Source organism: Zingiber officinale, chromosome 7A, assembly GCF_018446385.1.
Source record: "Zingiber officinale cultivar Zhangliang chromosome 7A, Zo_v1.1, whole genome shotgun sequence".
In the NCBI taxonomy this organism is placed as follows: Eukaryota; Viridiplantae; Streptophyta; class Magnoliopsida; order Zingiberales; family Zingiberaceae; genus Zingiber; species Zingiber officinale.
In genome coordinates, this window is record NC_055998.1 from 20,808,277 (window position 1) to 20,870,821 (window position 62,545).

General features: G+C 39.2%; 3 long non-coding RNA genes across 3 annotated transcripts; all 3 read right to left on the reverse strand.

The window, feature by feature from the left end:
* Positions 1–35,061: 35,061 nt before the first annotated feature.
* On the reverse strand, positions 35,062–36,307 carry LOC121999971. Its single transcript, XR_006116867.1, has 3 exons — positions 35,730–36,307; positions 35,522–35,626; positions 35,062–35,122 (listed from the first exon to the last, which is right to left on the reverse strand). It is a non-coding gene; the product is annotated as an uncharacterized LOC121999971 (long non-coding RNA).
* Positions 36,308–39,139: 2,832 nt separating this feature from the next.
* LOC121999972 lies at positions 39,140–49,546 on the reverse strand. Its single transcript, XR_006116868.1, has 4 exons — positions 49,353–49,546; positions 39,808–40,027; positions 39,600–39,704; positions 39,140–39,200 (listed from the first exon to the last, which is right to left on the reverse strand). It is a non-coding gene; the product is annotated as an uncharacterized LOC121999972 (long non-coding RNA).
* A 10,060-nt stretch (positions 49,547–59,606) lies between these two features.
* LOC121999973 lies at positions 59,607–60,080 on the reverse strand. The gene is made up of 3 exons (XR_006116869.1): positions 60,049–60,080; positions 59,796–59,881; positions 59,607–59,664 (listed from the first exon to the last, which is right to left on the reverse strand). It is a non-coding gene; the product is annotated as an uncharacterized LOC121999973 (long non-coding RNA).
* Between the last annotated feature and the right edge of the window lie 2,465 nt (positions 60,081–62,545).

Genomic DNA, 62,545 nt, shown 5'->3' on the forward strand with positions numbered 1-62,545 from the left:
CATCTTCGGTCAGCCCGCCAGCAATAATGTTGATTTCGCCTCGGGAAGTGTTGTTTCTATTTTCTTCTTCTCGAACGGACGGCCGGGGCTGCTCCCTAGACCTCCGGGGGTTGTCCTCACGCCTTGGAGTATGATGCCGCTCGGGAGTCTGTCTCTGCCGCCTGTCGGATATCATTCGATCGGCTTCACGAGGGCGCTGTCGCCTGTCGGATGATGGCGATCGACGGTGGCCACCCTGGGGCACGGGGTGGGCAATCAGGGGAAGGCTCCTGCAGTCTCTTGTATTATGAGTGTCTGTCCGGTGAAATGAGCAAAACATTGGGGTCCATACCTTATTTTTAGGCTTGGGCCGCTCGGCAGACACTTCTTGAATGGCGTGGGATCGTGCATGTTGCTGTGGGCAAGCTGCTTCAGCTCGTGGTCCTCTGGGCGACTGATGAGCAGTGTGCGGCTTCCGCTCGGTAATGGGTGCCCGCTCGGTTGGAGTTTCCTTCCTTCGGGCCGCTTGGGCTTCCTCCACATTAATGTATTCATTGGCCCAGTGTAGCATATGATCGTAGTCTCGGGGCGGCTTCCGAATGTGCGAGCGGAAGAAGTCCTCGTCCACGAGGCCTTGCGTAAATGCGTTCATCATTGTCTCGGAGGTGGCCATTGGAATGTCCATGGCCACCTGGTTGAATCGCTGGATATAAGCTCTGAGCGACTCTCTGGGCTCTTGCTTGATGGCGAATAAGATGACGCTAGTCTTCTGATAGCGCCGATTGCTTGCAAAATGGTGGAGGAAGGCCGTGCGGAAGTCTTTGAAACTTGCGATGGATCCATCCGGTAGTCTCCGAAACCATTGTTGAGCCGATCCTGAGAGGGTAGTAAAGAAAACTCGACACTTTACTCCATCTGTGTATTGATGAAGGGTAGCCGTGTTGTCGAACTTACCCAAATGATCGTCCAGATCAGTGGTTCCGTTGTATTCACCGATCGACGGGGGCACATAGTGCTTTGGCAGGGGGTCTCGTAGAATAGTCTCTGAGAATTGCCGATTGATCCGCTCGGGAGAAGCGTCCGCTCGGGGGGCCTTACCTTTTCTATTGTCCCGTATTGGTATTTCATCTGATGAAGATCCTCGATCACGATTCACTGCTGCGGCTTCGGGAGGCATGCGGAATAGGGCCCGATGAAATGGAACCATGGCATGAGGTGCTTCCGCTCGGCCCACTGATGCTGATGTTGCTTGCAGCTCAATCCGCTCGGCTTGCGACTTTTGCCTCTGTTCCACAAGCTTAGCTGCTCTTGTCTCGATCAAAGCGTCGAGCTCCTCTGTGGAGAGCATCACCGAGTGCAGTCGTCCAGCTTCGTTCATTGCTTCCGATCGGATGCAGGAGCGTTCCCACAGACGGCGCCAAATTGATCCTGTCCGAACGCTGAATCAACGGACGCTGGGCACATGACGCTCTCCAAACTGCTGACGTGGATCTCCGACTGGTCGTACGGACCTCCGGCGAACTTGCAAGGAAGTCGGGCCGGGAAGGGGTTCCCGGTGACGACCCTCCGACGCTCAAGTCAGGCAAGTGGACAACAAAGAAGTGGCTCTCAATCTCAGAGAATGCGTACCTCCAATGAAGTGTGAGGCCCTTTATATAGAGTTGCGAAGAGGCTCACGCACACATACCGAGGCGAGTACGTGTCCTCAGCCCATACCTCAGCATGGGTTTGTCAGAAGAGCTTACCTAACACCATACTGCTATAGTCCGAGCACGCCTCTGATGGGACAGCGGAACCCTCTGTCATAAGATCCTGCGTATGGCCTGATCGTCGAACATACCCACTGTCAGAAGTGTTCCCTTGTCCTTTTCCCCTTTTACGCAATACCGAGCGTCCAGCCGGCCAGCAATTCTCTCACGTCCGGGCGGTCGTAAGTGTTGGTCCGCTCGGGAGATTCCCGGTCGTGTGCTCTGTGGACTATTCGCAGTGTTGCTACTTTATATCTTTGGCCGAGTGGGCTACCTGCTCGGCCATTCGACCTTGTTCAACATGAGCGTCGGAACTCCGACCCTCCGCCGGGGTGCCTTTGCTTTCATCTAGACCCCGATCGGTCGGTCGGTCAACCCTTATCCGATCGTTCTTTTGACCGGTTAACTTCCACGTGGCGTTGACTTCCAAGAACGGGGGTCCCCTCTTCTTGCCGCTGGATCAATGATGGTATCAAATACTTGATTTAGATCTAATCTAATCGTGGGGTGCATCATGTGCACGATTTAGATCTAATCTAATCGCTAGGCACTAATTAACTACTTAATTAAACATGCATCACATACATATAAGCAATTAATTAAATTATTTTGTGATTGTGTCATGGCCCTACTACAATCTTCTCAAGCCAATGAGAAGATCGGATGGTCAACCTAAGGTCAACAGCTTCTCAAGCTCCTTCCTTTGACCACCTCGTGTTGCTCGCGCCCTCCTCGTAACTCCGTCTCGAGTGGACCTTCCACCGCTTCAAAATTTACATTACAATTTTAAAACTCGAGTTACATTCGAGTCTAAATATAATTTACATCCAGAATATAAGAGAAAGGCACGACGCGCAGGTCGTGAAAATAAAATAAAATAAAATAAATACAGCACGCACATCACATAATGGCACGCAGGCCGTATTATGAATTACAACACATTTCCAAATCCAATTTGGGTTGTTTGGGCCATGACTATCAAAAAATTAATATATAATTCAAAATTATATATTTCTATAATTTTTTGTAATTTTTTTTATAATTTTACAATTTTTACGGGTACAATTTTCCCGGCGGTTCCGTTTAGCGATTTTCGGGCGTAATCGCGGAACGAATCTCCTTGCGGGGCCAGGGGCAGCGCCCCTACCCGTGATCTAACCATAGCGAGGGTTCCTTTGTGATCTAACAGTGCCTTAGCCCGCTGTCCCAAAAAGATTTGGAGCGAAACCAAGTCGTTTTGGAAAAATCTTCCCGGTAGCGGAAGCCTACAAGTGCCGAATCACTTGTGCTTCGCTTCTACGAGAAAATTACCCATAAAAACTATAAAAAACCTAAATTTACAAAAAATCACAGAAGCTATTTTTTCATAAAAAATCAAAAACAAACTCGTACACACCTTCGCACGTGGCTCTGATACCACTGTTGGGTTATCGGGCCGCGAAAACTGCGTTTCGCGTCGCGGAAACCCCGAATCACCCATGCCACTGGATCTTGTGCGAAGGATAGATTTCAAAAAATTTTAAATATGAGTACGAGTTTACTAAAACGTAGATCTACTCCTAGATCTACATGGAAGAGATCTATACCTTCGATGCGTGCCCTTTTTCGTATCCCGCTCGTCCAAGATTCATCGGATCTCGAAAGTATCAAGGATAGATACTTCTCTATACGTATCCACACGAACACACTAGGTGGAGATGACCAAAACAAGGTGTGCTAGCACCTTATGGGATTCGGCCAAGGAAAGGAGAGGGAGAGCAAAATTGGCTAGAGCAAGGAGATGAAGTGAATGCACATGAATGAGAAAATGAATTCACATCCACAACAAAAGGTGGCCGGCCACTTTCCCAAGTGTAACCCCCATTTTTACATTAAGTGTGGCCATTAAGAGATTTGTAACCTCCATGAGGTGGCACACACATGTTCTAAACATGATGATATGGCACCTCATAATTGGCCATTTAATGCCAACTCACCAATGAGGTGGCATGAAGTCAAGTCAAACTTGACTCTTCATCTTCCTCTCAAGTCAAGTCAAACTTGACTTAATCTCTCTCATGGTTGGTCTAATCCAACCATTTAATTCAAGGCAATTTAATATAATGAATCTAATTCATTTAATTAAATTGATTCAATGAGTCATAATCTAAATTAAACTCATTAAACACATGAATCAACTTGAGTCCAACTCAAGTTAGCCCAATTAGGAGTACTCTTAATCCAATTTGATTCATCAAATGAATCTAATCCTCTTGGTTCATCATATGAACCTAATCTCCATCTAATTGTCCTTAGTGTGTGACCCTATAGGTTCTTGTAACGTTGGCAATGCCCCTAAACCCATTTAGGAGCATAAGTAATGAGCGGTATCTAGCAACACATCATTACTACCCAATGTTACAAGAATGTTGAGATCCAACATCACCTTGTGACTACTAATTGTGATTCCTCACAATATATGACAAATGTCCTTCTATCCTAGACATCTAGATTGATCAATATGAGGCATAGACCGTGTCATCCTCTAATCAATCTAAATCTTGAACTCCAAGTAGACTCACTAAATCAAATGAGCTCAATATCTCATATTGACTCATTTGGGCATAGCCATGCACTTCGTGGTCTCACTCTATCAAGAATATCGATGTCTCTCCCGTCATATAGGAGGGATAGATCCCATCTACATCACTCACATCCCTCCGCATAATTTGTTACATACCCAGTAATCGCCTTTATAGTCCACTCAGTTACGGGTGACGTTTGACGAAATCAATGTACATAATTCCTTATGTAGGGAACCATGGTGACTTCAGGTCTAAGGACTAGTAGTCATACTAATAGCCACATGAGAAAGTATATGACACTCATATAACGATCCATGATACTTTCTCATGGCGGGTCATTCAGTATACATTCTCCAATGTATACCCATGTGTCAATTTGATATCTCTATATCCATGACTTGTGAGATCAAGTCATCGAGTTGACCTACATGCTAGTCTTATTGCATTAACATTGTCCCTGAATGTTAATACTCGACTAGGAATGATTAAGAGTAGTGTTCCCTATATCATCTCACTATCAGTTCAACTAACCGATTGATATAGGTATGAACCGTCTACTCAAGGAGGTTATTATACTTAATTTATTTGGCACCAATACAAGTAAGTATAATAACCAAAAACCAAATGCCTTTATTTATATAGAATATGATACAACAAGTCCAAAATACAATCATCAAATGATTGACTCTAGGGCTCTAGCTAACATGTTCAACATAGTTCTAGTAGCTTCTTGTAATGTTCTATTCTTTTGATCTACTAGACCATTATTTTGGAGAGTTATAGGGCATGAAAACTCATGATTATATCCATTAATTTTAAAAAATTTATCAAATGTATGATTTTCGAATTCCTCTCGATGATCACTTCTAATTCTTTTAATTTTGGTATCTTTTTCATTTTCTATTAATTTATAAAATTATTAAAGATTTCAAAAGTTTCATTTTTGGATTTTAGAATTTTTACCCAAGTAAATCTTGAGTAATCATCAATTATTACCAAGCAGTATTGGTTTTTGCTTAGTGATTTGGCTCTGTGTGAATCAAATGGGTCTAAATGTAGGAGCTCAAGTATTGAGTTGGTTCGATTTATGTTTGTTGGTTTGTGGGTTGACTTAGTTTTTTAACTTGTTGACAAGCATTACAAATTAAATTTTCTAAGTTTTTTAATTTGGGTAAACCTCTAACTAAGTCATTTTGACTCATTTTTTAAATGAGTCTGATATGAGTGTAGCCCAATCTTCTGTGTCACAACTTGGTTTCCTCTTGTTGTGTCAGTAGACACTTTGGTGAGGAGGTTGGTAAGTCGATTGTATAAACATTATTTTTCCTAATTCCCTTAAGTGTAATTTCTGGATATTCAATATTTCTAATTACACACTCAGAATTAGAAAAGGTAACTAAATAACCAGAGTCACATAGTTGACTTATACTAAGTAAGTTAAAGTTAAATTTATCAACTAATAGGACTTTTTGAATAATAAAATCAGAACTCAGCTTGATATTACTTGTTCCGATTACCTTAAGTTTTCCGTCGTTGCCGAATGCAACTGACCCTAAGTTCTTGAGTTTTAGCTAGTGAACTTTAATCTATCTCTAGTCATGTGTCTGGAGCATTCACTATCAACATCCATTGGTCCAAATCATTATGTTCCTACACATAAAGTATTTGATTTAGATCCAATTTTGACGGATTAAAAGATAGTTTAATTGAATTCAGCTCCTTAATTTTCCATCTCATCCAGTCTAGATTGTCAATCATGTTATACCTATGGGTGATTGTGAGATGGTTAATTTTTTTTATCTTAAGTTGATTTGATTTGAGTTTGGTTTAAATTTTAAGTTAGATTAATTTTAATTTAATTTAAAGTTAGTTTAATTTCGTAAGATTAATTAAGTTTTAAGTTTAATTAAGTTGAATTAAATTTAATTTAGTTTAATTAAGTTGAATTTTAATTTAATTTTAATTTAATTTTAATTTAGTTTAATTAAGTTGAATTTTAATTTAATTAAGTTGAATTTTAGTTTAGTTTAATTAAGTTGTTTTTTACTTTAATTTTAATTTAGTTTAATTAAGTTGAATTTTAATTTAGTTTAATTAATTTGAATTAAATTTTATTTAAATTTATTTAAGTTGTTAACTAATTTAAACCTAAATCCATCTCACCATTTTTCAAGATTATCAATCAGAGAACCTTATTTGTTTTGTGAGATGGTTAATTTTATTTTTTACTTTAGATTAAAATATAAGGATTTATTTATATTTGAGTTAGACTAAGATTTAACAGCTAGGTAATTAAATATCCATTTCAATAATTTACTTCCAGGTTGTGGCGAGATACTAGGCCTTCTTGAGTATGCGATCATCCACCACTTCTAGACAAAACCTTTTAAAGAAATTAAATATTTAATTTCCTTTCTAAAAATCCTAAGTTTAACTATTCAAGTGTGAATCAAGCCTAAGTCCTTATCTACCCTAATCTAAGCATGAATAATAGAAAGCAAAAAAGACATACATCAAGCAAGTTTATCTAATGAATATGGTCTTTTTATTTGCTCCACCTGGATCATAGGCTCGATAGGGTCTATCAAGATAATGGATTTGATCCTTGGCGATCCAATATTGTTCAAGTCTAACTTGATTAATCAAGTTAGTCTTGGGGACTCATGCTTGGACTATTCTTCTATTTGTTCGATTCACAAGTGATAAATAGGATTTCAATATATGCTTAACCTTGTATCCAAGTCTGGATCGATTGTATACGCCTCTTTGTTTTCCAAGAATCAGATCAAGATTCTTAGAATCCAAAGTGAACCATTCCAATGTATCCTTCAATTCCTTGACTTGACTATTTAGATTGAAATTTTCTTCCTCAAGATTTTAGACATGAGTTGAAGTTCCAGTCTGAACTGATTTTGTCAAGGAGCTTGGGATAGTCACTTCCTTGAGGGCTTTGACCTCCTCTTGGAGTGACTTGACCCGGAGGTTAGACTTGGCTAATTTTCTTAACAAGTAAGAAATCAAATTATGTGATCTAATCAAAGAAATACTTACATTGGTTTGGGAACCTTCTGAACCGGATACGAATCCGTGGCTTCACGCGGACTTAGCTTTTGATTCTATCTCAGACTCAGATTCAACGACATGCTCTCAGGACGGAAGTGCGAGGAAACTTGTTTGTTCGATATCTTCATCGAAGTCTTCCGATGATGATTTATCCCATGTTACTTGTAGTGCCTTCTTTCTTCGTTGCTTCTTCCCTTCCTTCTGATTTGGACAATTTTTCTTGATGTGTCCCTTTTTGTTGCAGCCATAGCAGGTGTCTTCAAACTTTGCTTTGGAGCTTGGGCTTGGTTGCGTCGTCTTTGATTGGATCACTTTTTTGATCTCCCATTTTGTGAAACCCTTCTTTTGTTGCATAGGTTTCGTACAAGGCTGACGAGTTCGGCGGTGATCTCATCGTCGCCCTCTGAGTCTGATTCGTCTTCAGGCTCAGGTTCAGTTCAGCGGTTGACTTTGGGTTCCTTTGTCTTGTTTGTACCTGCAATAAGAGCAATACTTTTCCTGACCAAAGGTGTATTAGTCTATTCATATAATTTAAATTTAGAGAACAATTCTTCTAGTCTAATTGAGGAAAGGTTCTTATATACCTTGTAAGTATCTACCATTGATGCCCACAAGATATTCCTAGGGAATGCATTTAGTGCATACCTAATGACGTCGTGATTCTCTACCTTTTGACCGATTGTGTGGAGTCCATTGAGAAGGTCCTGAATCCGAGCATGAAGTTGGCTTGTCGATTCTCCATCCTGCATTTTTATGTTATATAATTTATTTAAAATTAAATATCTTTTGCTTACCTTAGTATCGGAGGTCCCTTCGTGCAGCTCGATTAACTTTTCCCACAAACTTTTGGTACTTGAGAACGGGCCGACTCGTGTAACACCCCACCCTACTCCCTACTAGTCTATGAGGGTGGAGCGCTACTGGTCTACTAACTATACTTATTTAGAGTTGTTCACATGTAATTATCAATACATAAAACTCTCTAGACATGCAATTAGTGACAGCGGAAACATGAATAGCTTATCTCTACATTCAACTCCAGCATATATACCAACTAAAGCATATCAATCTGTGTATACATGCTAAAAACATATCTAATAATCAAAACATGCATACAATAATACTACAACTCAAACAATGGAATTATTGTACATAGCAATTAAAAGAAAGAATTCTAAGATACATAAAGTCACTCTGATAATAAAATCATCAATATGAATAAATTGCTATCTTAATAAATTTTTAAACTAAGTCCCAAGGCTTCTATAGTCCAGGCATCACACATCCATCCGCACCTCCTTGTCGCCTTCATTTGCTATAGCTTTTCCTTTCCTTTATCTACAGTAAGAGGAAAAATGCAACTATAAGCAAAATTACTTAGTAAGCGCTATCTAACTCACAGAACTCGAATATGCATGTGACTGGAAGAAATCTAGAAACTGAATGCTCAAAAGAAGATACTACTCATGCTCATCTAATAGCAAAAGAAACATAGCATACTGAAATACTAAACATGTAAGCAAATGTAAACAACATGTCAGCATATAAGAAAACTAAACTTGCTGAATTCTAAACTTATGTGAAGCTTATTTCACTTGTTTAAAATTTATACTTTTATACTTGAAAATAATAATAATTTCTTAGGCCCAGGCTTAGTACCATTGCGCGCTCCCTAATAGAAACTGAGGTAGCGAGCCACCAGTCTTATGAGGGTAAAGACCTCGGTCTTACCAGGGTCGAGACCTCGGAAACGGTCACCTGGATTTGTTTAACGACAACCTCGGAAGTCGGGTACTAGCCTTCTCAAGTAAAATACTTATACTTGTTAATACTTCTAATAAAAGAATGCCTCGTGCAAAATTGCACTGAAATGCTTAACAAAATTGCACTGAAATGCTTATTAACACGACACTAAATTTGCTTAACAAAATCACACTGAAGTGTTTAATAGAATTGCACAGGAATGCTTAATAGAACTGCATGCTTACAATTAATCTACATATTATGCTTATTCCTTAAAGCAGTTTACACCAAACAAACCAGTACTGAGCGTGGACGAAAAGGGGTCTAACAGCAATCTAATTTGCATTGCACTGAATCTACAAAACCAGCACTAAACACAATCTTTTCATTGCTAATCTACATGACTTTAAAAAAAAAACTAAAACTGCAGTTAGAGAATTAATGACAAAAAGGGTTTAACAACATGCCAATCAATTGATAACAAATCAAAACTGCACAGTAGTAGTTGTTTTTCCTGCTATGTGCCACTGCAACAAAAGAAAACGGAAGATTGCTAGCTAACATTCAACCCGAACATACTCATCAAGTCACAACAACAAATCTAATGGAAATTGCTACTGTAAACTCAAAACCATAATTGTTCTTCATACTATGTGCCACGACAACAAAAGAAAAACATAAAATCCAAAAATTCTGCATACCCAGTGTCACGGCAAGGAAAAACCAAGCCCAATCATAACTATTCTGCAGTAACCCTCAAAACACAAACCTACATGCTTAATCTAATTACTTTCTTCCTTTGAGATCCACGGTAGAAATTCCAAAACCAAAATTCTTACAACATACTTTGAATTCAAGAAGAATAAGGGTCCGAAACTACTCCTACCGTAGGTGAGAAGCGCTTACCTTGGTGTTCTTGGACTTACAACCGAAGAAAGGCAGCTAGGGATTCGGGAAAACTCAAGCTCTCGGCCTATGCTTCGTGCTTACGGCTTCTCCTCAACGAGAGGATCACAAACGTGTAAAGAACCCACGAAATTAACCCCTCGTCGGCCGCCGAAGATGAACCCTAGGTTCGGCTCTGTTTTCGCTCAAGCACAGAACGGCGCCGCTCGAAATCGGGATCGGGAGAAGGTAATGCCCTCTTCTCCTTTACTTAACCCTTTTTATACTTAGGTATTTTCCGATTCTGTTATGGCTTAAGACCAATTCGTTATTGATTTGTTCACGAAACACCTGTCGAACGTTTGGCTATCACGGTTCGCTAAAGTCTTGGATCGGGTCGAAGGTCGCGGGTTTGAATCTCGGCCGAACCTCTTTATTTTTTTTGAAACTTCTTTCTTTTGGTAAAAATACCAAACGAACTCCAAAAATTACATAAAAATACTCTAAAAATTCCTATAAATCCCTAGAATATTTCTAAAGCATTTCTAAATATTTTTAAGCACTATTAGGACTCATAATGAGGAAATTTGTGTTGTTACAACTCGGTTCAATTCTTCTTTGGCTAAGCCACATTAAAGAGTGCTTGTTGCTTCGGGGTTGGCTTCGATCTTCTTCATCAAGCTTGCATCCCAGTTCTCACATGATACTGGTTTTCCAATGCTGTCGTGTGGGAGTACGAGGCTTGTTTGAATGATCATCCATATCTCGACTTGTGTCTTGAGGTGGTATTCCATAGCCCCTTCCAGTAATAGAAATCCTCATCGGAGAAAAGAGGTGGGCATGTTGTGTTGTAACTTTCTTGGTGGGCCATTGAAGAATCTCACACTGACAAAAATAATAAACCTTGTTCCAAGACTTAGTCTTGGATTAGTAGTGTAGTAGGAGAATAGAGCCAAAAAAAAATGGCTCGATGGTGTTGCACTAATTTCAAGAAAAAATCGAAGAATTGACAAATTTTTTAGAAGAGGTTATTAGACCAATCCTGACTTATGGTAAAAATTTGACAAAGAAAATTTTCAAAAAATTTTGGAGGGGGAAAAAATGAAAGGTGTAAGGATAATTTTTGAACATAAACGATATCTATTTTTCTTTCAAAAGGAACCCCCTTGCTTAATTGGTGGTTTCACCAATTCAGAGTGGCTTGGCTCTGATACCAATTATAGGATTGAGAAGCACTAGAGGGAGGGGGGGGAGGTGAATAGCGCTTGTTTTAAAAACAAAAATCGAAGATAGGCAACGGAATAAAGACACAACAAAACAATCGCAAACACCAAGAGTTACTTGGTTCGAAGCCTATGGCACTGTAACGACCCAATTTTCCTTATTTCGAGTTCCAAATGTCCATAAAAATATTTGGAAATACTTTTAAAATATTCTAGAGATTTTTAGGAATTTTTAGAGTATTTTTATGTAATTTTTGGAGGTCGTTTAATAGGGTTACAAAAAGAAAGAAGTTTTGATAAAAAACGTTGAAGGTGAGATTCGAACCCACGACCTCGGGTCGGACTGACCCAAGCAAAACCGGCCCAACCAGCTGAGCTATGCTCGTTTTGTTAATTATATATGGAGCGATATATATTTAAGTAATAGTTAGGAACAGTAAAATAATAGGAAATAATTGCAGCAAGGATTCGATCCCTCGAGTTGGGCTTTAAGCAGAACGCAGCCCACCAACAGACCAGCCGCGGGTTTGTTAATAAAACCCGAATCAAGTTGTATTTAAGCAATAGTTAGTTAACAGAATATTAAAGTTATAAGAAGAGAACTTAGGTTTTTCCCCGTGACAAAAATCTTCTCTTCTCCTCTTCTCACGCGACGGCGCATCTCTCCACGGGGGAAACCGCAGCGAGCAAAGCTAGGGCATTGCGGTGGCCGGCGAGCACTCTTCTCCGAGAGGTCATCACACCACCGAGCTCCTCTCATCAAGAAGAGGCGCGAGCACAAGAAGAAGCCGAGTATTTCAAGCCTCCGAGCCCTAGATCTTCTTCCTCTCCTTCGGTTGTAAGTCCAAGCAAATCCCGATGAGTTGCTTCTCACCTGCAGTAGGAGTTGTTCCGAGGCTTATTCCTTGTTCCTCTTCTTGATCCCCAAGCTTGCATGAGTTTCCTTGTCTTCTCTGTTTTCGGGTCATATTGTACAGATGGTTGGTTGTGCTTGCTGCAGTGGATCACATAAAGGAGATAGAAGGGGTTTAGTTTGGAATAGCTTAATAGTATTGTACAGAGATTTTAATCTAGTTTCCCTTTCATGTGTACAAGCTCTTAGTTGTCTCTTCCAAAAGTTGATTCGTGAACCATATGGTGAATGACAGTATAACTTCCTTTCATGTTTGCATGTTTCGGCTTTAAACTTTCCTAATAGTTATGATTACGGATTTATGCTATAGGTGTTGGACTTTAATCTAGTTCTTTACCATGTGTGCTAGTTTCTGGACTGAATTCAAAGTTCTGTAGTAGCAAGCTTAAGAAGGTCTGATTGCTCCTTAGTGTCCTGTCGTAGCATACCTAAAGAGGATCGATTGTTAAGACAGTAGTTGTTTCCGGTTGTGTATTTATCTTCGTGTGATGACTGTTGGGGTGTGATCGATTTTTAGTGAAGGTTGGAATTTAGTGCACAGATATAGGTGTGCAGAAATTTACTGTGAACAAGTTTAGACGTGCATGAACAAATTGTACATTGAGCAGTACTTATCCTTTTAGAATTTGTTCCATGTCAAGTTTAGCTCATACTAAATTTACAGAGCTCTCTATTTCAGAATTTGTTAATTCTCATTTAGCTCATAGTTGTAGTACTTTTAGTCAGCCTATACAGTTTCTTCTTCTTTCCTGTTACCATGTAGTTTTAAACCTTTTTGTTGCCATGTATAAGAATGGGGGTCTTTAATGAATTATGCAGTAAAATGGTTTGTGTCTAGTAGACCTTTAGAGATTTATGGGTTGTTGTAAGTAAAGCAAAGTTAGTTTCTTTTATAGAATTCCAGCAAAGTTTTTAATAGTTTTGTGCCATTAATGGGCACGAACAGCCCTATGTTTTAGCATTTTCTGTTTAGACCTTTTTGTGCTAGTTAGAGGGCACGAACAACCTTTAATCTAAGTACGTGGTATTAGTTTTCTTTGCTATTTAACAAACATGATCAGTCCTGTTTAATGGCATTGCAGATTTAGCCTCTTTGTTATTCAGTAAGCATGATATTTTGTTGAATATGTATAGATTTCATTAAGTACTAGTGTGCAGATTTTTACTAGTCATGAATGCAGATTTCTATTAAGCTTGAATGCAGATTTTTATAAGTAAAGTATGCAGATTTTGATAAACTCAGTATGCAGATTTTTATTAAGCTTTACATGCAGATTTATGTTAAGCTTTGTATACCGATTTTCAGTACGTAGAGTGTGTTCTAGTGCACCCCAAGTGCTTGATAAAATGCTTAGCTCAATATAATGCTACAGTAGGCATTTTAATAGCTCAGTAAATGCAGTAGAAGCATTTAAAATAACTTATTTAGTCTTGCTTCAGCTTATATGGGACTACGGTCCAATGGGTGGGCTCCCACAGTCGCCTCTAGGTTCAGATAACCTAGTTCTAGGTTCAGATAACCTAGTAAAAGCAAGATAAGAAAATTAGCTATGAAATCAGTATTTTATTTTCAGCAATGGCACTGTACTGGATTAGATATCCATTGGGTTGGGCTCCCACAGTCGTCCCTAGGTTTAGATAACCTAGTAAACCCTACTAGACTCGGAACTTGCAATCCCGGGTTTAGTTAGGGATGCGCGCACAGCAAGTACAGTTGCCGGGCCCATCAGCAGCATGATTATTATTTTAATCTATTATGTAAATAGTTTTCAAAACTTCACAAATTAGTTATGTGAATAAAAGTTAGACTCAGTTTAGCATTAATTAGTTTAGCTTAGGTATCAATTCAGTTTCTTATTGATACACATGATAGTTCTATGATTAGCTTTACATGTTAGCATTCAGTTTTAGCATGTTTTTATTCATATACATGCATATCGAGTTTTTGTGAGTAGATAGCGCTCACTAAGCTTTATGCTTATAGACTGCATTTCCTCCTACTGCAGATAAAGGAAAAGCTAAAGTATGAAAGGAAGGCGACAAGGAGATGCTGTGACGGTGTGTGATGCCAGGACTATGGAGAGATCATGAGTTTGCTAAGGAAACTGTCAAGACTCCTTTTGAGTTTTCTTTCAGTTATTAAGTTGATAGAGATTGTATTAGTTGTTTCCTTTGTCTATGTTGATTAATTGAGTCTATTCCGCATTGTTAGTTGAGTTATTTCCTATTGTTGGAGCTATATAGTTTCCTATTGCTAGAATAGTTTCTTTTTAGTGTCGTGTTATTATTTCTGCGTGGTTGTGAAAAATATGTTCCAGTCGCCTGTGGCTGTGTATATAGTGTTTGTATCCCAGTTTGGGGTCACCGGTATAGGGGAGACTCTGCCGAAATTTTTCGGTAGGGATTTCTCGAAGTTAAGTAGCATACCTGTTAAGTAGAGTTAGTAGTCAAGTAACGGTCACCTTTAGAGAGTAGTAGTAGTGTAGAAAGGTGGGTCGTTACAGTTGGTATCAGAGCAGTTCCCATTCTCCAGCATCACACACATCAGCATCAGCCTTGCCGTCTTCCAAGTAAGAATACCTTTACTCTATTTATGTTTCTTGCTTTCATGTTTAGGAATAATTATAGCATGCTTATGTGTGATAGCCTCTAACATGTTTATAGTAGCTAGTTAAACGTGATTAGATTAGTTATGTACATCCTCTATGTCTTTAGAAATGGCACGAGGACGCCCAGCTAAGAAGGCACCAGCTACTGAGCCCCAGCAAGAGGCAGGCAGTTCAGTGCCTCCCCCAGACCTTACAGCATTAGTGGCTCAGTTACAGCAGCAGCTAGCAGAAATCAGCAGAATACTCCCACAGTCACCCCGGAACCTAACCTAGCGACCCCAGCATTTATAGAGGTTCCACCAGTCCAGCCCACAGCACCAGTAGCTCCAGCAGCGGAAGCAAAGAGAGAGGCTTACCTGATCCAGTGGCAGCGAATCAAGCCCGAGAACTTCTCAGGCACCAGCGAACCATGGGATGCTCAAGCCTGGTTCAAAACACTGGAGAGCACGATGGAGCTTCTGGACTGGCCAGAACAGGAGAAGGTGAAGTGTGCCTCCTTCTGCCTGACAGGAGACGCACGTATGTGGTGGGAGAGAGTCAGAGCGAAGCGCCCAGTGAACCAGATGACATGGGCTGACTTCGAGAAAGAATTCTTCGAGGAGTTCTTTCACATGCGGGTCACAAACCGCCACTACGACGAGTTCACGGAGTTTCGTCAGGGCAACCTATCAGTTGAGGAAGCCGTGAAGAAATTCAACAGACTGGCTCGTCTATGTCCCGAATTAGTCAGCACAGAAAAGGAACGAGTTCGGCTGATGCTCAAAATGTTGAGGCCGGAAATAGCGATGAACGTGGCTGGTGGCATACATAGGCCACAAACCACAGAAGAACTAGTGAGTAGTGCTCTGATCACCGAGCACTACCAGAACAGCATCAAGCAGCAGAAGCAAGTCTCCTCAGATTCCAAAGGCCAAGGAAGTTCAGATACTCAGAAATCTCAAGGCCACAGCTCTAACTGGAAAGGGAACTCCAGCAACAAGCGCAAACCAGAGAGTTACCCAAAGGGAGGACCAGCTAGCAAGCAGCCAAGTTATCCCAAGTGTGCCACTTGTGGGAAATTCCACCCAGGGGTTTGTCGCAAGGGCACACGAGGATGCTTTGAATGTGGACAAGAAGGGCACATGGCCAAGCAGTGCCCGAAAAAGACCGGTCTCCCTCAGCCACAGCAGATTCAGTATGCAGGCCAGCCAGCTCAGTTATATCAGATGCAGGCCGCCCTAGAAGGTCCACCTATCAGCCAGGGCAGATTAGAAGCCCCTCCAGCGATGGCGAATGCGAGGATCTACTCACTCACCAGAGAGGATGTAGCCAATGCCTCGACAGTTGTCACAGGTCAGATTAGTATTTTTCAGTATAGTGCTACTGTTCTATTTGATACTGGGGCAACCCATTCTTATATAGCCAGGGCATTCGCCGAAAAGTTAGCAATACCCCCAGAGGTACTCAGTAGTCAGTTTCTAACAACATTACCTTCGGGAGAAGTTATGGCATCCACGCACTGGCTCAGAACAGTGCCCGTCATGATAGCAGACAGAGAACTCTTTTGTGATCTGATAGTGCTAGACATGACTGACTACGATGTCATATTTGGAATGAATTTCCTGATCAGATACGGTGCCTCCATAGAGTGCCGTAAACAGAAAGTCATATTCCAACCTGAAGCAGAAGCACAGTTCGAGTACATCGGAGAACCCAAGAGAAAAAGGGCAAGTTAAGTCCTCGATACGTAGGACCCTACCCCGATCATAGAGAGAATTGGGAAGGTAGCTTACAAGCTAGACTTACCTCAAGATATGTCAGCAATACACAATGTATTTCATGTCTCCATGCTAAAGAAGTGTATTCACGACCTTAGCCAAGTGATTCAGCCTCAGACAATGTAGATCCAAGAGGATCTTAGCTATGAGAGCAGACACAGATAGTGGACAGAGCAGACAAGATACTAGGAAACAGAGAAGTGTCATTAGAAAAAGTCATCTGGTAGAACCAGAAGCACGAGAAAGTTACTAGGGGAGCGTGGAGACAGCATGAGACAGAAATATATCCAGAATTATTCTAAGTTCGAGGACGAACTTTTTATAAGGGAGGGAGAATTATAACGACCCAATTTTCCTTATTTCGAGTTCCAAATGTCCATAAAAATATTTGGAAATACTTTTAAAATATTCTAGAGATTTTTAGGAATTTTTAGAGTATTTTTATGTAATTTTTGGAGGTTGTTTAATAGGGTTACAAAAAGAAAGAAGTTTTGATAAAAAACGTTGAAGGTGAGATTCGAACCCACGACCTCGGGTCAGACTGACCCAAGCAAAACCGGCACAACCAGCTGAGCTACGCTCGTTTTGTTAATTATATATGGAGCGATATATATTTAAGTAATAGTTAGGAACAGTAAAATAATAGGAAATAAAATGGTTGCAGCTGGGATTCGATCCCTCGAGTTGGGCTTTAAGCAGAACGCAGCCCACCAACAGACCAGCCGCGGGTTTGTTAATAAAACTCGAATCAAGTTGTATTTAAGCAATAGTTAGTTAACAGAATATTAAAGTTATAAGAAGAGAACTTAGGTTTTTCCCCGTGACAAAAATCTTCTCTTCTCCTCTTCTCACGCGACGGCGCATCTCTCCACGGGGGAAACCGCGGCGAGCAAAGCTAGGGCATTGCGGTGGCCGGCGAGCACTCTTCTCCGAGAGGTCATCACACCACCGAGCTCCTCTCGTCAAGAAGAGGCGCGAGCACAAGAAGAAGCCGAGTATTTCAAGCCTCCGAGCCCTAGATCTTCTTCCTCTCCTTCGGTTGTAAGTCCAAGCAAATCCCGGTGAGTTGCTTCTCACCTGCAGTAGGAGTTGTTCCGAGGCTTATTCCTTGTTCCTCTTCTTGATCCCCAAGATTGCATGAGTTTCCTTGTCTTCTCTGTTTTCGGGTCATATTGTACAGCTGGTTGGTTGTGCTTGCTGCCGTGGATCACATAAAGGAGATAGAAGGAGTTTAGTTTGGAATAGCTTAATAGTATTGTACAGAGATTTTAATCTAGTTTCCCTTTCATGTGTACAAGCTCTTAGTTGTCTCTTCCAAAAGTTGATTCGTGAACCATATGGTGAATGACAGTATAGCTTCCTTTCATGTTTGCATGTTTCGGCTTTAAACTTTCCTAATAGTTATGATTACGGATTTATGCTATAGGTGTTGGACTTTAATCTAGTTCTCTACCATGTGTGCTAGTTTCTGGACTGAATTCAAAGTTCTGTAGTAGCAAACTTAAGAAGGTCTGATTGCTCCTTAGTGTCCTGTCGTAGCATACCTAAAGAGGATCGATTGTTAAGACAGTAGTTGTTTCCGGTTGTGTATTTATCTTCGTGTGATGACTGTTGGGGTGTGATCGATTTTTAGTGAAGGTTGGAATTTAGTGCACAGATATAGGTGTGCAGAAATTTACTGTGAACAAGTTTAGACGTGCATGAACAAATTGTACATTGAGCAGTACTTATCCTTTTAGAATTTGTTCCATGTCAAGTTTAGCTCATACTAAATTTACAGAGCTCTCTATTTCAGAATTTGTTAATTCTCATTTAGCTCATAGTTGTAGTACTTTTAGTCAGCCTATACAGTTTCTTCTTCTTTCCTGTTACCATGTAGTTTTAAACCTTTTTGTTGCCATGTATAAGAATGGGGGTCTTTAATGAATTATGCAGTAAAATGGTTTGTGTCTAGTAGACCTTTAGAGATTTATGGGTTGTTGTAAGTAAAGCAAAGTTAGTTTCTTTTATAGAATTCCAGCAAAGTTTTTAATAGTTTTGTGCCATTAATGGGCACGAACAGCCCTATGTTTTAGCATTTTCTGTTTAGACCTTTTTGTGCTAGTTAGAGGGCACGAACAGCCTTTAATCTAAGTACGTGGTATTAGTTTTCTTTGCTATTTAACAAACATGATCAGTCCTGTTTAATGGCATTGCAGATTTAGCCTCTTTGTTATTCAGTAAGCATGATATTTTGTTGAATATGTATAGATTTCATTAAGTACTAGTGTGCAGATTTTTACTAGTCATGAATGCAGATTTCTATTAAGCTTGAATGCAGATTTTTATAAGTAAAGTATGCAGATTTTGATAAACTCAGTATGCAGATTTTTATTAAGCTTTACATGCAGATTTATGTTAAGCTTTGTATACCGATTTTCAGTACGTAGAGTGTGTTCTAGTGCACCCCAAGTGCTTGATAAAATGCTTAGCTCAATATAATGCTACAGTAGACATTTTAATAGCTCAGTAAATGCAGTAGAAGCATTTAAAATAACTTATTTAGTCTTGCTTCAGCTTATATGGGACTACGGTCCAATGGGTGGGCTCCCACAGTCGCCTCTAGGTTCAGATAACCTAGTTCTAGGTTCAGATAACCTAGTAAAAGCAAGATAAGAAAATTAGCTATGAAATCAGTATTTTATTTTCAGCAATGGCACTGTACTGGATTAGATATCCATTGGGTTGGGCTCCCACAGTCGTCTCTAGGTTTAGATAACCTAGTAAACCCTACTAGACTCGGAACTTGCAATCCCGGGTTTAGTTAGGGATGCGCGCACAGCAAGTACAGTTGCCGGGCCCATCAGCAGCATGATTATTATTTTAATCTATTATGTAAATAGTTTTCAAAACTTCACAAATTAGTTATGTGAATAAAAGTTAGACTCAGTTTAGCATTAATTAGTTTAGCTTAGGTATCAATTCAGTTTCTTATTGATACACATGATAGTTCTATGATTAGCTTTACATGTTAGCATTCAGTTTTAGCATGTTTTTATTCATATACATGCATATCGAGTTTTTGTGAATAGATAGCGCTCACTAAGCTTTATGCTTATAGACTGCATTTCCTCCTACTGCAGATAAAGGAAAAGCTAAAGTATGAAAGGAAGGCGACAAGGAGATGCTGTGACGGTGTGTGATGCCAGGACTATGGAGAGATCATGATTTTGCTAAGGAAACTGTCAAGACTCCTTTTGAGTTTTCTTTCAGTTATTAAGTTGATAGAGATTGTATTAGTTGTTTCCTTTGTCTATGTTGATTAATTGAGTCTATTCCGCATTGTTAGTTGAGTTATTTCCTATTGTTGGAGCTATATAGTTTCCTATTGCTAGAATAGTTTCTTTTTAGTGTCGTGTTATTATTTCTGCGTGGTTGTGAAAAATATGTTCCAGCCGCCTGTGGTTGTGTATATAGTGTTTGTATCCCAGTTTGGGGTCACCGGTACAGGGGAGACTCTGCCGAAATTTTTCGGTAGGGATTTCTCGAAGTTAAGTAGCGTACCTGTTAAGTAGAGTTAGTAGTCAAGTAACGGTCACCTTTAGAGAGTAGTAGTAGTGTAGAAAGGTGGGTCGTTACAGGCACCTCCTACTCCAAGGTCCGCACGTGAGAGTGCTTTCAATGGGCAATCACTAATCAATAGAAAGAAGTACAAGTACAATGATTACAAGTAATTATAAAACTTAAAGTATACCAATGACTCGAAAATAAAGATCTTTAGCACGGTGGTCGTCGAGGCAGTTTTTGAGCGTCGAGGAAGCGCTTTCACAGGAGTGCTAAGAAGAAAAAATTGGTTGGAATGTTGTTATTGTGCATCTGGTCGAGAATGCCTTATATAACCTACTGAAGGTGCCTTCAATATCCATGGAAGGTGCCTCCAGCAGGGATTCTTATCCCTTCCACGTCGGAGGTGATAGCTTTCGTGGCCTACGCTATTTATCCATTCGAAGGCGTCTTCAAGCTCCATGGAAGGCGCCTTCTATCCTTCATCCAAGGTGCTGCAAGTGCCTTGAAGATGCCATCGTGCCTTGCAGTGCGGGGACTTCGACTAAGGCTCCCGAGATGCCTGCAATAGCCCTGGAGGTGCCTCAGGCATTATTCATCCGAGCTTTTCCTTATGCAACTCCCTTCTTGTAAGGCATATTGTCCACAAACAAAGTATACCCTGTAAAACAAAGTTAAAACAATACAATATGAATAATATATGTGACTGACAGCCTTCGAACTATCCGGTTCTGACTTTTGGATTTCTCAGAAACCCTAGGTTGAACCGACGCGTACTATTCCCTCAAACGGGAACGCATCTTCACCTACTCCTCTAAGGAGAAATTACCTTTTGTCATACCAGTCCTCTAGATCGACTAGACTTTTGCTTAGCGCTCAAGACTTCAGGACTTTCACGCTGGACGTTCGATCCCCGACCCGTCCAGTCTTTCATCTGGTCCACAACCACCAGGATTTTCACCTAGAGTCCCTCCCCGACTCTAGGGGTTTGCCCAAATTGCATGACCCGCCAAGACTTTTCACCTAGGGTTACCTCCCCCTAAGATTTCTCACCTGCCTAGTGTTGGTTGCTACTCGTAAAACCTAACGGTTCTACTGTAAAAAATTTTTTTACAAAGGTCTGAACCTTTTTCTAGCTACCATGTATTCTTTTAAATTAAACTTGGATCGCCTGCGAAACTTAACACGTTTGATCCTAAGTTTAATTTATTTGTTCTTTTAGGTTTAGACTTGGATCTCCTGCGGAACTTAACACGTTCGATCCAAATCACCTAGGTCACGAAGATAATTAAAAATCTATTTCCAAAATCGGCTTCCAATACTGCATGGCGAGGCACATGGCTTTCTTGGATATGGGAGCAACCACCACCGACTAGACAAAGTCTTTTAAGGAAATTAAATATTTAACCTTCCCATATTAACCCTAGGTTAACCTCTAAGAACAATCAAATCACAAGGAAAAGAAAAAAAAAACAAAAGAACACAATTTCGAAAACTAATTCGAAAAACTAGAATCGCATGCCTCTTGTATTTGGTATTTTTACATGGAGATAAAACTAACATGATGCGGAAAATAATATTAGTTATACCTTTCTTAGTAGATAATGACCTCTTGATCTTCTACCGTATTCCTCTTCTAATCTCAGACGTTGTGTGGGCAACGATCTTCCGAGACGAGAACTACCTAGCACCTTCTTCTTCTTCCTTCAAGTTTCGACCAAGCAAGACTTCTAAAGGATGAAGATCTTTTTCCACCAACCAAACTCCAAGGGATGCAAGCTTTCTCTCCTTCTTCTCCAAGCTAAGATTCGGCCACCAAATAAGACTCTAAGAGCATGAAGAGGTTCGGCCACAAAGATGGAGAGAAGAGAAAGGGAAGAGGCCGGCCACACCAAGGAAGAAAAGAGGGAGAAAAATAATAGAGGTTGTTACCACAAAGGCACCCAAAACCCCCCTTTTATAATCCTTAGCCTTGGCAAATAAGGAAAATTTAATAAAACCTTTCTTAATTCTATTGCCATTGAAAATGAAAATTTTAATTAATTAAAATTAAAATTCTTTTCTTAATGTATATGGCCGGCCAATCAACACAAGCAAACTAGGAAATTTTTCGCTAGAAAAATTAAAGCTTCCTAATTTGCTTCCGGAAAAATTTTAAAATAAAATTTCTCTTTAATTTTCCCTTCATGGTTGATGCTATAAAAGGAAATTTTTATAATTTTAAAAATTTATCTTTTCAACATGTGGATGATAAATAAGTAAAGTTTTTACCAAAAATTAAAATCAACCTTTTAATCTACAAATAAGGAAAGAGATTTAACTCTTCTCTTAATCTTTTGTAGAATCGTATAAAAGGAAATATTTTAATTTTTAAACTCTCTTTTAAATCATGTATTCCACATAAGAAAAATTTTAAAATTAAAATTCCTTTTGTAATTTTAATGGCCGGTCACCTAGACTTGGGTTCAAGCTAGGGCCAGCCACCCATGGACCAAGGCTTGGCCGGCCCTAGCTTGGTCCCCAAGCTAGCTTAGTCGGCCCCTATAACATGGGTATGAAGGTGGGTATAGGTGGGTATAGTACTCTATAAATAAGAGGCTACGATAGGGACCGAGAGGAGGAATTGGTTTTGATCTCCCGATAAAATTAAGCATCCCGTGCTCGCCCCGAACACACAACTTAATTTTATCAATAATAATTCATTCAACTAGAGAACTATTATTGAACTACCGCACCAATCCCAAATTACATTTTTGGACTCCTTCTTATTATGAGTGTGTTAGTCTCCCTGTGTTTAAGATGTCGAATGTCCACTAATTAAGTGAGTTACTGACAACCCATTTAATTAATATCTTAGTCCAAGAGTAGTACCACTCAACCTTATCATCATGTCGGACTAAATCCACCTGCAGGGTTTAACATGACAATCCTTATGAGCTTCTCTTGGGGACATTATCAACCTAGATCACTAGGACACAGTTTCCTTCTATAATCAACAACACACACTATAAGTGATATCATTTCCCAACTTATCGGGCTTATTGATTTATCGAACTAAATCTCACCCATTGATAAATTAAAGAAATAAATATCAAATATATGTGCTTGTTATTATATTAGGATTAAGAGCACACACTTCCATAATAACTGAGGTCTTTGTTCCTTTATAAAGTCAGTATAAAAGAAACGACCTCTAATGGTCATACTCAATAAACTCTTAGTGTACTAGTGTAATTATATAGTTAAGATAAACTAATTCCTAATTACACTATGACCTTCCAATGGTTTGTTCCTTTCCATCTTGGTCGTGAGCTATTGTTTATAATTTATAAGGTACTAATAACATTATCTTCTGTATGTGACACCACATACTATGTTATCTACAATATAAATTAATTGAACAACTACAAACAAATGTAGATAATTTTGACCAAATGTGATTCTTTATTTAAAATAAATGTCTACAAAAGCTTAGGCTTTCACTATACACTCTAACAATCTCCCACTTATACTAATGACTAAGTCATCATATCTTCTGCCATATATCTGATTCCCATCCCCTCCACATGCCGATCGAAAGCTTTTGCTAGAAGGGCCTTAGTGAAAGGATCTGCCAGGTTATCTGCTGATGCAATCTTGGCGATGACAACTTCTCCTCGCTTCACGATATCTCGTATCAGGTGGTACTTGCGCTCTATATGTTTACTTGCCTTATGGGATGGTTGTTCCTTCGAGTTTGCAACTGCACCGCTATTATCACAATAAATTGTGATGATTTTAGGCAAACCAGGAATCACATCTAAGTCCATTAGAAAGATCCTAAGTCATACTGCTTCTTTAGCTGCCTCAGAGGCTGCCACATACTCAGCTTCCATGGTTGAGTCTGAAACGTATTTCTGCTTAACACTCCTCCATGCAATGGCTCCACCTCCTAAAGTAAACACATAGCCTGATGTAGACTTACTGTTGTCCCTATCCGATTGGAAATCTGAATCTATGTAACCCACAGGGAGCAAATCGTCTGCTTGGTAAACTAGAATATAATCTCTAGTCCTTCTCAGGTACTTTAATATATGCTTTACCGCAGTCCAATGTCCTTGTCCAGGATTACTCTGATATCTGCTAACCATGCCCACGGCAAAATAGATATCAGGTCTCGTACACAGCATTGCATACATAAGGCTTCCTACAGCTGAAGCATAAGGAATTCCTTTCATGTCCTCTATCTCCTTTGATGTCTTCGGAGACATCTCTTTAGATAGAGCTACCCCATGCCTAAAAGGTAAGAAACCTTTCTTGGAATTCTGCATGCTAAAACGAGCAAGAATTGTATCTATATATGAAGCTTGGGATAGACACAACATTCTTTTCTTGTGATTCCTTATAACTTTGATCCCAAGAATGTGTGCACATTCTCCTAAGTCCTTCATATCAAATTGTTTGGACAACCATACCCTTACGTCCGATAATACCTTGACATTGTTGCCAATTAACAAAATATCATCTACGTATAATACAAGAAATACCACCACGTTTCCGTTACACTTCTTGTATACACAAGACTCATCCGGACACTGAATAAATCTATATGACTAGATTACTTCATTAAACCAGATATTCCAAGATCTTGAAGCTTGTTTCAGTCCATAAATGGACCGATTGAGCTTGCACACTAGATGCTCTTTGTATTTATCAATGAACCCTTCTAGTTGCTTCATATGGATGTTTTCTTTAAGACTTCCATTAAGGAAAGCTGTCTTGACATCCATTTGCCAAATCTTATAATCCATATGAGCGGCAATGGATAAGAGTATCTGGATAGACTTAAGCATGGCTACCGGTGAAAAGGTCTCCTCATAATCGATTCCCTCTTTCTGAGTGTACCCTTTCACAAGAAGCCTAGCTTTGAAGGTTTCTACCTTCCCGTCTGTCCCTCTTTTCCTTTTGTAGATCCACTTGCATCCAACGGCTTTTACACCATCAGGTGGTTTTACAAGCTCCCAGACCTTATTAGAGTACATAGACTTTATTTCAGAATTCATTGCCTTTTTCCAAGATGCTGCATCTATATCTTTTAGTGCTTCGTCATATGTTTAGGGATTAGGTTCATGTTTACCCGGGATCAAGTCCGAAGACTCTCCCAAAAACATGAATCTCTCAGGTTCCCTCACAACTCTCCCACTACGACGAGACACCATCTGTGGTTGTGTATCATGTGTGACACGTGTTGCAGTCTCTTGTGGTACTTCATCTTGTACTGTTGGTACTAAAGTAGACGTGTCCTCTCTAAGTTCTTCTAGAACAACTTTGCTACTGGGCTTGTGATCCATTATATAGTCTTCTTCTAAAAACTGAGCATTGGTGCTAACAATGACCTTCTGGTCTTTAGGACTATAAAATAAACCACCTTTCGTTCCTCTGGAATAACCCACAAACACGCGAACTTCTGTACAAGATTCTAACTTATCGGCATCTGGTTTCAGCACATGTGCTGGACTACCCCAAATCTGAATATGTCTTAGACTGGGCTTTCACCCATTCCACAATTCTGTGGGAGTAGAAGATACTGATTTAGAAGGTACTAAGTTCAGAATGTGCGCTGTCGTTTCTAGAGTGTATCCCCAAAACAAATTTGGCAATTCTGAATAACTCATCATCGATCTAACCATCTCCATAAGAGTCATATTCCTTCGTTCTGCCACACCATTCTGTTGGGGTGTACCAGGTGCGGACAATTGGGATTGAATCCCAGCCTCTGATAAGTAATTCCTAAACTCTCCTAAGAGGTATTCGCCACCACGATCAGACCATAGTGTCTTGATACTTTTACCTAGTTGTTTCTCTACATCAGCCTTGTACTCTTTGAATTTATCAAAACACTCGGACTTGCTGTGCATTAGGTAAATGTATCCGTATCTTGAATAATCATCTATAAAAGAGACAAAATATTCAAAACCACCTCTTGCCTGGATAGACATAGGACCACACAAATCAGAATGAACCAATTCTAACACTTCTTTGGCTCTATACCCCTTGGCCTTAAAAGGCCTCTTGGTCATTTTACCTTCTAAGCAAGATTCACAAGTTGGAAAATTTTCCAACTCTAATGAACCCAAGAGTCTATCAGCTATAAGCCTTTGAATCCTACTTAAGTTAATATGACCAAGCCTTAGATGCCAAAGATATGCTTGGTTCATTTCCGAAGGCTGTTTTCTCTTATCAGTGTTAGAAGATGTGTTATAAATTTCCATATTTTTCTTTGTGGGAGAAATTGGATTTAAAGTATATAAATTGCCAACTAATGCACCAGAACATATAATCACTTTATTTCTCTTTATAACTACATTGTTATTAAAGGAAATAGAATATCCATTCAAAAACAGTTTAGAAACTGAAATTAAATTCTTTCTAAAACTGGGTACATAAAGACAATTTCTTAAAACCAATTTTCTATTTCTATCAAAAGATAAGTAGACGTCTCCCACTGCAACAACCACCACCTTAGTAGCATTGCCCATGTAGACGGTTATCTCTCCTTCATATAGTCGTCGGGTTTCCTGGAACCCCTGCAAAGAATTGTAAAAATGATCAGTGACTCCCGTATCTACACACCAGGTGCTGGTAGATAACATCGCTAAACATGTTTCAACAACCAGAGCATGAGATATACCTTTGTTGTTTTGATTCCTACGAGGACAGTCCGCCTTCCAATGCCCTGACTGCTTGCAGATGAAGCACTTGCCCTTCAGCTTCTTAACTCCAGCTTTAGGTCCTGTACTCTGAGATTTATTCACTTTCTTTGCTGAGCTAACTTGTTTCTTCTTCTTCTTTCCTTTCGGTTTAGAAGTAGAACCATTTTCAGCATAGTGAATCTGAGAATTGTGACGAAACAAACCTTCTGCTGCCTGAAGTTCTGTCAGTAGTTCCGCCAATGAATATACCCTTTTATTCATATTGTAATTCAGGCGGAATTGCTCAAAACTTCTAGGTAGCGTTTGGAGAATCATATCGATATGAGTTTCCCCATCAATTTCTCCTCCAAGGATTTGTATTTCATTTAGATAAGCCATCATCTTTAGGATATGATCCCTTACGGGAGTACCCTCTTGCATGGTGGCCGTCATTATCTTTCTCATGGCTTCTTGCCTAGAGGCCCGATCCTGGTGACCAAAGAGTTCCTTGAGATTGTTCATAATATCATAAGCTGTTGGTAAATCTTGATGCTGATGTTGCAATACATTTGACATTGAAGCCAAAATATAACACTGCGACATCTCATCTTCTTTTACCCATTTCTTATGATATTCAATCTCCTCTTGGGTAGATTCACCAGTGGGTGCATCAGGGCAAGGCTCAGTCAGTACAAACTTATAGCTTTCAGCAGTAAGAACAATGTCCAGGTTCCTTTTCCAATCTATGTCGTTAGGACCAGTAAGTCTGTTCTCTTTTAGTATGATGGCCAGTGGGTTGAAAGTCATCCTAAGAATCACAAATAACTTTTGGTCAGAACTTTAAATTTAGAATAATATTGATTCCTCAAACAATACTATTTTAAATTAAGCAACACCTCAAAACACCGTGAATTTTGTATGCCACGATAGTGTGGACGTATACAAATTCAACATTTGTAAAAGGAGGGTTTAGCCCATTAATTTTATTATCTTGTCAACCTAACTTTTTGACAAATAAAATTAATAGTTGGTTTCCTTTGGTCACACGAATAAATAGAGTGACTCCGATGGAGAGGATACTATTAGACGTGCCTAATTGTATACCATTACTTGACACTAAGTCCATTAATAAGATTGTGCCCCTTCCGATGGGGAAGATTACACGCTCTTAATTAATTTCCTATAGTCATCCAAAATGGAAGTTTGATCTAGTGATCCACAAACAAACTCATCCGATATGGAGGAAGACACTCAGAGCCAACGCGCAAGTTTGTTTGCATCACTTACAAACCAGTAATGGAGACCGTGGAATTTATTTAAAATCCCTCTCCCACTTAGTTATTTAAAATGAGGAATTTTGACTATGCTAGCCTACTTAACATGCATACTAACAAGCACACATAGCACAACATAAAAGCAATAAATAGAAAAACTTGTAACGACCCAAATTTCCTCAATTAGAGTCCTAAAAGTAATTTAAAAATATTTAAAAATGCTATAGAAATATTCAAGGGATTTTTAGAAATTTTCAGAGTATTTTTATGTAATTTTTGGAGGTCGTTTGGTATATTTACTAAATGAAGGAAGTTTCAACAAAAAATATCCAAGCCGAGAATTGAACCCATGACCTTTGACTCGGTCAAAACTCGACTGACCAGGTGGGCAAACGGATTTTTCTGTTTAGAAAAGGTAGCGAATTTATTTAAGATAGTTAACAAAATATTGGATTATAAAAGGGATAAGTTGATCTTGGATTTGTCTGTTTAGAAAAGGTAGCGAATTTATTTAAGATAGTTAACAGAATATTATAAAAGGGATAAGTTGATGTTGGATTTGTATGTTTAGAAAAGGTAGCGAATTTATTTAAGATAGTTAGCAGAATATTGGATTATAAAAGGGATAAGTTGATGTTGGATTTGTCTGTTTAGAAAAGGTAGCGAATTTATTTTAGATAATTAACAGAATATTGGATTATAAAAGGGATAAGTTGATGTTGGATTTGTCTGTTTAGAAAAGACAGCGAATTTATTTAAGGAGTTAACAGAAATATTAAGTTATAAAAAGGGATAAGTTGATGCTCTGTTTTCCCGTGACTTAAACCATTCTCTCCTTCTCTTCTGCGTACGATGGCGGAGCTCGGGCAGAAAACGAAAGGGAGTTAGGGCATCATCTCCGGCTGTCGGCCAAGGTCCTAAAAGCCCTTTTTGTTCGGTTGTGAGTCCAAGAATCAAGGTAAGTGCTTCTCACCTGCAGTAGGAGTAGTTTCGGACCTTTGTTCTTCTTGAATTCGAAGTATAAGAAGCGCTTATAGTGCAGATTTTTAATTAAGCCTATAGTGCAGATTTTAATTAAGCTTATAATGTAGATTTTTATGTAGAGCTTATATTGCAGATTCTAATTAAGCGCTTATAGTGCAGATTTTTAATTAAGCCTATAGTACAGATTTTAATTAAGCCTAGAGTGCAGATTTTTATGTAGAGCTTATATTGCAGATTTTAATTAAGTGCTTATAGTGCAGATTTTTAATTAAGCCTATAGTACAGATTTTAATTAAGCTTATAGTGCAGATTTTTATGTAGAGCTTATATTGCAGATTTTAATTAAGCGCTTATAGTGTAGATTTTTAATTAAGCCTATAGTACATATTTTAATTAAGCTTATAGTGCAGATTTTTATGTAGGCTTATAGTGCAGATTTTAATTAAGCTTATAGTGTAGCTTTTATGTTTGCATTGTATGCAGAAATAGTGTAGCATAGAATGCAGAATCTTGATTAGAATAGTATGCAGAATTTTGATTAACATAGTATACAGATTTTTGTTTATGCATTTCAAAGTTAGAATTTGTTTAAACATTTCAGTTTTTAAAGAAGCATTCTTTTATTAGAGGTATTAACAAGTATAAGAAAGATAAAGAAAAGAAAGAAAAAGGCCAAGGCCTTAAGTAGATCCCAAAGTCAAGACTTTAGGGATTTTAGCGCACAAGGTGCTCGTTAAAATGCCGAGGCATTATATATTAGAAGTATTAAAAGATAACAAGTATTTTACTTTTATCAGTGGCACTGTACTGGACTCTCAGTTGTCCTTGGGTTGGGCTCCCATAGTCGTCCCTAGGTTTAGATAACCTAGTATGCAGGACTCTTAGTTGTCCTTGGGTTGGGATCCCATAGTCGTCCCTAGGTTTAGATAATCTAGTAAACCCTACTAGATTCGGGACCAGCTGTCTCAGGTCTAGTTAGGGATGCGCACATAGCAAGTACAGTTGTCGGGCCCAAGAAGAAAGTTGATTATTATTTTGAAGTATTAAAGTATAAGTTTTCAAAAAAAAAAAATAAGCTTCACATAAGTTTAAAATTCAGCAAGTTTAGCTTTCTTATATACTGACATGTTGTTTAGATTTGCTTACATGTTTAGTATTTCAGTATGCTATGTTTCGTTTGCTATTAGATGAGAATTTAGTTTCCAGATTTCTTTCAGCTTACATGCATACTTGAGTTTTGTGAGTTTGATAGCGCTTACTAAGCAATTTTGCTTATAGATGCATTTCCTCTTACTGCAGATAAAGGAAGACGATGAGGAGGTGCGGATGGTGTGTGATGTCAGGACTATGGAAGAGACTTGGGATATTATTAAGTTTCCGCATGTTAGTAATTAATGAACATTTGAAGTTGTATTTTAAGTTCATGTCATTTGAGATTATTTTGTTTAGATTGCATGGAGATGAGTTCTATTTAGTAAGTATGCATTTTTGGTGTTGTCACTTATTTAACTGCGTGAGTGATTGATATATATATTCCAGCCGCCTGTGGCCGATGTATATTATGTTTGTATATCAGTTTAAGGTCACCGGTACAGGGGAGATTCTGCCGAAATTTTTCGGTAGGGTTTCCATGTGGTTTTTAATCATACCGGTTAAGTAGAGTTAGTAGTTAAGTAACGGTCACTCTTAGAGAGCAGTAGTAGTAAGAAGGGTGGTCGTTACAAGTTGGTATCAAAGCAGTTCCTATTCTCCAGCATCACACATCAACACCATCCTTGCCGTCTTAAAGTAAGAAAATATTTAAATTTTTTTTTGTATGCTTTCTTTATTCTTTACAGTAAAGAAAAGTCCTTAGAAGTATTAGATTATATGTACAAAATAGGGAGATGTTTAGAAGTTCTTATAAACCGGGGACCTAAGCCTGGAGAGCTTGCCAATTTATGTTCTGGGATGGTGGTATGATCCGGGGACCTAAGCCCAGTGAGCGCGCCAGAATTAAACAAGATATGTTCTGGGATGGTGGTATGATCTGGGGACCTAAGCCCGGTGAGCGCGCCAAAATCAAACAAGATATGTTCTGGAATGGTGGTATGATCTGGGGACCTAAGCCCAGTGAGCGCGCCAGAATAAAACAAGATATGTTCTGGGATAGTGGTATGATCTGGGGACCTAAGCCCAGTGAGTGCGCCAGAATCAAACAAGATATGTTCTGGGATGGTGATATGATCTGGGGACCTAAGCCTAGTGAGCACGCCAGAATCAAACAAGATATGTTCTGGGATGGTGGTATGATCCGGGGACCTAAGCCCGATGAGCGTGCCAGAATAAAGGGGAACTCCGGTCCTAAGTTTGGACCCCTACCAACCTAGCGCTAGAGTAGTTGTCTGATCAACAACTTATGTTATGGTACTACTAAGTGCAACTAGGCCACCACAATAGTATGTTTATGAGTATGCATGCAAGTATGTTCAAGTCATGTTATGTTTATATTTACGTTTATGTTTAGGTCTACGTTATGTTCATGTTATGTTTTTGCCTATGCATATGGACATGCTTGTGATCGAGTCTATCATTATGTTTAGTTCATCTACCATGCTTACATTTATGCTGTCATGCTTATGTCACTGCTTATGCTTATGTTCATTGTATGTAGGTTAGGAGGTCCTAAGATACCTTTGATGTGGTTTTCCTTAGTACATTAGATTATGGACGCTAACTAATGCATGTACAAGGTAGAGAACATGCTATAGAATTATTCTGAGTTCGAGAACGAACTTTTTATAAGATATGGGAATTGTAATGACCCAAATTTCCTCAATTAGAGTCCTAAAAGTAATTTTAAAATATTTTAAAATGCTATAGAAATATTCTAGGGTTTTTTAGAAATTTTTAGAGTATTTTTATGTAATTTTTGAAGGTCATTTGGTATTTTTACTAAACGAAGGAAGTTTCGACAAAAAATATCCAAGCCGAGAATTGAACCCACGACCTTTGACTCAGTCAAAACTTAGCTGACCAGGTGGGCAAACGGATTTTTCTTTTTATAAAAGGTTGCGAATTTATTTAAGATAGTTAACAGAATATTGGATTATAAAAGGGATAAGTTGATCTTGGATTTGTCTGTTTAGAAAAGGTAGCGAATTTATTTAAGATAATTAACAGAATATTATAAAAGGGATAAGTTGATGTTGGATTTGTCTGTTTAAAAAAGGTAGCGAATTTATTTAAGATAGTTAGCAGAATATTGGATTATAAAAGGGATAAGTTGATGTTGGATTTGTCTGTTTAGAAAATGTAGTGAATTTATTTAAGATAATTAACAGAATATTGAATTATAAAAGGGATAAGTTGATGTTGGATTTGTCTGTTTAGAAAAGATAGTGAATTTATTTAAGGAGTTAACAGAAATATTAAGTTATAAAAAGGGATAAGTTGATGCTCTATTTTCCCGTGACTTAAACCATTCTCTCCTTCTCTTTTGCGTACGATGGCGGAGCTCGGGCAGAAAACGAAAGGGAGTTAGGGCATCATCTCCGGCGGCCGGCCAAGGTCCTAGAAGCCCTTTTTGTTCGGTTGTGAGTCCAAGAATCAAGGTAAGTGCTTCTCACCTGCAGTAGGAGTAGTTTCGGACCTTTGTTCTTCTTGAATTCGAAGCATAATAAGCACTTATAGTGCAGATTTTTAATTAAGCCTATAGTGCAGATTTTAATTAAGCTTATAATGCAGAAATTTATGTAGAGCTTATATTGCAGATTTTAATTAAGCGCTTATAGTGTAGATTTTTAATTAAGCCTATAGTACAGACTTTAATTAAGCTTATAGTGCAGATTTTTATGTAGAGCTTATATTGCAGATTTTAATTAAGCGCTTATAGTGCAGATTTTTAATTAAGCCTATAGTACAGATTTTAATTAAGCTTATAGTGCAGATTTTTATGTAGAGTTTATATTGCAGATTTTAATTAAGCGCTTATAGTGTAGATTTTTAATTAAGCCTATAGTACAGATTTTAATTTAGCTTATAGTGCAGATTTTTATGTAGGCTTATAGTGCAGATTTTAATTAATCTTATAGTGCAGATTTTATGTTTGCATTGTATGCAGACATAGTGTAGCATAGAATGCAGAATCTTGATTAGAATAGTATGCAGAATTTTGATTAGCATAGTATGCAGATTTTTGTTTATGCATTTCAAAGTTAGAATTTGTTTAAACATTTCAGTTTTTAAAGAAGCATTCTTTTATTAGAGGTATTAACAAGTATAAGAAAGATAAAGAAAAGAAAGAAAAAGGCCAAGGCCTTAAGTAGATCGCAAAGTCAAGACTTTAGGAATTTTGGCACACAAGGTGCTCGTTAAAATGCCAAGGCATTATATATTAGAAGTATTAAAAGATAACAAGTATTTTACTTTTATCAGTGGCACTGTACTGGACTCTCAGTTGTCCTTGGGTTGGGCTCCCATAGTCGTCCCTAGGTTTAGATAACCTAGTATGCAGGACTCTTAGTTGTCCTTGGGCTGGGCTCCCATAGTCGTCCCTAGGTTTAGATATGTCACGCCCCCAGAGGAGTCCTTACCGAAAAATTTCGGCAGAATCTCCCCTGTACGGGTGACAATCTGAGGCATACATACATACAAAAATACATCAGCCACATACGGCTGGAATATATATACACAACCACGCAGTTATATAATCAGCCCACTCGGCTAGAACAGAAATAAACACAACCACGCAGTTATATAAATATATTAATCAGCCCACACGGCTGTACTAAAATCAACACAGCGAAAATCACTAACAACGATCACAAAACACAAATCAACTGACTGCGAGCCGGCTCGGCTTGACACAATAATATCAAACTAAATACAAAAGAATACAAATACATAAACAAGTACAAAACCCAAAATGCAAATAACGTAAGAAATACCGAAATCGTAAGGTCGTCCTCGAATGCGACGTGGAACTGGCGGACAGGATCTCCAGGCGACTCCATAAATCCTTTACCTGCTACCTGGTGAAATTACCAATATACGGGGTGGTGAGTATAAAGACTCAGCGGGTAATAGACGGATAGTGCATGAGTATAGTAAAACAAACTAGAGATGCAAAGGTATACAGTCTCGTATGGAAATAGCAGATACTACAGTGATATCATAATAAGTGTCCATACGAAACCATATCCTAGGCTAGTAAGGAAGGTAGATGTAGCAAAGTCCTGCTAAGTACTGTTCATAACTACATGGTATCATGTGAGTTATATACAGGTCAACAGTAAGTAAGCCGGTGTCTAAACACCTAACATGTATAAATCTCAACCTAAGTAAGCATAACAGCATAAATAACCAACAGCAGCATAATCTAGAAGCATAGATAAGCAACAACAACATAAGTAAACAACCAGCAGATATAAACAACGTATGTACGGATGGTCACCCGCCCACCTCTACGCACCACGACCCTGTATGGTCGAGACCGGATCGATGACAAGCTGACCACCCAAAGGCCGCCACTACTCTCGAGTGACCGGATGGACAGGTGCATAGTAGCTGAATAGCTACGTCTGCGACGGGGTCCCTGCTACCCCCATGAGTGGCCGAGTGTGACAGGACAGGACAAGCGGCACGCTCCAGCTACCACTACCCATGAGCGGCCGAGCGTGCGGCCCAGGCCAACGACCGTCTCAACCACAAGGGAGCCAAAGTCGTCGACTATGCATGCAATGACATGATGCGAAAATGCAGCAGTCATCATATATATATATATAAACAGAAACAGGTATGCTACATGAAGCCAGCATGCTCAGTAAGGTGTGTAAATAAACAGCAATCAAAGCATATAAACATGGTATCAGGTGTCCATATATCCAATACCTACTATCTAATGTCTGGTATCTGGTATCCAATACCTAGTACTATAGTATCTGCTAAAATATCATCGATAGCAACAAGAGACTGTATAGAAACCGACATGAGTAGCTCAAAGATTGAGTGGAAGTATCAAGCGTAGGAAAAATAAGAGTGGAGTCAAGATAAACATAGTAGCCAACTAAACATATAGCTCATGCACTAAGATCAATGTGCTAAAGAGATAAAGCAAGAAGTACCCGCCTTTTTACGTAGATCGTGATAGGTAATGTCTCGTCGAGATGTGTCTCCGCCTAGTATCCTACAACACAAAATACATCGTACTGCTAAGTTTTATCACAAGCCAAATAGTTAATCCTAATCCCAATCCGATTATGAATCAACACTTAAATTCCATTTACTAATCCAACACCACATTCACAACTAATTCCCTTATGATTTAATTTAATTCAATTAGTTAACCCTTCTTGTTAACATGCTCCAATTATCCATCAAAATATAAACTATCAATTCAACTAACATAATCAATCATGTATCAATTAATCCTCAAGTAACACTAACATCTTTTAGATTAATCAATGCCAAGTTTAAAATACTCTTATCAACTAATCAAGTCCATAATCCAATAGATTAAACAATCCTAACTATTTCCACCACTAAATTGGGTTTAACCCTATGCATAAATCACTACAATACTCACCCAAATCCAATCGCGCAGCCGTTGACCCATGACCGGGGAAGCTTGCCGTTGGAAAGTAGCTGGAGCTGTGGATGCCTCACGAACAGCACAACTGGGGCTTAACGGCTAGCCACAATTACAAACATTCCAAATTAAAACACAATCCTCATTCCACTTCAATTACAAATCAAAGCATAATACCAAAATTTCAAACTCCTCTATTTGTTACCTCCTGGCACAGGACAGCGGTGAATCTGGGCCGGAGATGAAGAAATGTAGAGATACACTGGCGATAAGCTTTGAGGTGATAGTGAGATCAAATCTTCGACGATCGTTCTATGCCGGCAAGGAAAAGGAACAGAAATTCCATGAAGAGTAGAAGACATTGGACCTCCCTGACGGAACACTGCCGCTTTGCTCGAAACCGCAAGAGATAAGAGAGGATTGCCCTAATCCCCTCTTCGATTTCTCCTCCTCCCAGCGACGGCGATGAGAAGGAGAAGAAGGAAAATTGAGATTAGGGAAAGAAGGAATCGGGAGGCTAGTGCACAAAGATTGCCGACCTCAGATGGGTGGTCAGCTGAAGTGATCGGCCATGGAGGGAGCTCTGCAGCTCTTGCGACAGTCGCCAGTGTCGCCAATTGGTCGCGTAAATAGACGGTGGCAGCGATCGTCGACGGCTAGCTATGGTATTCGTCCTCACAGCTTGGCGTCGAGCTCGATGGTCGCCGGCGATGGCGGATCAAGAGGAGATGAAGACTGTCGGCGCTGGATTGGGTGAGGAAGAAGGAAAGGGAAATGGGTGGTAGGCGTGAGAGGGAGGGGAAGAAAATTATGTTTTTATATAAACATATATAACTTAGGTTTAATTAATCAAAACCTAAGTCTATTCCTCAATCAACTCCCATATTTAGGCATTCCAAAGAGGCTTTCTCGCTGTCCAATAATTGATCCCCTTAAATACGTTATACGGCCTCCGATTAAATCCTAGAAAATTCCTAAAAATTCCTGAAAAATCCAATAAGATTATTTGTCCAATAACCTTATTATTTAAATATTATTTGGGTGCTGTATTTTACATTCTCCCCCACTAATAAAAATTTGGTCCCCAAATTTACTACTCAACCCAGTGATCCACATCTCAGTGTAACAATCCAACAACATACTCATATACAGCTCCATCCAAATATCCTTAACAAACCTCTAACTGCAAGGTATGACTCTGTGGGTTATGAGCTCATCCTGCTTCCGCTACTCTCACACTGTTGTCTAGCCAACTATGAGTAAATCAATCATCTCCATCGGTACAAGTCATGAACTCAAATGTAACTTTTAGGTTATCTAACTAACACAAATAACCCAAAGACCAGAATCTCTATAAAATAGAGTGAGTCGGTCTCCTACTGGTCAAACCAACAAAATAAATCGATCAACTACTGTCTGATCCAACAAAAGTAAATCCATCATCTACTGATAAGACTAACTAAGGTAAATCGATACCTAACTACCCAAGTCAACCAGGATAAAACGGTCCTCTACTAACCGAACTAACAGGTGTAGATCAATCCTCTCCTACCCAAGTCAATAAGAGTAAATCAATTCTCTACGAACCAAGGCAATACGAGTAAATTGGTTCTCCACGAACTGAAGCAATATGATATTTAGCAGATACTAACCACTACTAAACTAGTGATAACAGAAATTAATAACACTAGTGGTATGGTAAAAGAAGTCCTATGAGACTGTATTCCTTGATCTCTAGTAGGGTCAACCGGGATCAGTGATTGACCCAACACATTTGATGTATGCTACCAACAACTGGACAGGTACTAACAAAAGCATACTAATACATAACATAACTAACATAACAACTATGCATGCACTAACAGAAATGTAAGATACCGATATGCAAACATACCTCTTATAGCTTGGAGAATCCTGTCGCTGCCTGGTCCCAAAACCCGAAAAGTCACATCGAGAAACCAAATCACGAAAAACCAAACGAAAATAGGCCTCATAAACCTGAAGCTCTGATACCAATAAATTGTCACGCCCCCAGAGGAGTCCTTACCGAAAAATTTCGGCAGAATCTCCCCTGTACGGGTGACAATCTGAGGCATACATACATACAAAAATACATCAGCCACATACGGCTGGAATATATATACACAACCACGCAGTTATATAATCAGCCCACTCGGCTAGAACAGAAATAAACACAACCACGCAGTTATATAAATATATTAATCAGCCCACACGGCTGTACTAAAATCAACACAGCGGAAATCACTAACAACGATCACAAAACACAAATCAACTGACTGCGAGCCGGCTCGGCTTGACACAATAATATCAAACTAAATACAAAAGAATACAAATACATAAACAAGTACAAAACCCAAAATACAAATAACGTAAGAAATACCGAAATCGTAAGGTCGTCCTCGAATGCGACGTGGAACTGGCGGACAGGATCTCCAGGCGACTCCATAAATCCTTTACCTGCTACCTGGTGAAATTACCAATATACGGGGTGGTGAGTATAAAGACTCAGCGGGTAATAGACGGATAGTGCATGAGTATAGTAAAACAAACTAGAGATGCAAAGGTATACAGTCTCGTATGGAAATAGCAGATACTACAGTGATATCATAATAAGTGTCCATACCTGAAACCATATCCTAGGCTAGTAAGGGAAGGTAGATGTAGCAAAGTCCTGCTACAGTACTGCTCATAACTACATGGTATCATGTGAGGTATATACAGGTCAACAGTAAGTAAGCCAGTGTCTAAACACCTAACACAGGTATAAATCTCAACCTAAGTAAGCATAACAGCATAAATAACCAACAGCAGCATAATCTAGCAACAACAGCATAGATAAGCAACAACAACATAAGTAAACAACCAGCAGATATAAACAACAGCGTATGTACGGATGGTCACCCCGCCCACCTCTCTGCACCACGACCCCTGTATGGTCGAGAGACCGGATCGATGACAAACTGTACCACCCAAAGGCCGCCACTACTCTCGAGTGACCGGATGGACAGGTGCATAGTAGCTGAATAGCTACGTCTGCGACGGGGTCCCTGCTGCCGCAACTCCAGCCGCCACTACCCATGAGTGGCCGAGTGTGACAGGACAGGACAAGCGGCACGCTCCAGCTACCACTACCCATGAGCGGCCGAGCGTGCGGCCCAGGCCAACGACCGTCTCAACCACAAGGGAGCCAAAGTCGTCGGCTATGCATGCAATGACATGATGCGAAAATGCAGCAGTCATCATATATATATATAAACAGAAACAGGTATGCTACATGAAGCCAGCATGCTCAGTAAGGTGTGTAAACAAACAGCAATCAAAGCATATAAACATGGTATCAGGTGTCCATATATCCAATACCTACTATCTAATGTCTGGTATCTGGTATCCAATACCTAGTACTATAGTATCTGCTAAAATATCATCGATAGCAACAAGAGACTGTATAGAAACCGACATGAGTAGCTCAAAGATTGAGTGGAAGTATCAAGCGTAGGAAAAATAAGAGTGGAGTCAAGATAAACATAGTAGCCAACTAAACATATAGCTCATGCACTAAGATCAATGTGCTAAAGAGATAAAGCAAGAAGTACCCGCCTTTTTACGTAGATCGTGATAGGTAATGTCTCGTCGAGATGTGTCTCCGCCTAGTATCCTACAACACAAAATACATCGTACTGCTAAGTTTTATCACAAGCCAAATAGTTAATCCTAATCCCAATCCGATTATGAATCAACACTTAAATTCCATTTACTAATCCAACACCACATTCACAACTAATTCCCTTATGATTTAATTTAATTCAATTAGTTAACCCTTCTTGTTAACATGCTCCAATTATCCATCAAAATATAAACTATCAATTCAACTAACATAATCAATCATGTATCAATTAATCCTCAAGTAACACCAACATCTTTTAGATTAATCAATGCCAAGTTTAAAATACTCTTATCAACTAATCAAGTCCATAATCCAATAGATTAAACAATCCTAACTATTTCCACCACTAAATTGGGTTTAACCCTATGCATAAATCACTACAATACTCACCCAAATCCAATCGCGCAGCCGTTGACCCATGACCGGGGAAGCTTGCCGTTGGAAAGTAGCTGGAGCTGTGGATGCCTCACGAACAGCACAACTGGGGCTTAACGGCTAGCCACAATTACAAACATTCCAAATTAAAACACAATCCTCATTCCACTTCAATTACAAATCAAAGCATAATACCAAAATTTCAAACTCCTCTATTTGTTACCTCCTGGCACAGGACAGCGGTGAATCTGGGCCGGAGATGAAGAAATGTAGAGATACACTGGCGATAAGCTTTGAGGTGATAGTGAGATCAAATCTTCGACGATCGTTCTATGCCGGCAAGGAAAAGGAACAGAAATTCCATGAAGAGTAGAAGACATTGGACCTCCCTGACGGAACACTGCCGCTTTGCTCGAAACCGCAAGAGATAAGAGAGGATTGCCCTAATCTGTAACGACCCGCCTTCTACTACTAGGCTATAAGGCGAATCGCTACAGTTGTACTGTGCTAAACTATACTGTGCGGAAAGCTGGGCTAATTAAAATTTTACTCTACTATAACTAAGACAGCTGATAAGAAAGGTCTAAAGACCTCCTTTGCTGGTGTACATGTGCTAAAGAGGGGAAACTAAACATCCCAACTTAGCTAGGGACTCATAATTTACTTCCCAGCTAGCTGCTGATCGATCCACGGATCGATCAGACCTGCTACGATTCTGTCCCCAGCTGGATCGGTCGGCAGACCGATCCAGGTATGTCTGGATCGGTCGGCAGACCGATCCAGGTGTGGCTGGATCGGTCGGTGACCGATCGGCGGTATTCTGGATCGGTCGGCTGACCGATCCAGGAGGATACAGTAGCATACTGTATCCGTCTGGATCGGTCGGCAGACCGATCCAGTGGCACGATCAGGCTCTGATCGGTCTGGAGACCGATCAGAGTCTGATTTCGCCCGGAAAATCAGACTTCAGCACTTTGGCGTGCCAAAATACAATCTAACGACTACCTACTGCATAATAAACTATTCTAACAACATGTAATAACATTCTAACATGATTACTGACATTTTAAAACATTCTTTCATAGTTCAATGCGTTCCAAATCTAAATTGCATGAAAATGAAAGTATCAAAACTAATAAGCTGAAAGTGCTGAACGTAAATGCTAACGAGTTCTAATGCATAATTAAAACTTGTTAGATCCCTGAGATCTTTCATTCCAGTTCCACACACACATCCTCATCTGCATTGACCTCCAGCCTCCACTGCTAATCCACTTTTCTTTTACCTGTATCTGCAGTATAAGAAAAGTAGTACCTGTAAGCTAACGCTTAGTAAGAAACCATCTACCTCACAAAATCATGCATACGATGCAGTTATGATTTGAAAACATGCTATTCGAAAATATTTTGAACAGGCTAGCATGGCATGGCATACAATCATAGAAACATGGCATACTGAACAAGTCATGGCATAGCATACAACTAATCATAAAGCTAACATAGAGAACTGAACTGAAACATAATACTGAGCTAAACTAAACTAAACTGAAGCTGAAATCAACTCAACTAACATAACTGATTTTGAGTTTGAAAACTAGTACATAATAAGTGAAAATAATAAACATGCTGTTGGGCCCGGCAACTGTACTTGCTGTGCGCGCATCCCTAACTAGACCCGGGGTTGCAAGTCCCGAATTTAGTAGGGTTAGGAGTCCAACCCAATGGATATCTAATCCAGTACAGTGCCACTGAAAATAAAATACTGAAATAGCTAATACATGCTTTTTCATACTATTCCTAGGTTATCTGAACCTAGAGCTAGGTTATCTAAACCTAGAGGCGACTGTGGGAGCCCACCCATTGGATATCTAATCCATATAAGCTGAAATAAACTGAAAATACTGAATAGATACCTCTAAAGTATCTAACTGAGCTGTTACAAATGCCTATGGTGCATTTTTACTAAACTAGCTATTTTATCGAACACCTGGGATGCTCTAACTCTTCTCCCTATTAGGGAGACCACCTCTAGGCACCCGACAACATCTAACCTCCTATTTGAAGAGGGAAGACATGCCTGGCCCATCTAAAGGTGCTCAACTAAGTCCCTAATCTGCGAAGAGAGTTAAATACACCCTAGATATCGATAAAAATCCGCATACATCCTAACTAAAGTATAAAAACTCAACCGGAAGCTATTATACTGCAGGTGAGGGGTTTCTTACCTCTTGATCGTAATTTCTTACGATTCTATTCGCTAGAACTCCGGTGGAGATGATCCTCTCGACGATCCGATCACGTCTTCGCGTTCCTCTCGCGGAGAAGAACCTCTTTCGTGTTGGAGTCGTCGCCGGAAGATGAACCTAGGGACCTTGGGCTAGGGCGCCGAGAGAAGGAGGAGGAAAGAAGAGGCGGCGTGAGGTTTTGGGAGAGGAGAAAAAGTGGCGTGAGGTTTTGGTTGAGAGATTTCCAAACCAAAACTAAGTTAAAATAAACCAAACCCACTTGAACCTCCTATTTATATTAAGTGGTAATTTCATCCAAACCTAACATAAATATTATTGAATCCCTTTCCTTTCATACGGCCCTGGTTCACTGGTTTCTAACATTATCCGTAAACCGTAGGTCTCGGGTTCAATTCACGCTTAGCCGTTTTTCGATTCTATTTATTTTTGCTACTTCGCTACTCGGAAAATTCGGAAAAATATCTAAAACTCCAGAAAAATCATAGAATAATTCTAAAATAAATTGAGAATTTTTCGCTTTACAATCCCATACCTTATAAAAAGTTCGTCCCAGAACTTAAAACAGTCTGGGTACTACGTCTCATGCTTGTCTCTGTCTCCCAAGTCGCCTCTGCTGTGTGATTTGCCAGGTGACTTTAACTAATGGTACTTCCTTGTTCCATAATTTCTTTCTGCTCGGTCTATTATCCGAATAGGCCGGTCATAGCTGAGATCATCACGGACCTGTACCAACTGGGGCTCAATCACCTGGGCGGCGGGATATGCTTCTTCGACATGGAGACATGAAATACGTTGTGGACGGTGACATCTCTGAGGTAGCTCTAGCTCATATGCTACCTTGCCCACTCTCTTCATGATAAGGTATGGTCCCACATATCTGGGAGCTAGGTTGCCCTTTTTCTCAAAACGCATGACTCCCTTCATGGGAGCTACTCTGAGAAAAACTGTATCCCCAATTGAAAACTCTAGGGGTCTGCGTCGTGTATCGGCATAGCTCTTCTGCCGGCTCTGTGTTGTCTCTATCCTCTGGCGAATCTGTGTAGGGCTGCTGTGGTATCTGCTACTAGATCATGCGAAGCTCTGGTTCCTTCTGCTCACCACTCTCATACCAGTGGTGATCTGCACCTCCGCCCATAGAGTGCCTCATAAGGTGTCATGCCGATAGGGGCACGATAGCTGTTGTTGTATGCAAATTACGCTAGACTCGGATATTTGCACCAACTTCCTTGAAATCTAGGGCACAAGCTCGGAGCATATCTTGAGTACAGATTTACTCGCTCGTCGACCATCCGTCTGAGGATGGAAAGTCATCTTTGAATTTTAGCGGTGCCCATACGATGAACACACTTCCGGAAGTGTGATGTAAATCTCTTGTCTCTGCTGAAATGATGGTTCGTGGGACTCCATGTAGTCGGCGATCTCCGGAGATACAATTGAGCTAGCTTCTCCATGGAGTAGGATATCTTGATAGCTAGAAAGTGGGCTGATTTAGTCAACCTGTCAACTATTACCCGGATGGCATCAAAACCATTTGTGGTTCGGGTAGCCCCACTATGAAGTCCATCGAGATATCCTCCACTTCCATTCGGAATCAGATAGGCCAGAACTCCTCCTGTCGTGATGTTACGCCTTGACCCTCGGCGGTGAGGCGGATGCTAACATATCTGGCGATGTATCGCTTCATCCCGGGCCACCAAAACGCTTCTTCGGGTCTTGATACATTTTGGTGGAGCTGGATGCATCGCATAGGGAGTCTGTGAGCCTCATCTAAAATCCATCTCCGTAGCTCCTCCCGATCTGGAACACAGCTGTCGCCAAAATACAACACCCTGCCGGACACTCAATTCTCCACTTTCGATTACGCTAGCCCTTGCTTGATTTTACGAATTTGGGATCACGATCCCGAGCCTGGTGAATATCACCAAGCAAGGTAGACTCTAAGGTCATAGTAGAGAGCTGTCCCACGATGAGCTCGAGACCGAAATCCACGATCTCCTTCTGTAGGGGCGGCGACATGGCTGTAAGAGACAATAAGGTAGCACTGGATTTCCTGCTAAGTGCATCTGCTACCTTATTGGCTTTCCCTGGATGGTAGAGGATGTCTATATCGTAGTCCTTGACCAGCTCAAGCCATCTGCGCTGTCGCATATTCAGATCCTTCTGAGTGAAGAAGTACTTCAGACTCTGATGATCTGTATACACTCTGCACTGAGCTCCATATAAGTAATGTCTCCAAATTTTGAGAGAGAAGACGACTGCTGCAAGCTCAAGGTCATGAGTAGGGTAATTCTTCTCATAATCCTTGAGTTGTCTGGAGGCATAGGCGATCACCTTGCCGTTTTGCATCAGTACTGCTCCTAGTCCCAACTTAGAGGCATCACTATAGATGTCAAAGCTGCTGGTGTCGTCTGGCAGAGCCAAAATAGGAGCACTGGTCAATCTCCTTTTTAGCTCGCTGAAGCTGTTCTCACAGTCCTCTGTCCACTGGAATTTCCTGTTCTTTCTGGTAAGAGTTGTCAGTGGGGAGGCTACCCTGGAGAAATCCTCTACAAACTTCCTGTAATATCCTGCTAATCCCAGAAAGCTCCTGATTTCACTGGCGTTCTTCGGCTGCTTCCAGTTACTTACTGCTTCTATCTTGCTGGGATCCACCATAATACCATCCTTTGAGATGATGTGACCCAGAAAGGACACCTGATCTAGCCAAAATTCGCATTTCGTGAACTTGGCGTAAAGCTGGTTCTGCTGAAGTGTCTGCAATACTAGTTTCAGGTGCTCTGCATGTTCTTCCTGAGTTCCTGAGTAGATAAGAATGTCATCGATAAACACAATAACAAACTTATCTAAATACTCCCTGAATACTCTGTTCATGAGATCCATGAATGTAGCTGGAGCATTGGTCACGCCAAAGGGCATGACCACGAACTCGTAGTGTCCGTATCCGGTACTGAATGTTGTCTTTGGTATATCCCCTTCTTTAACCTTTACTTGATGATAACCTGATCCGAGATCTACCTTAGAGAACACCGATGCCCCTTCAGGTGATCGAATAGGTCATCTATTCAGGAAGAGGATACTGTTTTTGATTGTGGCTGGTTCGGTGATCCGTAGTCTATGCACAGTCGCATGCTTCCATCCTTCTTCTTCACGAACAACACAGGCGCTCCCCATGGTGAGTGACTCGGGCGTATGAAACCCTTGTCAAGCAGCTCCTGTATTTGCTCCTCAAGTTCCTTGATTCTGCTGGAGCCATGCGGTATGGTGCCTTGGAAATTGGATTTGTGCCGGGATGAGCTCTATCTCAAATTCAATCTCACTGTCCACGTTTTGTTCTGCTCCTTCGTTGACTATAAATGCTAGGCTTCTATGTCTAGAGGTAGGTCTTTGTGCCCCCTAGATGTATGCTAAGAATCCCGTGCATCCTGAATCCAGTAACTTCTGTGCCTTCATAGCTGAGAGAAACCTCTTGGCCTTTCTCCTTGGTTCCCCGACGAATTCGAACTGTGCTTCCGCTTCAGGTTGGAACGTGACTTTCTGTTTACGGCACTCGATAGAGGCACCGTATTTGACCAAAAAGTCCATTCCGAAGATAACGTCATAGTCGGTCATTTCTAGCACTATCAGATCGCAAAAGAGCTCCCTGTCTGCTATAATGACCGGCACTGCTCTGAGCCAGTGCGTGGACGCCATGATCTCTCCTGAAGGTAGCGCCGTCAAAAACTGACCGCTGAGTATCTCTGGGGGTACCTCTAATTTTTCGGAGAACATCCTGGCTATATATGAATGGGTTGCCCCAGTATCAAATAGAACAGTAGCACTATACTGAAAAATGCTAATCTGACCTGTGACAACCGTCGAGGCATTGGCTACGTCCTCTCTGGTGAGTGAGTAGATCCTCGCATTCGCCATATCTGGAGGGGCTTCTAATCTGCCCTGGCTGATATGTGGGCCTTCTAGAGCGGCCTGCATCTTGAATCTGCTGTGGCTGAGGAAGACCGGCCTTGTTCGGGCACTGCTTGGCCATGTGCCCTTCTTGTCCACATTCAAAGCATCCTCGTGCGCCCTTGCGACAAACCCCTGGGTGGAATTTCCCACAAGTAGCACACTTTGGATAACTGGGTCGCTTGCTAGATGGCCCTCCTATTGGGTCACTCCCCGATTTGCGCTTCTGTTGGAGTTCCCTTTCGGTTGGGGTGGCCTGCTGTTTCGAGTGTGAGAGCTTCCTTGGCCTTTGGACTCGAGGAGACTTGCTTTGCTTCATGCCGCTGTTACGTAATGCTCGTGGTCAAGGCCTGCTCACTAGCTCCTCCGTGATGCATGGCCTATGAATGCCACCGCCACGTTCACTGCGATCTCGGGCCTCGGCATCTTGAGCATCAACCGGACTCGTTCCTTCTCGGTGCTGACTAACTTCGGACATAGACGAGCCAAACTGTTGAATTTCTTCACGGCTTCCTCCACTGAAAGGTTGCCCTGACGAAACTCGTGAACTCGTCGTAGTGGCGGTTTGTAACCCGCATGTGAAAGAACTCCTCGAAGAATTCCTCTCAAGTCCCCCATGACATCCGATTCACGGGCGCTCGTTCGATCCTTTCCCACCACATGCGTGCATCTCCTGTCAAGCGAAGGAGGCACACTTCACCTTCTCGTGTTACGGCCTCCGAGCTCCATCGTGCTCTCCGGTGTTTTGAACCGGGCTTGAGCATCCCATGGTTCACTAGTGCACGAGAAGTTCTCTTGACTCACTGCCACTGGATTAGATAGGCTTCCTTCCTTGGCTCAGCTGCTGGGGCTGGAACCTCTAAGACTACCGGAGTTGTCAAATTCGGTTCCGGGGTGGGGGTTCTGCCGATTAGCCTTTAAGGTGGCTATCTCTTGTTGCTGCTCAGATGCTACTAAGATCTGGAGGAGGCACTGAACTGCCCGCCTCTTGCTGGGGCTCAGTAGCTAGTGCCCTTCTGGGCGTCCTCGTGCCATTTCTAATGACATAGAGAACATATGTATAACTAATACTATCACAGTTATATAATTTCTGACATCCTGTTTAAACTATCATGTACTAACCGGCAATAAGCATATAACATGAACTGTAACTATAAACAAGAACAATTAAGAGAGTAGAGGTATTCTTACTTGGAAGCTGCAGGTACAATGCTGATGTGTGTGTAGGAAGTATGGAACACTGCTCTGATACCACTCTGTAACGACCCGCCTTCTACTACTAGGCTATAAGGCGAATCGCTACAGTTGTACTGTGCTAAACTATACTGTGCGGAAAGCTGGGCTAATTAAAATTTTACTCTACTATAACTAAGACAGCTGATAAGAAAGGTCTAAAGACCTCCTTTGCTGGTGTACATGTGCTAAAGAGGGGAAACTAAACATCCCAACTTAGCTAGGGACTCATAATTTACTTCCCAGCTAGCTGCTGATCGATCCACGGATCGATCAGAACCTGGCACACTGCTGGATCGGTCGGCAGACCGATCCAGTATCTGATTCTCCCGATTACGAAATTAGAGATGCTGATTTCGACACTTTGACGTGCCGAACCATCTGCAACAACTCTGAACCGATGCAAATCATACTAATATAAACTTACTGATATTCGGCGGACCGATCCATGGCACAATCAGCTCTGATCGGTCTGGAGACCGATCAGAGTCTGATTTCACCCGGAAAATCAGACTTCAGCACTTTGGCGTGCCAAAATACAATCTAACGACTACCTACTGCATAATAAACTATTCTAACAACATGTAATAACATTCTAACATGATTACTGACATTTTAAAACATTCTTTCATAGTTCAATGCGTTCCAAATCTAAATTGCATGAAAATGAAAGTATCAAAACTAATAAGCTGAAAGTGCTGAACGTAAATGCTAACGAGTTCTAATGCATAATTAAAACTTGTTAGATCCCTGAGATCTTTCATTCCAGTTCCACACACACACATCCTCATCTGCATTGACCTCCAGCCTCCACTGCTAATCCACTTTTCTTTTACCTGTATCTGCAGTATAAGAAAAGTAGTACCTGTAAGCTAACGCTTAGTAAGAAACCATCTACCTCACAAAATCATGCATACGATGCAGTTATGATTTGAAAACATGCTATTCGAAAATATTTTGAACAGGCTAGCATGGCATGGCATACAATCATAGAAACATGGCATACTGAACAAGTCATGGCATAGCATACAACTAATCATAAAGCTAACATAGAGAACTGAACTGAAACATAATACTGATCTAAACTAAACTAAACTGAAGCTGAAATCAACTCAACTAACATAACTGATTTTGAGTTTGAAAACTAGTACATAATAAGTGAAAATAATAAACATGCTGTTGGGCCCGGCAACTGTACTTGCTGTGCGCGCATCCCTACTTGACCCGGGGTTGCAAGTCCCGAATTAGCGGGTTTACTAGGTTGTCTAACCTAGGGACGATTGTGGAGTCAACCCAATGGATATCTAATCGATACAGTGCCACTGAAAATAAAATACTGAAATAGCTAATACATGCTTTTTCATACTATTTCTAGGTTATCCGAACCTAGAGCTAGGTTATCTAAACCTAGAGGCGATGTGGAGCCCACCCATTGGATATCTAATCCATATAAGCTGAAATAAACTGAAAATACTGAATAGATACCTCTAAAGTATCTAATTGAGCTGTTACAAATGCCTATGGTGCATTTTACTAAACTAGCTATTTTATCGAACACCAGGATGCTCTAACTCTTCTCCCTATTAGGAGACCACCTCTAGGCACCCGACAACATCTAACCTCCTATCTGAAGAGGGAAGACATGCCCGGCCCATCTAAAGGTGCTCAACTAAGTCCCTAATCTGCAAGAGAGTTAAATACACCCTAGATATCGATAAAAATCCGCATACATCCTAACTAAAGTATAAAACTCAAACGGAAGCTATTATACTGCAGGTGAGGGGTTTCTTACCTCTTGATCGTAATTTCTTACGATTCTATTCGCTAGAACTCCGGTGGAGATGATCCTCTCGACGATCCGATCACGTCTTCGCGTTCCTCTCGCGGAGAAGAACCTCTTTCGTGTTGGAGTCGTCGCCGGAAGATGAACCTAGGGACCTTGGGCTAGGGCGCCGAGAGAAGGAGGAGGAAAGAAGAGGCGGCGTGAGGTTTTGGGAGAGGAGAAAAAGTGGCGTGAGGTTTTGGTTGAGAGATTTCCAAACCAAAACTAAGTTAAAATAAACCAAACCCACTTGAACCTCCTATTTATATTAAGTGGTAATTTCCGCCCAAACCTAACATAAATATTATTGAATCCCTTTCCTTTCAGCACGGCCCTGCTGGGTTCACTGGTTTCTAACATTATCCGTAAACCGTAGGTCTCGGGTTCAATTCCCGCTTAGGCCGTTTTACGATTCTATTTATTTTTGCTACTTCCGCTACTCGGAAAATTCCGGAAAAATATCTAAAAACTCCAGAAAAATCATAGAATAATTCTAAAATAAATTCGAGAATTTTTCGGGCTTTACATAATCCCCTCTTCGATTTCTCCTCCTCCCAGCGACGGCGATGAGAAGGAGAAGAAGGAAAATTGAGATTAGGGAAAGAAGGAATCGGGAGGCTAGTGCACAAAGATTGCCGACCTCAGATGGGTGGTCAGCTGAAGTGATCGGCCATGGAGGGAGCTCTGCAGCTCTTGCGACAGTCGCCAGTGTCGCCAATTGGTCGCGCAAATAGACGGTGGCAGCGATCGTCGACGGCTAGCTATGGTATTCGTCCTCACAGCTTGGCGTCGAGCTCGATGGTCGCCGGCGATGGCGGATCGAGAGGAGATGAAGACTGTCGGCGCTGGATTGGGTGAGGAAGAAGGAAAGGGAAATGGGTGGTAGGCGTGAGAGGGAGGGGAAGAAAATTATGTTTTTATATAAACATATATAACTTAGGTTTAATTAATCAAAACCTAAGTCTATTCCTCAATCAACTCCCATATTTAGGCATTCCAAAGAGGCTTTCTCGCTGCCCAATAATTGATCCCCTTAAATACGTTATACGGCCTCCGATTAAATCCCAGAAAATTCCTAAAAATTCCTGAAAAATCCAATAAGATTATTTGTCCAATAACCTTATTATTTAAATATTATTTGGGTGCTGTATTTTACAAGATAACCTAGTAAACCCTACTAGATTCGGGTCCAGCTATCTCGGGTCTAGTTAGGGATGCGCGCATAGCAAGTACAGTTGTCGGGCCCAAGAAGAAAGTTGATTATTATTTTGAAGTATTAAAGTATAAGTTTTCAAACAAAAGAAATAAGCTTCACATAAGTTTAAAATTCAGCAAGTTTAGATTTCTTATATACTGACATGTTGTTTAGATTTGCTTACATGTTTAGTATTTCAGTATGCTATGTTTCGTTTGCTATTAGATGAGCATTTAGTTTCTAGATTTCTTTCAGCTTACATGCATACTCGTGTTTTGTGAGTTAGATAGTGCTTACTAAGCAATTTTGCTTATAGATGTATTTCCTCTTACTGCAGATAAAGGAAGACGACGAGGAGGTGCGGATGGTGTGTGATGCCAGGACTATGAAAGAGACTTGGGATATTATTAAGTTTCCGCATGTTAGTAATTAATGAACATTTGAAGTTGTATTTTAAGTTCATGTCATTTGAGATTATTTTGTTTAGATTGCATGGAGATGAGTTCTGTTTAGTAAGTATGCATTTTTGGTGTTGTCACTTATTTAACTACGTGAGTGATTGATATATATATTCCCGCCGCCTGTGGCTGATGTATATTATGTTTGTATATCAGTTTAAGGTCACCGGTACAGGGGAGATTCTGCCAAAATTTTTCGGTAGGGTTTCCATGTGGTTTTTAATCATACCACTACAACAAAAACATTAAAAGACAACGGTTAAAAACCGTTGTCATAGGCCCTTCAAACCCGTTGTAACTGACACTGTTGTTAAATGTGCGGTAAAAGACAACGGTTTAAAACCATTGTCTTTGACCACATTAGACAACAGTCATGCAATGGATTTAAAGTGTTGTCTTTTAATACCAAAGACAATAGTTCTGCAACAGTATATAACCGTTGTAATTGCCAGTTTTGCAAAAATTTGATCGCAAATATACTTTTAACAACATATACACTGTTGTCTTTCTTCAAAAGTTAGTTTAAAACCATTGTCTTAGAATACTTTTCACAACGGTTAAAAAATCGTTGTCTTTGTACATTCAGTTGCATGTCTATATATATGTACTTTTCACAACGGTTAAAACCATGGCTATTGCACACAAACTGGTACAACATTTATACATTCACAAAAATAGTTTTCAACATATATACATTCGATCAGTTGTCTTTAATTTATATATACATCTTGTCTCAACCAAAAACCAGTACATGTGTACATTCACTTAAGTTTATAAACAATTCTATACAATTACTACAAGCTATCCAAACATGACCACAAGTAGTATCCAATCATGACAACCACAAAAGATGAAACCACAAAATTAAGTTTATAAGACCACAACCATGTAAATTAAATTGTCCTTTTTCTGAATAAATCAAGTCAGGATCGGATGTGCAACAATCTTCACGTACTGGTTTTTTTTCTTCATACCCAGCTTGCAAACCCAGCAATTTCTCCCTGTTATGAAAATAAAATATAGTTAAAGCCATAGAAAAAGAGTAGAAACATGCATGTATAAACCGATAATCATTGCAAACGTTAACTGATAATTAAAACGGATAATCTAATAAATCACTACAAACTAAAGTGGTAATTGAAAGAAACAAACCCCAAAAGTAGAAAACTTATCAACAGGTATAAACAATTATAAACATCTTGCAGTTTTGCATCTTTTGCACAGTGGAAACCAAATTGTGAAGTACATAAATCTGGACCTTCTGAAATGTTGAAGTAAAAGAATGGTCAAATAAGCACGAGAAACGTTGCCGCTTCACATTTTCATGAGTAGTCAAGCAAGTGAGCATGAAAAAAGTTGATGAATATTATATAAACTTGACATTATATCTTGAACCATGTATTATGTGAAAGCAGCTAGAATAGCTAACAGCAGCAACAGAAAGATGAAATCATAGAGGATCGAAGTCATGTACCTTATGTCTCAACATTACAGCAGCAACACTCTAGTAAGATCTCAAAGCTTGAGGATGTACAGTTTGCATAAAAACCACAAAAAATCTCAAAGCAGTATACGAAACTAGTTTCAACATTATTTCTATAAAAAAGCCAGAACAAACTAATCCATTAAACCATCTAAACTGTTAATCACTTTATGCAATCCAGAATATGATTTTCTAAACTGATAATCACTACCACCTAAACTGAAACTCTTTACTGAAACTCTTCACTGAGACAAGACTTGAAATGAGGGTGCAATTATACAAGTAGAATTTCTTCCTTAAGAAATCAACTTGACTATATCTGAAGTTGGAGAAGAGAAGAGATGAAATCAGATTTGAAGATTAGTAATGGTACATAGCTTCACCAATGCAATAAGTGGCATATCTTGAGTTAGATCTCGTCATCATGTTAATTCCAGACAGAATGGATCTTATTCCTCCATCAAACTCGATGCAAATCTATATCTTTGATAATATTAACAATGAACACCAATAAGGAGAATCAAACAGTTCGGGTTGGATCAAGCTAAGCTTAGACACACTATTCAGAGAACAGAAGCTTGACATAAATTGAAAAAACTGTGATTTATATTGTGATTTGAAGATTGTTTGGGATTTCATGGACTCTAAAAACATTGTGATTTTTTTTCGGTTTGAAAAGAAGAACTATATAAAGAGAGAGAGAGAAGAAATACTGAAATGAGAATGAGTTTGCCTTGTAAGCATTATAACTTTACATACCTAGTCATAAATACTAAAATGTGTATTAGTCATTATATAACTTTACATACCTAGTCATAAATATAATCTTGTATGCATTCTGCCCACTCGGAACGCACTTCATCAATTTCTTTTCTAGAGTACTGCGTTTTGATGAACTGTGAACAAAGACATAGATTAGATTAGTAAAAAACAATCAAAAGATCATATGTAAATGTCTAATATCATGTTAAAAACAAATTGTAAATGTCTAATATACATGTTTAATTGTTTATAATTTAATCATAAGTAGACATACATACCTTTATTATTTCCCATGTAACTTGTTTTTTCCCTTTGTTTTCCTTGGTTGAATTAAATAATCTTATGCTCCTTTATACATCAATAAGAATGGATATATCAGAGTTTTACTGATTAATCATAAGTAGACATTAGCAAGGCAATCCACAACCTAACAAAGTTCATTCCTTGCATCAAAAACACCTGCATCTTAAACAATTCTCCTTTTATATTTCGTAGTCTCGAAGAATAACTGCATCTTCTTTGGTGAAGCACATCGGTGGCTTTATACCAAAAACATTACCCTGAAGGCCTCCTTTCCCGAGCAGAACTCCCAGATCTATTTACAAGCAAGTTTGGTATAGTAACAAGAAGTTTGTTAAGAAAAAGTGGAGAAACATACCCTTGAGTTTTTCAAACAAGACTACAGTCTCTGCCTTGGTAGGCATCTTCTCCTTTCTATCGGTCACAAGTTCTATTCCCAACATCAACCCCTGCCCTCTAACATCACCGATGACTGAAATAAGACAACAAGCAGTGTGAATGAGAAAACCAACAATCCTAAGTGGAATTTTGAGTCGATTCTCGATTTTTGAACTCTCTTTTCAATCTTTTTTCAGAAAAACTTTAATAGTCAGAATTGTCTATGCAAAGTATCATCTCTCCAATCGTGCAAAGGACATTGGAGGAAAGCTGAATCAGATCACTTGTATCTAGCTGTATTCTACAATGAACTAAAATTTGAAAGGGTGTAGAAAGTTACTATGGTACCCAAAAAGTAAAATCAAACATGGAAACTTAAGTACAGTCAAGTTAGAACCTTCTATCGTTTCTAGCCAACAAGTACCAGCACTTAATACCTTAGGTTCCAGCAAGTCGATATAAGTGATGCAAACGTCCTCATCCTTTTGTATTGGCTTTATGCTCCTGACTAGTACTCTCGGACCAATATTAGAAAATCCTGAATGATTTGCCCATTTGGAGCGCACTTCATCAATTTCTTTGTTAGAGTAAATTATTTTCATGAACTGCTAAGAAACCCCGATTATATTAGTAAAAAAATCAATAATGAAGAAGCAAAATCAAATAAAAGAAATTATTTAAGAAAATTGAGAATATGCCAAATATTACCATTGAGATAATTGAATCTTTCGCACGGGTAGCATTTTCTTCAATAATTTCTCTTATAAATTTCATCACATAAAATCCACATTGTTTCGCATGAGGTTGTCAAGGACCCTATGTTAACAAAAAATTGTCAATGAATAATACACATTTAAATATTTTTTAATTAATCACAAGTAAACATATGTGTGTGTATATAATATACAAACCTTTACAACTTCACACATAGGCTTCGTTTTCCCTTTCCTTTCCTTGTTCGAATTGAACAATTTCAAACTTCTTCGTACAACAAGAGTTGACATATGAGTAATAAATTACATGCTTAATTAAAAAAAATATGTACTCATATCCACTACATATTTCTAGTCCTCATAATGATTATGATTGTTAAGTGAATCGAACAAATAAACCATCTCCACATAAGGGTCGATGACAGACAAAATCCAATGACAACTGAAAATTAATTGTAAAAAAATTTCAACAATTACCAAGAGAAATATTCATATTGATTGGATCGACTAAGTTAAAAAACAAACATAAGGTCATTTTTCATTGTTTATTCTTGAGTTGCATATGTCCATACAAATAACAATAACAACCAAACTTGTCCTACTAGGTGGGGTAGTTGTATATGTCCATGAAGTGAGAAATGATGTATAAGAATATTTTCCTTGGAAAAAGACATTGTCGATGACGTGGAGAATTTTTAATAATATCTTAACTAGGAAACAGAAGTTTAGTAGCCATAGAATTTGAAGAAAATAAATAAAAAATAATACAAATATAACTTACATGGTATGTAAAGTTGCTGAGAAATTTGACATGGTAACTCCTGGAATTTGTCCCTCAAGCCTGTTCCTGTCTAATCGTAACTCTACAAGATTCTTCAACTTACCAAGTTCTTGAGGTATCTTACCAGTCAAACCATTGGAATGAAGATCTCTAAAAAGAGATGAAAAAGGGAAGCCAATTAACGCAAATTAGCCACCAAATTCACTAGCGTTCAAAATCCAAGCAGTGATTACTTCGTACAATTTTGTGACGGCAGTTAACTCTCCAAGCATAGGAGGTAGGACCAATGAGTCTATTTACACTCAAATCTAACAAAGTAAGGTTCTTCAGCATCCCTATTTCCATTGGAATTCCACCTAAAAGCAAGTTATTTCTCAAATACCTACAGAATGACAGCTAATCTTCAAAGGAAGGCACGTAACACGAAGAACTAGGTCACAAGAAACAAAACCACAAACGAGCATAAATGGACTAATGTGGTGCTTAATTCCTCAAGATGATTGTAATTTCAAAGTTAACAAGGGAAATTTTTAACGAATATTAGTGCAGAACATGTAAAAGAATTATCACTGCAGGATATGACCAGTGAAAAAAAGAAGAGTGAGTTGTGAAGTACTGTAACGCCCGCCCTCCCTGCTATCAACAAGGGACGGGGCTACGATACTCTACGTACGTATTACAGCGGAAGACTTAAAATTATTTTTCTTAACTTAATTAAAACCGAACTACACTAACATGGTTTCATAACATGATAACAAAATAAATAAAAACTTAACATCAAGTCACCCATATTGTATTACATTTCACAAAACCAAAGCATAGTTCTTAAAGGTTTTAAAGCAGGTTCTTGATTAGTTGCCTAGCCACCGCCACACACATCTTCGTTGCCCCTCCTGCTGCTCCTTTAACTCATCCAGCTTTTTCCTTTATCTGTGGTACAAGGAAAGTAAGCTATGAGCACTCATGGCTCAGTAAGTTCCTTTCCTACTCACTAAAACCAACAATCAGCACATAATCAAATAATGTCTCAACTTAACATGATCTCAACTAGTCATGGCATAACATATCATACTCTTTAAGCATATCATGCAACATAACAAACATTATAACTAGTCATGGCATATCACCTCTTAAAGCATAGCATGAAACATAACATAATCATATCATGGCATATCATCTCTTAAAACATAGCATGAAACATAACATAATCATATCATGGCATATCATCTCTTAAAACATAGCATGAAACATAACATAATCATATCATGGCATATCTTAAATCATAGCCTCAACATAACATAATCATAGATTATATGCATCATGATTTTAAAAACATGTATCCGAAAAACATGTGTATGTCTCATGATCTTTTAAAACTATTTTCTTCTTACATATATATACTTGAACATAATATCAACATATTTAGGGCCCCGGCTTGTACCATACATACATAACATCAATGCGCGCATCCTAAGTATATCCAAGGTAGCAAGTCTTGAATCATACTAGGAACTAGGTCAAGATCACAAAGCATGGCCTAGGGGCATATTTGAAGAGTCCATCCCTTATTAGCCTAGATCACAAAGCAAGGCTTGGCCTAGATCACAAAGCAAGGCCTAGGGGTGTACTAAGGAGCCCATCCCTTATTAGCCTAGATCACAAAGCAAGGCTTAGCCCAGATCACAAAGCAAGGCCTAGGGACTGATTAGGAGTCCACCCTTGGTACAAGCCTTACAAAGTAAAATAGCATGTATAAAAATGCATCATTTAGTCACATAGCATAGCATAAAAGTATGCATCACTTAGGCATACATTATGTCATAAAAGTATGCATCACTTAGGCATACATCATATCATAAAAAGTATGCATCACTTAGGCATACATCATGTCATAAGAAAGTATGCATCACTTAGGCATACATCATATCATAAAAAGTATACATCACTTAGGCATACATCATGTCATAAGAAAGTATGCATCATTTAGGCATACATTATATCATAAAAAGTATGCATCACTTAGGCATACATCATGTCATAAGAAAAAGTAGGCATATTTTAAACACATAGCACATCATAAAAACATGCATATTCTAAGTACATAGCATATCATTAAAGCATGCATATTTCTACTCACATAGCATATCATAAAAGCATGCATATTCTAAGCACATAGCATATCATTAAAACATGCATATCCCTATCCACATATCATATCATAAAAAGGTATAAATCACAAGCATACATGGTTAAGCATAAGGGTATATAATGTGATTATACTATCATAAGAAACATGGTAACATAGTTAACTTGGGTTCTAAGCTTCCTAAACCCTTGGGTTCCTATCATGGCCGAACCCCCTTAGGTCTCAATTTAGGTAAAAACAACCTCCAAGCATGTGAACCCTAAATCATCATCACATAAATTTCATAGGAAGCATTATAAGCATGATTAACTTGGTTTCTAAGTTCTCCAAGTCCTTAAACTCATGTGGCCGAACCCTATCAGTATATAAACAAGGTCCCAAATGTCATGAAAGCATGGAAACCTTAAACCATATTTATAGCATTTTTTTTTCCAAATAGCATAGTAAGCATATTGAGCTAGTTCCTAAGTCCTTCAAGCCCTTAACGTATGTCTTGGTCAATCTTTTAACAAGTATTCATTAGGGCTAAAAACAAACATACAAGCATGTCAACTTGAACTAACATCATGTATAAATTCATAACAAGACATCATACAATAGGTATGGCCAAAACTTACCCTAGCCTCATTTGGGTCACTAAACAACATATAGTATGAGAACTTTGGTTTTCTACTTATCATATTTCATGTAGAGTGACATAAGCATATTTAATTTTTGTTCTAGGGTTTCTAGGGCATTTATCCCTTCATGGCTGAAACACACAATGATCCATTTAGGTCATGGAAAAATTATACAAATATGTGACACAATCAACACATTATCATATTTTCATAAGAAGCACTTTTAACACATTTGGTTTCATTTCTAAGGCCTCTAGGTCTTTTAAACCTTACTTGGCCGAAACTCACAGAATATAAACTTGCTTCAAATAGCCTAAAAGAATGAGAAATTATACAAGTTTCATATCATGTATATAAAGACAAGCATAATAAACATACATGTGAATTGTGTCTTAGGCTTCCTAGGTTTCTTTCCCTTTTTCTTTTATTTTTCCTTATGGCCGAAACCTACCAATCTCTAAACTAGGTTTTAAGTGGCCTAAAGCATGGAAAACCTAAGTAAGTTTCATGGCAAAAATTACTAAGAACATCATATACAAAGTTGGTTCATAAACAAGCTAGGACCCTTGTGATCTTACATGTCATATATCATGTAACTAATTTTCTATACTCAATTTAAACATAAGAGCATTAAACAACTTTCATATCATAATATCACAGAGATCTTGAGCATATTAGAATTTTGTTCAAGCTTTTCTAAACTATCCATCTTATCATGGCCGAAAATCTAAAATAAGAGTTCATGAATTTCTAGCAATGTACAACATGCAATTCTTTAAGAGAACTCTATATTCTATCATACAAACATGGTTATTTAAATTTAAAGGTCTTCCTAACCCTAAGCCCTTTTCTTGGCCGAAACATATAAATGGATTTCTTTGGTTCTAAGTAACTTTCAAGCAAGAAAACCAATAAAAACCCTTAGTAGTTCATGGGAGAAATTTTGTACTAGTTTAGTTAAACAATATTTTTCCCTAACCTCCTTAACATATTTTTGGCCGAAATTCTAGGGTTAGGTACTCCTCTGATCAAGCATCATTTAAGTATAAAAACATGAAGAAAATCCTTCCTACATAGCATAGAAAGAATATCATGAAATAAGGACTTGTTTAAACCATCCTAGATTTGAAAACCCTTTCTTTAGCCAAATTTTCTTAAATTCTTTTCTAGGTCTTCTAATCCTTATAGAATCCGAAAATCACATAAAAGCCTTGTACCACAGGTGAGGGGAAGCTTACATCCTTTTCGCTTGTGGATCTAAGGTATGGTGAAGAAGAAGTAGCCTCTTCTTCTAGTTCCTTTCCCTTGATTCCTTTGCTAAATCCTCCTTGTATCTTAGGCTTTCTTAGGGAACAAACTTGGCTTTGGGGCCGAAGATGGAGGAGAGGGGACTGTGGTGTTCTCAGTGAGGGAGAGGATGAATGAGAGAAAATGAGAGAAAAATAGTTTTCTCTTTTCTTGCTCCCTTTTATGTTAAGGGGAAAGAAGTAGCAAAATTGATTTTTGCTTTCCTTCTCCCTTAACCCATTTTCTATTTTTATTTTATTTTCTATTTATTCTCATCATTCATGATAAAATAAGGGGGAATGAATCCCCTTAATCCCTCTTTAAGTTTTTGGCAAAATCAAAGAGGAAGAGGGAGAGAAAGGGAGGAAGGCAAGTTGCCTTTCTCTTGCTCTTTTCTTGTTTTCTTTTGGCTAGCTTTTACTCTTACCTTTATCATGAGTTTCCCTCCTTTGCTATCAATATCTTCTCTCTATCCAAATTGGTTTCTACTAATTAACTCTATGAATTATAATATAAGAGGTTCAAGGTTCAATCCTTGACCTCCTCTTCTTTTTATTTCATTTTATTTCTTTTTGCTTCAACTCACTTCCTATTATTTTTCTAAGGAAAAATCCCACATTCATATATTTATCTTACTAGCTTAGTGGGTATTACAAGTACCTTGTAATATGACCACTGAGTCTGATCTCCAACTTTGTAAGAAAGAGGATTATCACTGCAGAATGCAAGGTTAGCAGTAGAGAGGTACAAAACCCCCATTACGGGGCCAGATGATGTCAATAAATAGCATGCATATGACTTCTTGAGTTTCTCTCCTGGAAGTATCTCAAAAGTCTGATGAAATACCTTTTCATAGCCTCCTTCACTTATGACTTTAGTTGTCTGAGTAATCCTCCCCATGGCTGCATCGGTAATGCTAGGGCCAGTTTTCACTGATCAAGAAGGATTATTAGAGAAAACAAACAACATAGAAAGGTAAACATAAGCAGGCATAGCAATTGTCAGAGAAAGGATGATGATCACTGGAACAAGTGTTCATGAATGAGATCTGAGAAGATCAACTTTTCATATCTCAGGGGAAAAAAAGTCTTTCACTTACAATGCTGCCAAAAGTTCCCGGCCAAATCCTCTTGCTGCGGAGGTGTGCTTTAAAAAGAGTCGCAAGTGAGAGAGTGCAGAACAACCCTTTTCTTGCTGGCTCGATGGAGAGGAAAAGGAAAAATGGCTAGGGTTCGGGAATGTGAAGGAGAAAACACAGCGCTGAAAAGATATTCGGAGAGAGGGAAAGTAAAACTGTGCGCGAGGGGGGAAAAAGACCAAAATCAAATACAACGGTTTTATCAAAACTGTTGTCGTAGCCCCTAAAAACGCGCTTAAAGACAACGGTTTAGAAAACCATTGTAAAAAGTGTTATTGTTTTAAAAAAAATCACTCAATGACAACAGTTTTCACAAAACCGTTGTCTTTTATATTTAATGGGAGTTCAAAGACAACGGTTTTGTCAAAAACCGTTGTCTTTGATCAAATTCGCAATGGTTTCTCTTAAAACCGTTGTCTTTGGGGTCTTGTCTTTTAATGTTTTTGTTGTAGTGTACCAGTTAAGTAGAGTTAGTAGTTAAGTAACGGTCACTCTTAGAGAGTAGTAGTAGTAAGAAGGGTGGTCGTTACAAGTTGGTATCAGAGCAGTTCCTATTCTCCAGCATCACACATCAGCACCATCCTTGCCGTATTAAAGTAAGAAAGTATTTAAATTTTTTTTTGTATGCTTTCTTTATTCTTTACAGTAAAGAAAAATCCTTAGAAGTATTCGATTATATGTACAGAATAGGGAGATGTTTAGAAGTGCTTATAAACCGGGGACCTAAGCCTGGAGAGCTTGCCAATTTATGTTCTGGGATGGTGGTATGATCCGGGGACCTAAGCCCGGTGAGCGCGCCAGAATTAAACAAGATATGTTCTGGGATGGTGGTATGATCTGGGAACCTAAGCCCGGTGAGCGCGCCAGAATCAAACAAGATATGTTCTGGGATGGTGGTATGATCTGGGGACCTAAGCCCAGTGAGCGTGCCAGAATCAAACAAGATATGTTCTGGGATGGTGGTATGATCTGGGGACCTAAGCCCAGTGAGCGCGCCAGAATCAAACAAGATATGTTCTGGGATGGTGATATGATCTGGGGACCTAAGCCCAGTGAGCGCGCCAGAATCAAACAAGATATGTTCTGGGATGGTGGTATGATCCGGGGACCTAAGCCCGGTAAGTGCGCCAGAATAAAGGGGAACTCCGGTCCTAAGTTCGGACCCCTACCAACCTAGCGCTAGAGTATTTGTCTGATCAACAACTTATGTTATGGTACTACTAAGTGCAACTAAGCCACCACAATAGTATGTTTATGAGTATGCATGCAAGTATGTTCAAGTCATGTTATGTTTATATTTACGTTTATGTTTAGGTCTACGTTATGTTCATGTTATGTTTTTGCCTATGCATATGGACATGCTTGTGATCGAGTCTATCATTATGTTTAGTTCATCTACCATGCTTACATTTATGCTATCATGCTTATGTCACTGCTTATGCTTATGTTCATTGTATGTAGGTTAGGAGGTCCTAAGATACCTTTGATGTGGTTTTCCTTAGTACATTAGATTATGGACTCTAACTAATACATGTACAAGGTAGAGAACATGCTATAGAATTATTCTAAGTTCGAGGACGAACTTTTTATAAGATATGGGAATTGTAACGACCCAAATTTCCTCAATTAGAGTCCTTAAAGTAATTTAAAAATATTTAAAAATGCTATAGAAATATTCTAGGGTTTTTTAGAAATTTTTAGAGTATTTTTATGTAATTTTTGGAGGTCATTTGGTATTTTTACTAAACGAAGGAAGTTTCAACAAAAAATGTCCAAGCCGAGAATTGAACCCACGACCTTTGACTCGGTGAAAACTCGGCTAACCAGGTGGGCAAACGGATTTGTCTGTTTAGAAAAGGTAGCGAATTTATTTAAGATAGTTAACAGAATATTATAAAAGGGATAAGTTGATGTTGGATTTGTCTGTTTAGAAAAGGTAGCGAATTTATTTAAGATAGTTAGCAGAATATTGGATTATAAAAGGGATAAGTTGATGTTGGATTTGTCTGTTTAGAAAAGGTAGTGAATTTATTTAAGATAATTAACAGAATATTGGATTATAAAAGGGATAAGTTGATGTTGGATTTGTCTGTTTAGAAAAGATAGCGAATTTATTTAAGGAGTTAACAGAAATATTAAGTTATAAAAAGGGATAAGTTGATGCTCTATTTTCCCGTGACTTAAACCATTCTCTCCTTCTCTTCTGCGTACGATGACGGAGCTCGGGCAGAAAACGAAAGGGAGTTAGGGCATCATCTCCGGCGGCCAGCCAAGGTCCTAGAAGCCCTTTTTGTTCGGTTGTGAGTCCAAGAATCAAGGTAAGTGCTTCTCACCTGCAATAGGAGTAATTTCGAACCTTTGTTCTTCTTGAATTCGAAGCATAAGAAGCGCTTATAGTGCAGATTTTTAATTAAGTCTATAGTACAGATTTTAATTAAGCTTATAGTGCATATTTTTA